The sequence below is a fragment of the Leopardus geoffroyi genome, chromosome B3 (assembly GCF_018350155.1).
Source record: "Leopardus geoffroyi isolate Oge1 chromosome B3, O.geoffroyi_Oge1_pat1.0, whole genome shotgun sequence".
Taxonomy (NCBI): Eukaryota; Metazoa; Chordata; class Mammalia; order Carnivora; family Felidae; genus Leopardus; species Leopardus geoffroyi.
In genome coordinates, this window is record NC_059337.1 from 75,823,486 (window position 1) to 75,895,574 (window position 72,089).

Genomic DNA, 72,089 nt, shown 5'->3' on the forward strand with positions numbered 1-72,089 from the left:
TGTGGGAAAATATATCACCTTATTAAATGCTTGTGTTAAAAGTCATCCAAAAGAAGAAATAAGAATAGTGGCAGAATTTACCTCAGAAAAATACATGAAATAAAACAATGAAAAGTAATAAAATGGCAGGATTATAAAAAATCAACTAAGCTAAAATTTGATTCCATGAAAAGAGTGTAAGATAAAAATTAACTGGAAAGAATTTAAAAAAAGGTGGTGGGGAGAATAAACAAACACTAATAAAAATGAAAGTGAAATGTTACTACAGACAGGATACTTAAAGGATAATAAATCTATAAAAATAATTTTATGTGAGTAAATGTGATAGAATAAAATTTTCTTGGTCTTCCTATCAAAAGATCTATGTCTGTTGTCCTTAATTCTGGATAGACTCTATGATAATTTGACCAACTGAATTGGAGAATGATAGTGTTCTCCTTTTCTCAGACTCAGACTGTAGGAGACTGGCAGCTTCCATTTGCTGTCTCTTGGAACACTCATGCCTGGAACCAATCCATTTTGCTTTATTAAATCCAAGCAATTCTGTGAGATGTCCACATGGAGAATAAGGGAGGCATCAGTCCAAGAGCCCCGGCTCAGGCCCCAGCAGAGAGCTTAGTAGCCGTGTGAGTGAGCCATCTTGGAAGCAAACCATTTAGCTTCAGTTATCCTCCCCAGTTAATGCCGTGTGGACAAGCCATCCAACTAAACCCTACCCAAATTGCAGATTAGTGAGCACAATAAATTATTGTGTTGTTTTAATCCACTAGGTTTGGAGATATTTTGTTTCACAGCAATTATGGAAGAGTACAGAACTTGATGAAATTGACAATTACATAGAAAAATAGAATTTTCCAAAATTTACTCAAGATAACATAGAAAGCCAGAATAGTCCCAATGTTATTAAAGAAATCATATCAAAAGTTAAAATTTTCCCATAAAGAACAAATAAAATCCTGATAGTTATATATATGCCTTCTACCAAACACTGGACAATTGATTCTTATTTTATACAAACTCTCCTAGAGAATAGAAAAAGGAGATTTTTTGTTACTTATGTCGGTCTGACTTTGAAACTAAGCCAAACTCACTATGAAAAACAAAAATCAGAGACCAATGCCACTCATTGTCATGATCATGGATATATTTCCAAGGAAAATATGTGTAAACCAACTAATAAAATGTATTAAAATGTTAGTAAACCACAACCAAGTTTCATTTATCCCAGAAATGAAGAATAGTTCAGATAAAACCTAGAAATATCATTCACATATTAATATATATTAAAGTGAAAAGTCAACTTGGTTGATCTCAGGCAAAACAAAAATAAAAACAACTCTGAAAATTATTCAGCATCTATTAAAAAACAAAAAGCAAACAAATAAAAGGCCCAGAAAACCAGGCAAAGAAAGAATTTCTTTAACTTGAGAAAGGCTATTTATAAGATAACAATTTTATGATTTGTTTTAAGTTTTAAATTTAATGTTTAAATTTTAACATTTATTTAAATGTAATTGGTGCATTTGGGATAAAATTTTATAGTTTTCCAAATATTTTTCCTGTTCTCCAATTCCACTCATGAATAATTTCCTCCATTAATTTGAAATTCCATCTTTATCATTTATGAAGTCTCCATGATTTGCATATTTTTCTGGCACTTTCTAAATGTTTAAACTTACTGTTTTAACAGTTTGTTTTAAAAGGTCTTAGAAATATACTTCCAAAATTCTTCTTCATTTTTAAGGGTAATTTCATTACGAACTTTAGAATTAATTTGCCAAGTTCAACAAAAATAAAACTACCTTTATTGTTATTGGGGTTGTAATACATTTATAGAGTAAAATGGGGAAAATTGATACTTTTATGGTATTGAGTCTTCCTATCAAGAAATACGGCATGCTGTTTCATTTAGTTTTTTATTCCTCAGGAGAAATGTAAAGTTTTCTTCATACAAGCATGTCTCATCTTATTGTGCTTTGCTGCATGTTGCAGATAATATTGTGTGTGTGTGTGTGTGTGTGTGTGTGTGTTGTTTTTCAAATTGAAGGTTTGTGACAGCCCTGTTTAGCAAGTTTATTGGTACCATTTTACCATCAGCGTGCGCTTATTCCATGTCTCAGAGTCACATTTTGGTAATTCTCTCAATGTTTTAAACTTTTTTATCATATTTGTTATGGTGATCTTTGATCTAGTGATTTTTAATGCTAGTATTATAATTGTTTTTGGGACACCATAAACCATGCTTATGTAAGACAGCAAACTTTTTTTTTTTTAATTTTTTTTTTCAACGTTTATTTATTTTTGGGACAGAGAGAGACAGAGCATGAACGGGGGAGGGGCAGAGAGAGAGGGAGACACAGAATCGGAAACAGACTCCAGGCTCTGAGCCATCAGCCCAGAACCTGACGCGGGGCTCGAACTCACGGACCGCGAGATCGTGACCTGGCTGAAGTCGGACGCTTAACCGACTGCGTCACCCAGGCGTCCCATACAGCAAACTTTTGATAAGTGTGTGTTTGGACTGTTTTTTCAACAAGCTGTTATTCTCCTTTTCCCTTTCCTCAGTCCTCCCTATTCCCTGAGACACAACACTATTAAAATTAGGCCAATTAATAACCCTACAATGCCATCTAGGTGTTCAAGTAAAAGGAGGGTGTAACATCTCTCACTTTAAATCAAAAGTTAGAAATGATTAAGTTTAGTTAGGAAGCCATGTCAAAAGCTGAGATAAGCCAAAAGCTAGGCCTCTTGTACCGAACAGTTAACCAAGTTGTGAATACACGGGAAAAAGTTCTTAAAGGAAATTTAAAGTGCTACTCCAATGAACACATAAATATTTCAAACAAACAAACACTCTTATTGCTGATATGGAAAAAGTGTTGGTGGTCTGAATAGAAGATCAAATCAGCCACAACATTCCTGTAAGCCAAGCCTAATCCAGAGCAAGACCCTAACTCTCCTCAGTTCTTTGAAAGCTGAGAGAAATGTGGAAACTGCAGAAGAAAAGTTTGAAGCTACAAGAGGTTGGTTCATGAGGATTAAGGAAAGAAGCTGTCTCCACACAGAAAAGTGCAAGGTGAAGCAGCAGATGGTGATGTACAAGCTACAGCAAGTTCTCCAGAAAATGTAACTAAGATAATTAAAGAAGGTGGCTTCACTAAACCACAGAATTTCAATGTAGACAAAACAGCCTTCTATTGGAAGAAGATACCATCTAGGACTTGCATAGCTGGAGAAGAAAAGTCAGTGCCTGGCTTCAAAGTTTCAAGGGACAGACTGACTCTTGTTAGGGGCTAATGTAGCTGGGGACTTTAAATTGAAGCCAATGCTCATTTACCATCACAAAAATCTCAGGGCCCTTAAGAATTATGCTAAGTCTGTTTTGCCTCTGTTGTATAGATGGAACAACAAAGCCTGGATGACAGCACATCTGTGTACAATATGGTTTACTAAACATTGTAACCTCAGAGTTGAGACCTATTGCTCAGAAAAAAAAGATTCCTTTCAAAGTATTATCATTAATTGACAATGTGCCTGGTCACCCAAGAGCTCTGGTGGAGATGTAAAACAAGACTAACGTTGTTTTCATTCCTGCTAACACAATCTCCATTCCATGACCCATGGATCAGGGAGTAATTTTGACTTTCAAGTTTTATTAGATAAGAAATACATTTTTAAAGACTATAGCCATACGGATAATGATTCCTCTGATCTGCGCAAAGTAAATTGAAAACCTGGGAAGTATTCACCACTCTAGATGCTATTAAGAATGTTCATTATTAATGCAAAGAGGCCAAAATATCAGCAGTAACATGAGTTTGGAAGAAGTTAGTTCCAACACTCATGGATGACTTTGTACGGTTCAGGACTTCAGTGGAGGAAGTAACTAAAGTGGTGAAAATAATGAGATAATTAGAATTAGAGGTGGAGCCTGAAGATGTGACTGAATTACTGCAATTACATGATAGAACTTCAACAGATGAAAAGTTGATTCTTATGCATGAACAAAAAAGTGGTTTCTTGAGATAGAATCTATTTCTGGTGAAGATGGTGTAAAGATTGTTGGAATGACAACAAAAGACTTAGAATATTACATAAACATTCTTGGTTGATAGAGCAGCACTAGGGTTTGGGAGGATGGGCTCCAATTTTGAAAGATGTTCTGTGTGTAAAATACTGTCCAAAAGCATCACATGCTCCAGAGAAATTGTTTGTGAAAGGAAAAGTCCATTGATGTGGCAAACTTCATTGTTGTCCTATTTTAAGAAATTTTCAGAGTTTTTGGGTAGCTTAATAAAGTTAAGTATCCAACTCTTGATTTCGTCTCGGGTCATGATCTCATGGTGGTGAGATCCAGCCTCGCATTGGGCTCAGTGCTGGGTGTGGAACCCACTTAAGATTCTCTTTTCTTCTCCTTCTGCCCCTCTCCCCACAAATGTAAAAGAGATTTCCACAGCCACCACAACCTTCGGCAACCACCACCCTGATCAGTCAGCAGCCATCAACATGGAGGCAAGACCCTCTACCAGCAATAAGATTACAATTCACTGAAAGTTCAGATAATGGCTAGCATTTTTTTTAAATGAAGGTATATACTTTTTTTTTTTAGAGGTAATACTATTGAACACTTAAGAGAATAGAGTACAGTAAACACATAACTTTTATAAGCCCTGGGAAACAAACAAAAGAATCATTTGACTCACTTTATGGCAGTGGTTTAGAACCAAACGCACAATGTCTCTGAAGTATGCCTATATATATGTGCCCCCACCCCCTTTTGGGGCCAAATTCTCTGATATTCAATCTGTTTCCAGTTTTTGTTGTCCACTGTACTTAGACTGATAAAAAAATGTGTATATATTGTCTAAAATTAAATGTATATTTAGATTAAACAGAAGACATGCACAAATTCTCTCATTAAAACTATATAAATTCATCAATTATTTTTACATTTCCATTTCCATTTTTCTCCTTGAGTATCATTATAGATGGATGGATTTTTCCAAACACAACCTATTCCACTCAACTAAAATTTTTATTTTCCTTTTGATGCTTATTGTTACAACTGGCCACTGGAAAACCCTTTAGATGTTCCTTTGTGTCTTCAGCACTACCTCAGGCATTTTAAAAGCATCTTTTTTTTCCTAGGAACATTTTCCAGGCCCATCTTGATTTTTCTCCTGCCCCAAATAACAGGGTTGCTTTGAATGAAGTATTATCAGGATTAAAATCTTAGGGCTAGAGGAACAAAACAGCTTAATTCACATGGATATTTTGTAAGTAATAGGACTCCCCTGGTAGAGCACTTAGTGATGAACCATGAAATATCTTCTGTTTTAAAAGTTTTTTCTTTTATTGCAGTCTATTATTATACATAGTTTATCATTGCTAAATCCTAAATACAGTTCTAATATAACAATATATTTATATTCCTATTTATATCTTCAGCTCCTCATCCAAGTTGGAATTATGTTGCCTTCTATAATGTTCACCAAGATTTTGCATTACATTGACCACAGTAAGACAATAAAGTGAAATTTAACTACTAAATTTAACTACTGTAAAAAAGAGATACAATTATGTTTTATCCTACTGACATGACTGGATACCTTAAAAACCGAATATTCTAGTAAAGAAAACTGGTAGGTTTAATATGGAAATTTGATTAGGTAGCTAGAAATAAGGTTAATAGGCAGAAATTATTAGCTTCATCTTCACAGGAAGTAACAAGATAGAAATAGAATTGGGAAATAATCCAATTCTTTTTTTAAATATATTTTTATATTAAATATAATTTATTGTCAAATCGGTTTCCATACAACGCCCAGTGCTCATCCCAACAGGTGCCCTCCTCAATGCCCATCACCCACTTTTCCCTCTCCCCCACCCCCCCATCAGCCCTCAGTTTGTTCTTAGTATTTAAGAGTCTCTTATGGTTTGTCTCCCTTCCTCTATAACTTTTTTTTCCCCTTCCCCTACCCCATGGTCTTCTGTTAAGTTTCTCAGGATCCACATATGAATGAAAACATATGGTATCTGTCTTTCTCTGCCTGACTTATTTCACTTAGTATAACACTCTCCAATTCCATCCACGTTGCTACAAAAGGCCATTATTCAGTCTTTCTCATTGCCAAGTAGTATTCCGTTGTGTATATAAACCATAATTTCTTTATCCATTCATCAGTTGATGGACATTTAGGCTCTTTCCATAATTTGGCTATTGTTGAGAGTGCTGCTATAAACATTGGGGTACAAGGGCCCCTATGCATCAGCCCTCCTGTATCCCTTGGGTAAATTCCTAGCAGTGCCATTGCTGGGTCACAGGGTAGATCTATCTTTACTTTTTTTGAGAAACCTCTACACTGTTTTCCAGAGCGGCTGCACCAGTTGGCACTCCCACCAACAGTGCAAGAGGGTTCCCGTTTGTCCACATCCTCTCTGGCATCTATAGTCTCCTGATTTGTTCATTTTAGCCACTCTGAGTGGCATGAGGTGTTAACTCAGTATGGTTTTGATTCGTAGTTGCATGATGAGGAGTGACATTGAGCATCTTTTCATGTGCCTGTTGGCCATCTGGATGTCTTCTTTAGAGAAGTGTCTATTCATGTCTTCTGCCCATTTCTTCAGTGGATTATTTGCTTTTCAGGTGTGGAGTTTTGGTGAGTTCTTTATAGATTTTGGATACTAGCCCTTTGTCCGATATGTTATTTGCAAGTATCTTTTCCCATTCCGTCGGTTGCCTTTTAGTTTTGTTGACTGTTTCCTTTGCAGTGCACAAGCTTTTTATCCTGATGAGGTCCCAGTAGTTCATTTTTGCTTTTAATTCCCTTGCCTTTGTAGAGGTGTCCAGTAAGAAATTGCTGCGGCTGGGGTCAGAGAGGTTTATTCCTGCTTTCTCCTCTAGAGTTTTGATGGATTCCTGTCTCACATCCAGGCCCTTCATCCATTTTGAGTTTCTTTTTGTGAATGGGGTAAGAAAGCGGTCTAATTTCATTCTTCTGCACGTTGCTGTCCAGTTCTCCCAGCACCATTTGTTAAAGAGACTGTCTTTTTTCCATTGGATACTCTTTCCTGCTTTGTCACAGATGAGTTGGCCATACATTTGTGGGTCCAATTCTGGGGTTTCTATTCTATTCCATTGGTATATGTGTCTGTTTTTGTGCCAATACCATGCTGTCTTGATGATTACAGCTTTGTAGTAGAGGCTAATGTCTGAGATTGTGATGCCTCCCGCTTTGGTTTTCTTCTTCACTATTACTTTGGCTATTCAGGGTCTTTTGTGGTTCCATACCAATTTTAGGATTGTTCGTCCTGGCTTTGAGAAGAATGCTGGTGCAATTTTGATTGGGAATGCATTGAATGTGTAGATTGCTTTGGGTAGTATTGACACTTTAACAATATTTATTCTTCCAATCCATGAGCACGGAATGTTTTTCCATTTCTTTATATCTTCTTCAATTTCCTTCATAAGCTTTCTATAGTTTTCAGCATACAGATCTTTTACATCTTTGGTCAGGTTTATTCCAAGGTATTTCATGATTCTTGGTGCAATTGTGAATGGGATCAGTTTCTTTATTTCTCTTTCTGTTGCTTCCCTGTTGGTGTATAGAAATGCAACCGACTTCTGTACATTAATTTTGTGTCCTGCGACTTTGCTGAATTCACGCATCAGTTCTAGCAGACTTTTGGTGTAATCTGTTGGGTTTTCCACGTAGAGTATCATGTCATCTGCATAAAGTGAAAGTTTGACTTTATCTTTGCCAATTTTGATGCCTTTGATTTCCTTTTGTTGTCTGATTGTTGATGCTAGAACTTCCAACACTATGTTAAACAACGGCAGTGAGAGTGGGCATCCTTGTCGTGTTCCTGATCTCAGGGAAAAAGCTCTCAGTTTTTCCCCATTGAGGATGATATTAGCTGTGGGCTTTCTGTAAATGGCTTTTCTGATGTTTAAGTATGTTCCTTCTATCCCGACTTTCTCGAGGGTTGTTATTAAGAAAGGATGCTGAATTTTGTCAAATGCTTTTTCTGCATCTATTGACAGGATCATATGGTTCTTTTCTTGTATTAATGTGATGTATCACATTGATTGATTTGTGAATATTGAGCCAGCCCTGCAGCCCAGGAATGAATCCCACTTGATCGTGGTGAATAATTCTTTTTATATGCTGTTGAATTCAATGTGCCAGTATCTTGTTGAGAATTTTTGCATCCATATTCATCAGGGATATTGGCCTATAATTCTCTTTTTTTTTTGCTGGGTCTCTGTGTGGTTTGGGAATCAAAGTAATGCTGACTTCATAGAATGAGTCTGGAAGTTTTCCTTCCCTTTCTATTTTTTGGAACAGCTTGAGAAGGATAGGTATTATCTCTGCTTTAAATTTCTGGTAGAATTCCCCAGGGAAGCCATCTGGTCCTGGACTCTTCTTTGTTGGGAATTTTTGATAACTGATTCAATTTCTTTGCTGGTTATGGGTCGGTGCATGTTTTCTATTTCTTCCTTTTTGAGTTTTGGGAGTGTGTGCATGCTTAGGAATTTGTCCATTTCTTCCAGGTTATCCATTTTGTTGGCGTATAGTTTTTCAAAGTATAACCTGACAATTGCTTGTATTTATGAGGGATGGAATTGTAATTCCACTCTCATTCATGATTTTATCTATTTGGGTCATCTCCCTTTTCTTTTTGAGAAGCCTGGCTAGTGGTTTATCAATTTTATTTATTTTTTCAAGAAACCAACTCTTGGTTTCATTGAAATGCTCTACTGTTTTTTTAGATTCTATATTGTTTATTTTTGCTCTGATCTTTATTATTTCTCTTCTGCTGGGTTTGGGGTGTCTTTTTGCTGTTCTGGTTCTATTTCCTTTAGGTGTGCTGTTAGATTTTGTATTTGGGATTTTTCTTATTTCTTTAGACTTGCTTGGATTGCAATGTACCTGTCTCTCAGGACTGCCTTCACTGCATCCCAAAGCATTTGGATTGTTGTATTTTGATTTTCATTTGTTTCCATGTATTTATTAATTTCTTCTTTTATTGCCTGGTTGACCCATTCATTCTTCAGTAGGGTATTCTTCAACCTCCATGCTTTTGGATGTTTTCCAGACTTTTTCCTGTGGTTGATTTCAAGCTTCATAGCATTGTGACCTAAAAGTGTGCATGGATGATCTCAATTCTTTTATACTTATTGAGGGCTGTTTTGTGACCCAGTATGTGTTCTATCTTGTAGAATGTTCCATGTGCCCTTGCAAAGAAAGTATATTCTGTTGCTTTGGGATGCAGAGTTCTAAATATATATGTCAAGTCCATCTGATCCAATGTATCATTCAGGGCCCTTGTTTCTTTATTGATTCTATGTCAAGGTGATCTATCCATTGCTATAAGTGGGGTATTAAAGTCCCCTGAAATTACCACAGTCTTATCAATAAGGTTGCTTATGTTTGTGACTAATTGTTTTATATGTTTGTGGGCTTCCATATTGGCACATAGACATTTGTAATTATTAGCTCTTCCTGATGCATAGACCCTGTAATTATTATATAATGCCCTTCTTCATCTCTTGTTACACCCTTTAAGTGAAAGTCTAATTTGTCTGATATAAGTATGGTACTCCAGCTTTCTTTTGATTTCCAGTAGCATGATAGTTCTCCATCCCCTCACTTTCAATCTGAAGGTGTCCTGCAGTCTAAAATGCATCTCTTGTAGATAGAAAATAGATGGTCTTGTTTTCTTATCCATTCTGACACCCTATGTCTTTTGGTTGGAGCACTTAGTCCATTTACATGCAGTGTTATTATTGACAGATATGGGTTTAGAGTCATTGTGATGTCTGTAGGTTTCATGCTTGTAGTGATGTCTCTGGTACTTTGTGGTCCTTGCAACATTTCACTCATAGAATCACCCTTAGGATTTCTTGTAGGGCTGGTTTAGTGGTGATGAATTCCTTCAGTTTTTTTTTTTGTTTGTTTGTTTGGGAAAACTTTTATCTTTCCTTCTATTCTGAATGACAGACTTGTTGGATAAAGGATTCTTGGCTGCATATTTTTTCTGTTCATCACATTGAAGATTTCTGCCATTCTTTTCTGGCCTGCCAATTTTCAGTAGATAGGTCTGCTACTACCCTTATGTGTCTACCTTTGTAAGTCAGGGACTGTTATCCCTAGCTGCTTTCAGAATTCTCTTTATCCTTGTATTTTGCCAGTTTCACTATGCTATCTCATGCAGAAGACCGATTCAAGTTATGTCTGAAGGGAGTTCTCTGTGCCTCTTGGATTCAATGCCTGTTTCCTTCCCCAGATCAGGGAAGTTCTATGCTATGATTTGTTCATGTACACCTTCAGCCCCTTTCTCTCTTCTTCTTCTGGTATTCCTATGATACAGATATTGTTCCGTTTGTTTGCATCACTTATTTCTCTATTTCTCCCCTCATACTCCTGGATTTTTAATCTTTTTCGCAGCTTCCTGTTTTTCCATAAATTTATCTTCTAATTCACCTATTCTCTCTTCTGCCTCTTCAATCCATGCTATGGCCACCTCCATTCTATTTTGCACCTCATTTATAGCATTCTTTAGTTCCTCATGACTATTTTTTAATCTTTGATCTCTGTAGCAATAGATTCTCTGCTGTCCTCTATGCTTTTTTCAAGCCCAGCAATTAATTTTATGACTATTATTCTAAATTCTTGTTCCGTTACATTACTTAAATAATTTTTGATCAATTTGTTCGCTGTCGCTACTTCCTGGAGTTTCTTTTGAGGAAAATTCTTCTGTTTTGTCATTTTGGGTAGTCCCTGCAGTAGCTCCAAACTGCAGGGCACTTCCCCTGTGCTGTCCTCGGTAACTTGTGTTGGTGGGCGCATCTGCAGTCAGACCCGATGTCTGTCTCCAGCCCACCACTGGGGCCACAGTCAGACTGGTGTGTTCCTTATCTTTCCCTCTCCCAGGGGCAGGACTCACTATAGAGTGGTGTGGCCCCTGTCTGGGCTGCTTGCCCACTGCCAGACTTGTGGTGCTGCTTCGATGGGATCTGGTCAAGGGTGTATTAGCAGGGGTGGATCTGCAAGGTGCACAGGGGTGGGAGGGGTGGGCTTAGCTCACTTTGCCATTGGTGGTCCCCTGCAGGAGGGGCCCTGCAGCACAGGGAGGGAGGCAGACTCATCGGAGGGATGGATCCATAGAAGCACAGCGTCGGGCATTTGCGCAGTGCAAGCAAGTTTGGTGATGAGAACTGGCTCCCTTTGGTATGTCGGCTGGAGGGATGGGAGAGGGGATGGCGCTTGCCAGCAGGGCCTTTGTTCCCCCGCCGAGCTGAGCTCTGTCTTCTGGGGCTCAACAATTCTCCCTCCCGGTGTCCTCTCTCCCTCCCCACCATCTGAGAGCAGAGCTGTTGACTTTTCACATTCCAGATGTTAAGTCCCACTGGCTGTCAGAAGTCATGGAGTCCGGCTCCTCCGCTTTTGCAGGCCAGACTTGAGGGGCTCTGCCTTGCCAGGCGGGCTGCTCCTCCACTGCCCCGGCTCCCTCCCACTAGTCCCTGTAGCACACACCACCTCTGGGCCCTTCCTACCCTCTTCCATGGGCCTCTTGTCTATGCTTGGCTCCAGAGAGTCCATTCTGCTAGTCTTCTCATGGTTTTCTGGGTTATTTAGGCTGATGTGGGTGGTATCTAAGCGACCAGCAGGACGAGGTGAGCCCAGCGTCCTCCTACGCTGCCATCTTCCCCAGTTATCTAATCTGGATCTGAACATTTCTAACAGTAGTTTAGGGGCTCCCAGGGAGTCCACAGTTCTAATAGTGGAAGAGTATAAGATGTCAGCATCTGCTTTTTCTACTCTCTTATCAGCGTCTAGTTTGCCCAGGATTGCTCTTATCTTTATTGATCTTTGACTTATTAATTAGTTCAGTTCCCACCTTCCTTTGCATTCATTATATGATTAGTGGCCTGATAAGATGATAAGTGGTCTGCTCAAGATATTAAAACAAGGTGATATTGGACCCAGCATGTTGTTCATAAGCATTTTTGGTCCTAGAACAACTAGAGTCTGAGCACAGACCCTCCTTCCTGTCTTCTTTGCCTCTCAGCTTTGAGCCAACACTAAACTTTATTCCACCTATCCAGCCTCTTGGTAACTCATTTCAGATGTGTCTTCTCTCTGTCACTGGTCCCTGACTTGTTCCAGTTGGTCCATGCTTTCCACTATCACCACTCTGCCCACCTCAATTCTAACATAATTGAGTCTTTTAATTGAATAATCGATGATCTACATCAGTGTCTGTTGTTAGCATAAACTGGAATAATTTAGACAGAGACAGGAAGTGGTAGGGAGTTCTAATGTAGTGTTAATTAATCTTTGATATGGATCCATGCTTCATATTTGTCTGATCTGTAGTTCTAATTCAAGTGATGACTTGTAGGCTCTTGTTAAGTTGATCTATAATTTTCAGACTTTCTCTGAGTCACAGAATATTCCTATAGGCAGCCATTCATATGAGAAAACCCCACGTCAGAACTCCTGAACCCAGAGACCACTAACTTAACCACCTGTACCATCACATGGCAGTGTGGTTCAACTCAGAGTAGTAAAATTCTGTTCTGGTACCTTTCTGATTAGGTTCCAGAAGCCAACCTTTTCTACCTCTTCTCTCACTACCCAACACACACTCACTTTACCTGCTTTGCTTTGCCTTTTCTAGTTTCCTCTAGGTGATGAATTATAGCTTCTAACACACATTAACTTATCAGGAAAATTGTGCTATTTCATATCGAACCTCCATTCTACCTACCCAAACTATGAATGAAGTTGACCACAATCCTAGAAAATCGTGCTTAGTATCTCAGTGTGAGAGAGCAACTCTGTAGAGCAGCAATTGTCAACAGTTGGTGAGGGTAAAATTTTTCCTGGCTATAGTACATATGAGTCAACGGGAAGACATTGATGGATATTGAATTCTTAAGAGACTTGGGTCAAAGCTGAGGAAATGGCCATGTTAGAATTAATAATCCCAGAATGGGTCAAAAACAGATAAAGCCCACTATGAATAAGCAATAGAAATTCAGGCTGTGAGATCCAAGGGGGTCATATAAAATACGTGACATTTAGATAGAAAGTCAGAGTCTAAAAGGAAACCAAAATAGTATACTAATGGGAACCATAGCTAATTAACCTGCTGTGGGAAGTAGGATTCTTTCAGAGCCCAATTAGTGGACAGTACAGCAGTTCCAGTGGTCATGGATGGATGTATATGCATGGTACTCAAAAAATATACTAGAAAATGCCAAACTTGCCCACTTAGATGCTGTAAGTTTTGTCTGTTGACCAGCACCTGCCTAACACCTTGGTGGGGGATTCAGTGCCAGGCCCCATATTATGCCTTGCTGTGAATAAACATCTATGTTTTGCCTGTGAATGCTGAGATATGTTTTCAAATATTTCACCTGCAACCTATAGTAAACACTATATTTTCTATACGTCATCACACCTTTCTTTGGTAGGGATGTGTGTGTGTGTGTGTATATATATATATATATATATATATATATATATATATATATATGTATATATAATAAAAGTAAGTTTCCCAAAACAGTGCTTACCATTTTTACAAGAAATTATTTGATATATGTAATGTTTTTCTTTTTAGATTCTTACTGTGATTTAATAAATGATTTCAATATCCACTAGTGTAAAACATCTGTAATTTTATTTTATTTTTAAAAAATTTTTTTAATGTTTATTTATTTTTGAGACAGAGAGAGACAGAGCATGAACAGGGGAGGGGCAGAGAGAGAGGGAGACACAGAATCTGAAACGGGCTCCAGGCTCTGAGCTGTCAGCACAGAGCCTGACGTGGGGCTCGAACTCACGGACAGTGAGATCATAACTTGAGCTGAAGTCAGACGCTCAACCGACCAAGCCACCCAGGCGCCCCGAAAACATCTGTAATTTTAAAAAACACTGGTGTAGACATGATCTATGAAAGAACTAATTGATAAGCTAGACTTCATTAAAATTAAAATCTTTTCTGTTAAAGATAGTATGAAGAGAATTAGACGACAAGCCATTATCTGGGAGAAAATATTTGTAAAAGATGCATCTGATAAAAGACTGTTTAAAAAGTATACAAAGTATACAAAGAACTCATAAAATTCAACAATAAGAAAATAACCCAACTCAAAGTGGTCCAAAGTCTGAGAGAGTTCACCAAAGAATATGTGCAGATGGCAAATAAGTGTATGAAAAGATGCTCCACATCATATATCATCTGGCAAATGCAAATTAAAATGAGAGAACACTACACATCAACAAAAATGGCCAATTTCTAGAACACTGATAATACCAAATGCTGACAAGGATAAGAAACAAAAGAAATTCTCTAACATTGCTGATGGGAATGCAGAATGGCACAGATACTTTGGAAGAGTTTGGCAATTTCTTACAAAAGTAAACGTACTATTACCATATAATCTAGCAATTGCTTTCCCTGGCATTTACTCAAAAGAGTTGAACACTTATGTCCACACATATACACACACACAAACTGTAAACAGATGTTTCTAACAGCTTTATAAATAATTATATAAAGCCATGAAAAGTCTTTTTGGGAGAACCTTACATGTATTTTTGGTATGTAAAAGAAGCCAGTCTGAGAAGGCTGCAAACTGCATGATTTCAACTTTTTGATATTTTGGAAAAGGCAAAACTAGGGAGACAAAAAGATCAGTGGTTGCCAGGGATGAGATGAGGGAGAGATGAATAGGCAGACCACAGAGGATGTTTTTTAGGACAGTGAAAATACTCTTTATGGATATATGGATACTCTATATGGATATAATGATGGACATATGTCATTATACATTTGTCCAAACCCATAGAATGTGTAATACCGAGAGTGAACCTAAGATTAATCATGGACTTTGGATGATTATGGTATGTTAACACAGGTATGTCCCTGTTAAAAAATGTACCATTCTGTGAGGACTATTTCTTTTTGAGAAACTGTTTTAATCATTACAATATTTATCACTTATTCATCAATTTGTAACGCATACAGGCTTTTCAATTTCTAGTTGATTAAAGTCTCTCATTTCTAAAGTTTAAAATGTGAGATAACTTTCTTTTTTTTAAATAACTCTTTGAGATAAGTATTTTTATTACTTTTATTTTTATTACGAAAGCATAGTTGACATATAGTGTTATATTAGTTTCATGTGTACAACACAGAGGTTTGACAATTCTATACTCAGTGCACACCAAGAAGTATAGTCACCAGCTGTCAACGTACAACATTATTATAATTTTATTGACTTTAATCTCTATGTTGTACTTTTCACCTCTCTTCCTTATTTATTTTATAACTGGAAGTTTATACCTCTCAGTCACCTTTATGTATTTTGCCCCTCCCCCTAATTCCTTTCTCTCTGGCAACCATCAGTTTGTTATGTTACATAATATTATATAACAGTTTGTTACAGAAGTTATATAATATTATATAGTCTGTTTCTGTTTATTTTTTCAGATTCCACATATAGATGAAATCATGCGGTTCTTGTCTGTCTTCATCTGATTTATTGCACTTAGTATAATATCCTCTATGTCAATCCCTGTTGTCACAAATAGTAAGATTTCATTCCTTTTATGGCTGAGTAATATGCCATTGCATCCATTCATCTACCAGTGGACATTTAGGTTGCCTCTCTGTCTTGGCTATTGGACACAAGGCTGCAATAAACATAAGGTATATATATATCTGTATGAATAAGTGTTTTTGTTTCTTTAGGTACATGCTCAGGAGTAGAATTAGTGGATTATATGGTACTTCAATTTTTAATTTTTAGAGGCACCCCTATACTATCTTCCACGGTGGCTGCACAAATTTAAATTCCCATTAACATTGCATAAAGGTTCCTTTTTTCCACATCCTCAGAAACACTTGTTATTTCTTGCCTTTTTGACACTAGCCATTCTGCAGATATATGATAACTCATTGTGGTTTTGATTTGCATTTTCCTGATGATTAGAGATTTTTAGCATCTTTTCCTATATCTGTTGGTCATCCATTATGTCTCCCTTGGAAAAATATCTATCCAGGTCTTCTGCCAAGTTATAATTTGATTATTTTCCCCCAGTGTTCAGTTGTATAATTTTAAACATATTTTGGATATTAAATCCTTATTGGGTATATGATTTTCAAATATCTTCTCATATTCAGTAGGTTTCCTTTTTGTATGGCTGATGGTTTCCTTTGCTGTGCAAAAGATTTTTATTTTGATGTAGCCCTTTTGGTTGGTGTATTTTTGCTTTTGTTTCCCTTGCCTGAGAAGACATAGCCATACACATGTCGCTAATGCCAATGCCCAAGAAATTACTCTTTGTGTATGTTTTCTTTTTAGGAATTTTATGGTTTCAGGTTTTACTTTTAAGTCTTCAGACTATTTTAAGTTCATTTTTGTATGTGGTGTAAGAAAGTGGTCCAGTTTCATTCTTACGTATGTTAACTGCCCTGTTTCCCAATGCTATTTATTGAAGAGACTGTCTTTTCCCCATTGTACATTCTTGCCTCCTCTATTGTAGATTCATTGACACATAAGCGTGTGGATTTATTTCCTGGCTTTCTATCCTGTTTCATTGATCTGTGTCTATTTTTGTTCCAGTACCATACTATTTTGATTACTTTAGCTTTGTAGTATATCTTGAAATCTGAGAGTGTGACACATCCAGCTGTTTTCTCAGGATTGCTTTGATTCTTTGGGAGCTTTGTGTTTCCGTAGAAACTTTAAGATTATTTCATCTAGTTCTGTGAAAAATGCTATTGGTATTTTTATAAGGATTATATTGGATCTGTAGGTTGCTTTGGATAGAATGGATATTTTAACAGGATTAATTTTTCCAATTCATGAGCATGGTGTATCATTTCACTTGTTTGTATCATCTTCAATTTCTTTTATCAATCACAGTTGTCAGACTATAGGTCTTTCACATCTTGGTTAAATTCATTTCTAGTACTTTTTTTGCTGCAGTTATAAATGGGATTGCTTTCTTAATTTCTTTTCTGCTACTTCATTATTAGCATATGGAAATGCAACATATCGCTGTATATTAATTTTGCATCTTAAAACTTTACTGAATTCATTTATTCTAAAAGGTTTTTGGTGGAGTGTTTCAGATTTTCTGTATATAGTATGATGTCATCTGCAAATAGTGACAGGTTTACTTCTTGAGTACCAATTTATATGCTTTTTATTTCTTTTTCTTGAGTGATTGCTGCACCTAGAACTTCCAGTAATATGTTGTAGAAAAGTGGTGAGAGTGGACATCCTTGTCTTGTTCTGATCTTAGAGGAAAACCTTTTAGGTTTTCACCATTGAGAATGATGTGGTAGTGACTGTGTCACATATAACCTTTATTATGTTGCAATATGTTTCCTACAGATCCATTTTTTGAGAGTTTTTATTATTAGGGTTGCATTAATGTCAAATACTTTTTCTGCATCTGCTGAGATAATCATAGAGTTTTCACCCTTTTTCTGGTTAAAGTGACCTATCACATTGATTATTTTGCAAATACTGAACCATGCTTGGATCCCTGGAATAAATTCAACTTGTTCATGGTAATTAACTCTTTTTTTTTTTGAAATGTTTATTATTTATTTTTGAGAGAGGGTGCATGAGTTAGAGGAGGGGCGGGGAGAGGGAGACAGAGAAAATTCCAAGCAGGTTCTGTGCTGTCAACACAGAGCCTGATGTAGGGCTTGAACTCATAAACTGTGAGATTATGACCTTAGCCAAAATCAGGAGTCAGATGCTTAACTGACTGAGCCACCCAGGCACCCCTGGTAAGTAATTCTTTTAATGTATTGTTGAATTCAGTTTGCTATATTTTGAAGCGCACATGGAACATTCTCCAGGACAGATCACATGTTAGGCCACAAAACAAGTGTCAATAAACTCAAAAATATTGAGGATTTTTGCGTTGATGCTTATCGGGGATATTGGCCTTTAATTTTCTTTCTTTCTCTCTCTTTTTTTGAAGTGCTTTTGTCTAACTTTGGGATCAGGTTAATGCCTTATAGAATGAATTTGGAAGCTTTATGTTCCACTTCTATTATTTGGAATAGTTTGAGGAGAATAAGCATTAACTCTTTTTCAAAATGTTTGATAGAACTCACTTGTGAAGCCCTCTGGTTCTGGACTTTTGTTTCTTGGGAGTTTTTTGATTACCAATTCAATTTCACTACTAATAATTAGTCTATTCAGATTCTCTATTTCTTCCTGATTCAGTTTTGTATATTTTGTTTCTAGAAACTTATCTATTGGCTCTAGATTGTCCAATTTATTGGCACATAATTTTTCACAGTGCTTACTTATAATCCCTTTGTATTTCTGTGGTGGCAGTTGTTATTTTCCCTCTTTAATCTATGATTTTGTACAGTCCTCTTTTTATGTTGATGAGTCTAGCTAAAGATTTATCAACTTTATTAAAAAATCAGTTTTTGGTTTCATTTTTATTTTCTATTTTTTAATCTCTATATCTGCTCTAATCTTTATTATTTTATTTCTTCTACTAACTTTGGGCTTTCTTTCTTTTTTTTTTTTTTTCTAGTCTCTTTAGGTATAAGGTTAAACTGTTTATTTGGGATTTTTCTTGTTTGTTGATAGAGGCCTACATCACTAAACTTCCCTCTTCACACTGCTTTTTCTTCTTCCCCCAAATTTTGGGCCATTGTGTTTCCATTTTCATTCATTTCCATGTATTTTTTTATTTCCTCTTTGACTTATTCATTGACCCATTGGGTGCTCAGTAGATTTTTAGCCTCCACGTGTTTGTGTTTTTTTTCCAGTTTTTTTTTTCTTTTCTTGTATTTCTAATTTTATGCCATTGTGGTTGGAAAAAATGGTAGATACAGTTTCAATATTTTTGAGTTTATTGACACTTGTTTTGTGGCCTAACATGTGATCTGTCCTGGAGAATGTTCCATGTGCACTTGAAAAGACTGTGTATTCTTCTGGTTTTGGATGGAATGTTCTCTCTCTCTCTCCCTCTCTCTCCCTCTCTCTCCCTCTCTCTCCCTCTCTCTTTTACAGTCTGTTAAGTCCATGCTCTAACGTGTTGTTTAAAGCCACTGTTTCCTTATAGATTTTCTGTCTGTATGTTCTATCCATTGGTGTAAGTGAGGTGTTAAAGTCCCCTAATATTATTGTGTTAGAGTCAACTTCTTCCTTAATATATGTTAATATTTGCTTTCAATATTTAGGTGCTACTATGGTGAATGCATAGGTATTTACAATTGTTATATCCTCTGGTTGAATTGATCCTTTTATCATTTTGTAATGCCCTTCTGTGTCTTTTGTTACTGCCGTTGTTTTAAAGTTAATTTTGTGTGATCTAAGTATTGCTATTTTAGCTTTTTTTCCCCCAGCTTTATTTGCATGGAATATCTTATTCCATCTCTTCACTTCTAATCTGTATGTTTTTGTAGGTCTGAAATGAATCTCCTGTAGGCAGCATGTGGATAGGTCTATCCATTCAGTTACCCTGTCTTTAAACTGGCACACAGTCCTTCTCTTGCTCTCTTTCCTTGTGTTTGATGGCTTTTGTTAGTGTTACACTGATTTTTTTTCCTGTTTGCTTTGTGTATATTTATGATACTTTTTGATTTGTGGTTGTCACTGGGTTTATATATAACATCGTATGTGTATAGCATTATATACTAATTTGATGGTCCCTAAAGTTTGAACACATTCTAAAATGGCTACATTTTTACTCCACATTCCACATTCCACATTATATATATGTAGTCATATGTTACATGTTTTGATTTTGTATACCCCTTGACTAATTTTTGTAGATATAATTGATTTTACTACTTTCATGTTTAACTTCTATTCTGGCTTTATATGATAAACCTACTACCTTCACTCTATGATTGCCTTTACCAATGAATATTTTCCTTTTTATAATTTCCTTCTTGTTATGGCTTCCCCCCCCCCCCCCCCCACTTAAAGCATATCATTTATCATTTTGTAAGACTTGCTTAGTGGTGATGAACTCCTTTAACTTTTATTGTCTGGCAAACTCTTCATCTCTCCTTTTATTCTGAATGATAATCTTGTCATGTAGAATATTCTGGGTTGTAGATTATTTTCCCCTTCCACACATTGAATACATCATGTCAGTGGCTTCTGGCCTTCAAGGTTTCTGCTGAAAAATCAGCTAATAGACTAATGGAGTTTCCCTTATATGTAACTGCTTTTCTCTTGTTGTTTTCTACCCTTCTTGTTTGCAGATCCATTCTTTTGTATCTTTTAATTTCCCCCTAGCGTATATTTCATTTCATTTGTCCTATTTTTCTGCTCTGATTATTTTTTATATTTTCCATCTCTTTCTTTGAAGATATCACTGGTTCATCTACTATTCTAAGTCCAGTGAGTATTTTTAAGACCACTATTTTGAATTCTTTATCAGGCATATTTCTTATATCTGTATTATTTAGCTCTTTTTTTCTGCAAATTTGTTTGGTTCTTTCATTTGGGATGTATTCCTCTGTCTCCTGGTTTTGTCTAACTCTCTGTGTTTGTGTCTATGTACTAGGTCGGTCAGCTGTGTATCCTAGTCTTGAAAGTAGTGGCCTTATGTAGAAGAGGTCCTGTGGTGCCCCTCTTATCACCAAAACTATGTTCTAGTGAGTGATCTTGATAATAGGGAAGCATATGCATGTGGGGAGGCTGTAGATATATCAGAAGTCTCTATATCATCTTCTTGATTTTATTGTAAATCTTAGACTGCTTTTAAAAGTTACATTGCCTAGGCTCCTTCTCCAGAAGTCTGATATTAGTGCTTTAAAAAATACTAATGCTGAGGCCCCACATGGACATGAAAACAAAAGCACCCTAGTGATTCTAATACAAAATCACTGTTGAAATCTCTGCATTTTTGGGTAAAATAGCAGAACACAAAACAAAAACCCCTAAAAAGCCCAAAGTGTTTATTTTGAGATAAAATAAATAAAAATGAAAAAAAAAATCAGTATATAATTTGCTGCAACAAAATACTGCTTCCAGGGCATCTTTATTTTGTTATTTTTTAGAATTTTTCTTATTATTCAGATTTGCAACTTTTATTTTCTTCAGTGACTGATGCTTTTAAATTTAGATAGAACCCTATTTATTCAGTTTGCAGTGCCTATAAATATTCTGAATGATGTATTACTACTTCTAAGCTACTATAACAGCTATAAACAGTTATAAATTTAACTTATTTTATCAACTTCAAAACAACTGAATGTTACTACTTTAGGTATTCTAGAAAAATTAAGCAAGACTTCCACAATTACTTTAGGGTATCTTCCCTTCTTGAGCTTCCACTGACAATTTCTTTTCTTGGTGAAGAAATGGCCAGAGCATTAATGAAGAATGATCTACGGGCTCCTGGGTGGCTCAGTCAGTTAAGCATCCGACTTTGGCTCAGGTCACGATCTCACAGTTCATGGGTTTGAGCTCTGTGTCACGCTGGGTGCTGACAGCTCAGAGCCTGGAGCCTGCTTTGTATTCTATGTCACTATCTCTCTTTGCCCCTCCTCTGCTCATTCTCTCTTTCTCTGTCTTTCAAAAATGAATAAACATTAAAAAAATTTTTAAAGCATGATCTAACATCTACTTGAATAAGTGCTTAAGGAATGTTAATTGGTGAAGTTATTAGTTCAAGCAAAGTTTTCTAATATTTCACTAGAAAGATTTATAGTTATCCTAGTCAGAGTAACTTTTTCCTAGTTAATTTATTGATCAGAGATATAGATGATGTGGTAAGCAAGTATTAGGTGGGACAAAACTGGAAATGATTTTTGAAGTTTTGAATAACATATTTTAAAGTGTGAGCAATAAATGTAAAGCTTTGTGATAAAGTGCTAGGTTTAACTAATTAAAACCTAAATACAGAATTTGATTTCACTGCTGGTTGTGATGTAACAGGTAGTGGCAAGCTCTAATTCCTGTTATGACAACTAATAAAAGAAAAACCATAAAAATACTTTATCAGTACTCTATACTTTATCAGAGTACTGATAGAATTTATATAGACATAGGAGAAATTTAGAAGAAAAAAAAAGTGAACTAAAATTCTACAGATACATGAACTTTCTTTGGTAAATTTAGCTCACCAGATATTTTCTTACATGGGATATTTACCACGTCTGGAGATGGGCTGAGGATGTGCTTGCCATATGGGAGAAGCATTCAACAAGGGAAAACAGAAACCAGCAGAGCTTTTGATGGTTGCAAGCTGATGGGAAAGATTAAAATCTAGGGGGATCCCAAACTCCTAGCATGTTTTCTCTACAGGATATTTGAGCGATTGGATAATTGGGACATTGGAGGGCTGGATTATAGAGAGTAAAATGTCCCACAAATTCATGGTACTTTAAAAGAAAGTCCCACTAGAGGGAGGGGTCTGCAACAATATAGAGATGATGAAACTTTTCGTGGAGACACTTGAAAATAGAGGTAGAATGACTTTAATTAAAGCAAACCCCAGTTTTTTATTTCATTTTTAATTGAAATGTCATTGACATACAATATTATATTAATTTCAAGGGCACCACATAATGATTTGACATTTATATACATTACAAAATGATTACTGTGAGAAGAGTAGTTGATACCTATCATCATACAATGTTTTAAAATATTTTTAACTATATTCCCTATACTGTACTTCACAGCCCCATATCTCACTTATTTTATAACTGGAAATTTGTACCTCTTGATCCCTTTCTCCTATGTCACCCATACCTGCAGCCCCAGCCCTCTTGGCAACCACTAGTCTGTTCTCTGAATTTATGAGCCTTTTTCTCTTTTGTTTGTTTTGTTTTTGTTTTCAGATTCTACATATGAGTGAAATTATAGAGCATTTATCTTTCTCTGACTTATTGCACTTAGCATAATACCCTCTGGGTATGTCTATGTTGTTGTAAATGGAATGATTTTATGGCTGAGAAACATTCATGTGTGTACACACACACACACACACACACACACACACACACACACAATCTTCTTTATCTATGAATGAACACTTAGGTTGCTTCCATAGCTTGGCTAGTGCAAATAATGCTGCAGTGAATGTAGGTGTGTATGTATCTTTTCAAAGTAATGTTTTGTTTTCTTTCAGGTGAATGCCCAGCAGTGGAGTTGCTGGAGTATGGTATTTTTTTTTTTAATTTTTTGAGGAACTTTGATATCATTTTACATATTGGCAGCGCCAATTTACATTCCCAAGAAGAGTGGACAAGGGTCCCCTTTTCTCTACATCCTTGCCAACATCTATTATTTCTTGTCTTTTTGATTACTTATCTTAGTTATTCTGACTCATGTGAGGTGATATTTCATTATGGTTTTGATTTGCATTCCCATGATGATTAGTGATGTTGAACAATTTTTTTTTCATGAGTCTGGTGGCTCTTTGTATGTGTTTTTTGGAAAAAGGTCTATTCAGGTCCTCTGCCTATTTATCAATTAGATTTTGTGTGTGCACGTGTGGGTGTGTGCATGCATTGAGCTGTATGAGTTCTTTACGTATTTTGGATACTAACTCTTTATTGGATATACCATTTTCAAATACCTTCTCTCATTCAGTAGGTTGCTTTTTTGTTCCATGAATGGTTTCCTTCACTGTGCAAAAACGTTTTAGTTTGATATAGTCTCCAGTACATATTTTGGCTTTTATTGCCCTTGCCTAAGGAGACAGCTCAAAAAGATATTGTTAAGACCAATATCCAACAGTTTATTGCCTTTGTTTTCATTTAGGAGTTTTATGATTTCAGGTCTCACATTTAGGTTTAATCAATTTTGAGTTTATTTTTGTACAAGATGTGAGAATGTGATTGAGTATCATTTTCTAATATGTAGCTGTCCAGTATTCCTAACACCATTTATTTTTTTAATTAATTAATTGACTGTTTAATTTACATCCAAGTTACTTAGCAAATAGTGCAACAATGATTTTAGGAGTAGATTCCTTAATGCCCCTTACCCATTTAGCCCATCCGCCTTCCCTCAGCCCCTCCAGCAACCCTCTGTTTCTTCTCTATATTTAGGAGTCTCTTATGTTTTGTCCCCCTCCCTGTTTTTATATCATTTTTGCTTCCCTTTCCTTATGTTCTTGTGTTTAGTATCCTAAATTCCTCATATGAGTGAAATCATATGATATTTGTCTTTCTCTAATTTCGCTTAACATAATACCCTCTAGTTCCATCCATGTAGTTGCAACAGGCAAGATTTCATTCTTTTTGATTGCTGAGTAATACTCCATTTTCTGTGTGTGTTTTTGTGTATACACACCACATCTTCTTTATCCATTCATCCATTGAGGGGCATTTGGGCTCCTTCCATACTTTGGCTATTGTTGATAGTGCTGCTATAAACATTGGGGTGCATGTGCCCCTTCGAAACAGCACACCTGTATCCCTTGGGTAAATATCTAGCGGTGCAATTGCTGGGTCATAGGGTAGTTCTATTTTTAATTTTTTGAGGAACCACCATACTATTTTCCAGAGTGGCTTCACCAACTTGCATTCCCACCAACAGTGCAAAAGAGATCCTCTTTCTCCGCATCCTCACCAATATCTGTTGTTGCCTGAGTTGTTAATATTAGCCGTTCTGACTGGTGTGAGGTGGTATCTCATTGTGGTTTTGATTTGTATTTTCCTGATGATGAGTGATGTTGAGCATTTTTTCATGTATCAGTTGGCCATCTGGATATCTTCTTTGGAGAAGTGTCTATTCATGTCTTTTTCCCATCTCTTCACTGGATTATTTGTTTTTTGGGTGTTGAGTTTGATAAATTCTTTATAGATTTTGGATACTAACCCTTTATCTGATATGTAATTTGCAAACATCTTCTCCCATTCTGTCAGTTTCCTTTTAGTTTGGTGATTGTTTCCTTTTCTTTGCAGAAGCTTTTTATTTTGATGAGGTCCCAGTAGTTCATTTTTGCTTTTGTTTCCCTTGCCTCTGAGACACCTAACACCATTTATTAAAGAATTTTTTTCCCATTGTATAGTCTTGCCATCTTTGTCATAGATCAATTCACATGTAAGTGTGGGTTTATTTCTGGATTCTCTATCCTCTTCTATTGATCTATGTGTATTTTCTACTAGAACCATACTGTTTTGATTAGTATAGCTTTGTAATCGAGTTTGAAATCTGGGAGTGTGATACATCCAGCTTTGTTCCTCTTTCTCAAGAGTGCCTTGGTTATAGGGGTCTTTTATGTTCCATACAAATTTAGGATTGTTACAATTCTGTAAATTATGTTATGTTATTATGATAGAGGTTCCTTTGAATTCATAGATTGCTTTGAGAAGTGTCAGCATTTTAACATTAATTCTTCTAATCCGTGAGCACGGTGTTTCTTTCCATTTATTTCTGTCATCATGAATTCATTTGTCAATGTCTTATACATTTCAGAGTACATAACTTTCACCTCTTTGGCTTAATTTATTCCTAGGTATTTTATTATTTTTGTTGCAATTGTAAATGAGATTCTTTCTTAATTTCTCTTTCTGCTGTTTTGTCATTAGTGTATGGACATGCAACATATTTCTGTATATTAATTGTGTATCCTACAACTTTACTGAATTTACTAATTCTAACAGGTCTTTGGCAGAGTTTTTAGTGACAGTTTTATTTCTTTCTTGCCAATCTTGATTCCTTTTTCTTATATGGTCTTGTGTGATTGCTGTGGCTAGGACTTCTATACTATGTTGAATAAAAGTGATGAGAGTGGCCAACCTTGACTTTTTCCTGATCTTAGAGGAAAAGCTTTCATCTTTCACCACTGAGTATGCTGATAGTGTAGATTTTTCATATATAGCCTTTATTATGTTGATGTTTGTTCCCTTTCAACCCCCTTTGTTGAGAGTTTTCATCATGAATGACTGTTGAATATTGTAATATGCTTTCTCTGTATCTATTGAGATGGTCATATGATTTTTATTCTTCATTTTATAAATGTGAGGTATCACGTTGATTGATTTACAGATGTTGAATCATCCTTGCATCCCTGGAAAAATCCCATGATTTTGATGAATGATCCTTTAATGTGTTGTTGAATTAGGTTTGCTAGTTTCTTTTTCCTTTGATGATTTTTCCATCAGTGTTCATCAGAGAAATTGGCTTTTAATTCTGTTTTATTGTAGTGTCATTGTTTACTATTAGTGTCAGGGTGATGCTGACATGGTAGGATGAATGTGGAAGTGTTTCCTCCTCTTGTATTTTTTTCTAGTAGTTTGATAAGGATAGGTACTAGCTCTTCTTTAAATGTTTGGTAGAATTTTCCTGTGAAGCCATTGGCCTTGGACCTTTGTTAGCAGTATTTTTTTAATAAATTTTTTAATGTTTATTTATTTTTGAGAGAGACAGACAGGCTGCAAGCATGGGGAAGAGCAGAGAGAGAGAGAGGAAGACACAGAATCCGAAGTAGGCTCCAGGCTCTGAGCTGTCAGCACAGAGCCCGATGCGGGGCTTGAAGCCATGAATTGTGATATCATGACCTGAGTTGAAGTCAGTTGCTTAACCAACTGAGCCACCCAGGTGCCCCTGTATTTTTTTTTATTACTGACTAATTTCGTTACTAGTAATAGGTTTGCTCATATTTTCTATTTCTAATTCAGTCTTGGACGGTTGCATATTTTTAGGAATTTACTCATTTCTTCTATGTTCAATTTTTTGGTGTAAATTGTAGTCTCTCATAATCCTTTGTATTTCTATGGTGTCAGCTATAACTTCTCTTTAACTTCTTTTTTTATTTGAGTACTCTTTTTTCTTGACTAGTCTGCCTAAAGGTTTATTAATTTTGTCCTTTTAAACAAGATTTTGGTTTCATTTATCTCTTCTATTTTTTTCATTCCCCGTTTTATTTCCACTCTGATTATTATTTCCTAACTTTAGGCTTTCTTTTTCTTATTCTTTTAGGTATAAGATAAGATTGTTTGGGTTTTTCATGTTTTCCAATGTAGACCTGTATTGCTATAAATTTCCCTCCTAGAACTTCTTTTGCTGTGTCCCAAAGAATTTGGAACATTGTATTACCCTTTCGCTTGCCTCAAGGTATTTTTTGATTTCCTGTTTTATTTCTTCATTGACTTATTTGTTGTTAGTAGCATGCTGCTTAGCCTCCATGTGTTTGGTTGTTTGTTTCCAGGTTCTTGTAATTGATTTCTAGTTTCATACCATTGTAGTAGAAAAACATACTTGATATGATTTCACTCTACATAAGTTTAGTGACTTTTTTTGTGGTTTTAATGTGATCTGTTTTGGAGAAAGTTATATGTATACTTGAAAAGAATGTATATTCTATTGTTTTAAGATGGAATGTTTTGTGTATCCATTAAGTAAACCTGGTGTCATGTGTTATTTAACACCAATAATGTGTTTCCTTATTGGTTTTATGTCTGGATGATATATCCATTGACACAAGTGGGGTGTTAAAGACCTCTGATATTATTGTAAATTTCTTCCTTAATATCTGTTAATATTTCCTTTGTATATTAAGTGCTATGGTGGGTGTGTAAATACTTACAATCGATATATTCTAATGTTGGATTGAACCTTTATCATTATGTAATGCCTTTCTTTGTCTCTTGTGATAGTCTTTGTTTTAAAATGTATTTTGTCTGATATGAATATTGCTACTCCAGCTCACTTCTCTTTTCCATTTGCCTAAAATATCTTTTTCCATCCCTTCACTTTAGTCTGTATGTATGTTTAGGTGTGAAGTGAGTCTCTTAGGTGTGCAGCATACAGATGGGTCTTATTATTATTTTTTTTTTTACCCATTCATTCACACTATGTCTTTATTTTTCTTCCAATATTTTATTGAAATTCAAGTTAAGATATAGTATAGTCTTAGTTTCAGGAGTAGAATTTAGTGATTCATCACTTACATACAACACCCAGTGTGCATCACAAGTGCCCTTCTTAATGCCCATCACCCATTTAGCCCATCCCTCTACACATCTCCCCTCCAGGAACCCTCTGTATGTTGCTGTAGTTAAGAGTCTCTTGTGGTTTGCCTTCTCTTTGTTTTTATCTTATTTTATTTTTCCTTCCCTTCCTTTCATCTGTTTTGTTTCTTAAATTCCACATTTGACTGGAATCGTATGGTATTTCACTTTCTATGACTGATTTATTTTCCTGAGCGTAATACACTCTGGTTCCATCCATGTAATTGCAAATGGCAAGATTTCATTCTTTTTGATGGCTGAGAATATTCCATTGTATATAAACACCACATCTTATTTTTCCATTCATCAGTCAATGGACTTTTGGGCTCATTCCATAGTTTGGCTATTGTTGATAGTGCTGCTATAAACATTGGGGTGCACGTGCTCCTTCGAATCAGTATTTTTGTATCCTTTGGATGAACACCTAGTGGTATTCATAGGCTAGTTATATTTTTAACTTTTTGAGGAAACTCTGTACTGTTTTCCAGAGTGGCTGCACCAGTTTACATGCTCACCAAAAAGTGTAAGAGGGTTCACCTTTCTCCACATCCTCACCAACATTTGTTGTTTCCTGAGTTATTAATTTTGGCCATTCTGACAGGTTTGAAGTAGTATCTCATTGTAGTTTTGATTTGTGCTTCCCTGATGATGAGTGATGTTCAACATTTTTTCATGTGTCTGCTTGTCATTTGTATGCCTTTGGAGAAATGTCTGTTCATGTCTTCTACCTATCTCTTCACTGGATCATTTGGTTTTTGGTTGAGTTTGGTAAATTCTTTATAGATTTGGGATACTAGCCTTCTATCCAATATGCCATTTGCAAAAATCTCCCATTCCATAGGTTGCCTTTTAATTTCGTTGATTGTTTTTTTTTTTTTTTTTCTGTGCAGAAGGTTTTTATTTTGATGAGGTGCCAATAGTTCATTTTTACTTCTGTTTTTCTTACCTCCAGAGACATGTCAAGTAAGAAGTTGCTATGGCCAAAATCAAGGAGATTGCTGTCTGTTGCCCCCTCTAGGATGTTGATGGTTTCCTGTCTCATATTTAGGTTTTTCATCCATTTTGAATTTATTTTTGTGTATGGTGTAATAAAATGGTCCAGTTTCATTCTTCATGTCACTGTTCAGTTTTCCCAACACCATTTGTTGAAGAGACTGTCTTTTTTCCATTGGATATTTTTTCCTCCTTTGTCAAAGATTAATTGACCATATAGTTGTGGGTCCACTTCTGGTTTCTCAGTTCTGTTCCATTGATCTATGTGTCTGTTTTTGTGCCAGTACCATTCTGTGTTGATGATTACAGCTTTGTGTAATACAGCTTGAAGTCCAGAATTGTGATGCCTCCCACTTTACTTTTCTTTTTCTACATTACTTTGGCTATTCAGGGTCTTTTCTGGTTCCATACACATTTTAGAATAGTTTGTTCTAGTTCTGTGAAAAATTCTGGTGTTATGTTGACAGGGTTTGCATTGAATGTGTAGATTGCTTTGGGTAGTATTGACATTTTAACAGTATTTTTTCTTCCAATCCATTAGCATGGAATGTTTTTCCATTGCTTTCTCTTCTTCAGTTTCTTTCATAAGTGTTTTATTATTTTCATAGTACAGATCTTTTACCTCTTTGGTTAGGTTTATTTCTAGTATCGTATGTTTTTTGGCACAATTGTGAATGGGATTGATTCCTTGATTTCTTTTTCTACTGCTTCATTATTGGTTTATAGAAATGCAACCATTTGCGTACATTGATTTTATATCTTGCAACTTTACTGAATTCATGTATCAGTTCTAGCAATTTTTTGGTGGTCTCTTTTGGGTTTTCCACACAGAGTATCATGTCATCTGTGTAGAGTGAAAATTTGACTTCTTCCTTGTCAATTTGGATGCCTCTTATTTCTTTTTGTTGTCTGATTACTAAGGCTAGGACTTCCAGTATTATATTGAGCAATGTGGTAATAGTGGACATCTTTGTTGTGTTCCTCAAAAGCTGTCAGTTTTTACCCATTGAGGATCATATCAGCTGTGGGTCTTTCATATATGGCCTTTATAATGTTGAGATGTGTTCCTTCTATCTCTTCTTTATTGAGGCTTTTTATCAAGAAAGGATGCTGTATTTTGTCAATTTTTTTTTTCTGAGTCTATTGAGAGGATCATATGGTTCTTATTCTTTCTTTTATTAATGTGGTGGTGTATCATGTTGTAAATACCACTTGATCATGATGAATAACTCTTTTTTAATGTACTATTGGATTTGATTTGATGGTATCTTGTTGACAATTTTTGCATCCATATTCATCAGGGATATTGGGTCTGTAATTCTCCTTTTTGGTGAGGTCTTTGTCTGTTTTTGGAATCAAGATAATGTTGCCCTCATAGAATGAATTTGAAAAACGTCCCTTCCATTTCTGTTTTTTGGAACAGTTTTAGAAGAAGAGGTGATAATTCTTCTTTAAATGTTGGGTAGAATTTCCCTTGGAAGCCATCTGGCCCTGGACTCTTGTTTTGGGGAGATTTTTTATTACTCTTTCAATTTCTTTGCTGGTTATGTGTTTGTTCAAAATTTCTATTTCTTCCTGTTTCAGCTTTGGTAGCTTCTATGTTTCTAGGAATTCATCCATTTCTTCCAGGTTGCCCAAAATGCTGGCATGTAATTGCTCATAATATCCTCTTATAATTGGTTGTATTTCTACTGTGTTGGTTGTGAGCTCCCTGTTTTCATTTGTAATTTTATTTATTTGGATTCTTTCTCTTTTCTGTTTGATTAGTCTGCTAGGGGATTATCAATTTTGTTAATTCTCTCAGAGAACCAACTCCTAGTTTCATCGATCAGTTCTACTGTGTGTGTGTGTGTGTGTGTGTGTGTGTGTTTTGGTTTCCTTATAATTAATTTCTCCTTTAATCCTTATTATTTCCCTTCTTCTGGTTTTGGGCTTTATCTGCTATTTTCCCACCTCCTTTACGTAAAAATTTAAGTTCTGTATTTGAGACTTTTATTGATTTTTTAAGTTTATTTATTTTGAGAGAGAGAGAGAGAGAGAGAGAGAGAGAGAGATTGGATCCCAACCAGATGATCTCTGCACTGGCAGTACAGAGCCCAACACAGGGCTCAGTCTCACAAAATGCAAGATCATGACCTGAGCTGACATCAAGAGTTGGATGCTTAACTAAGTGAACCACCAGATGACCTGAGACTTTTCTTGCTTCTTGAAGAGGACTTGTATTGCTATATGCTTCCCTCTTATGGCTACCTTTGCTGTATCCCAGAGGTTTTGGGTTGTCATGTTTTCATTTCCATTCGTTTTTTTTTTTTTTTTAATTTCCTGGTTAACCCATACATTCTTCAGTAGTATATTCTTTAACCTCCATGTATTTGTGATTCTTCCAATTTTTTTCTTGTGGTTGACTTCAAGTTTCATAGCATTGTGGTCTGAAAATATGCATGGTATGATTTCAATCTTCTTATACTGGTAGAGGCCTGATTTGTAACCCAGTATGTGAATTATTTTGAAGAGTGCTGCATGTGCATTCAAAAAGAATGTGTATTCTGCTGCTTTATGATGAAGTGCTCTAAATATATCTGTTAAGTCCACCTGGTCCAGTGTGTCATTCAAAGCCATTGTTTCCTTGTTGATCTTATGCTTACATGATCTGTCAATTGTTGTAAGTAGGGTGTTAAAGTCCCCTACTATTATTATATTAATATCAGTAAGTTTCTTTGAGTTGTTAGCAATTGATTTATATATTTGGTTTCCTCCAAGTCTGGGGCATAAATATTTACAATTGTTAGATCTTATTGCATAGACTCCTTTATTACGATATAGTGCACTTCTTCATCTCTTATTGTAGTCTCTGATTTAAAATCTAGTTTGTCTGATATAAGTATCTATTCTAGCTTTCTTTTGATGTCCAATGGCATGATAAATGGTTTTACACCCCCTCACTTTCAATTAGGAGGTGTGTTTGGGTCTAAAATGAGTCTCTTGCAAATAGCATATTGATGGGTCTTGTTTTTTGTTTTGTTTTGTTTTGTTGTTTTTATCCATTATGATAACCTATGTATTTTTGTTGGGGCATTTAGTCCATTTATATTCAGAGTAATTATTGATAGATGTAAATTTAGTGCCATTGTATTACTTATAAAGTCACTGTTCCTGTAGATTGCCTCTGTTCCTTTCCAGTCTTCGTTACTTTTGGTCTCTCCCACTCAAACCATCCCTGTTAATAATTCTTTGTTTTTTAAAGATTATTTATTTATTTACTTATTTTGAAAAGACAGAGATAGCACAAGTGGAGGAGGGGAGAGGGAGAGAGAGAGAGAATCCCAAGCAGGATTGTACTGCCAGTGCAGAGCCCAACATAGGACTTGAACTTATGAAACCAGGAGATCATGACCAAAGAAACCAAGAATCGGACATTTAACTGACTGAGACACCCAGGCGCCCTTCCCTTTAATCATTCTTGCAAAACTGGTTTAGTGTTCACAAACTCCTTTAATTTTTACTTCTCTTGGAAACTATCTATCCTTGTATTCTGAATGATAGCCTTGCTTGATAAAGTATTCTTGGCTGCATACTTTTCCCATTCAGCATATTAAATATATTATTTTACTCCTTCTGACCTGCCCAATTTCTGTGGGCAGATATGCTGCTAATCTCATGTATCTACCCTTGTAGGTTAAGGATCTTTTGTCCCTAGCTGCTTTCATAATTCTCTATCTGTATTTTCCAAGTTTCACTAAGATATATCCTGATGTCGACCAGTTTTTGTTGATTTTTAGGGGAGTTCTCTGTGCCCCATGGATTTGAATGTCTGTTTCCTTTCCAAGATTAGGAAGTTCTCAGCTTCTGCCCCTTTTTCCTGCTCCTCTTCTTGTGGGACTCCTATGATAGGAATATTATTTTGCTTTATGGAATTGCTGAGTTCTCTAAGTCTATGTTCATAATATAATAGTTTTTTTTTGCCTTCTTTCCCCCTCTTATTTTCCATAATTTTATCTTTTATATCACCTTTTCATTCCTGTTCTTCTATCATTGTTGTGATTACATGTGGTAAGTTTTGCATCTGAGCTATAGAATTTTCATTTCAGCCTGACTAGTTTTTAGGTCTCTTATTTCTTTGGCAAGGGTTTCTTTGGTGTCCTCTGTGTCCACACCTGCCCTAGTAAAGATGTCCCTGCAGGGTGCAAAGGGGCAGGGTTTGGTGTAAGCAGCTTCAGTCTCCACTGGGGTCATTGAAGTCAAACCATGCTGGTGGGCAGCTGGAGATGGTATCAACCCGCTGTCTCCTCCCCAGGGCAGGGAGTTCACGTCAGCCACTGTTGAGGAAACCCTCCCAGATGAGCAAACAGTCTCCCCTCCTGTACACCAGGCTTCCATCAGATCTCTGCCCTCAACCCGTGTATGCCCAGGCTGTCAACAAGCCCTGAGGCACAGCTCTCCTGTGTTTTATCTGTGGCACATGACTGGGATTCAAAACTCCAAATCTTAAAGGGCCCGGTAAGGTGTGGATCTGTTCCCCTCCTCTAGAGGAGAGCCTCGCAGCACTGTGCATGGCTCCATTCTGTCCCAGAAAAGCTATGCAGGTGCCTGGGGCTTATGGTGAAGCAGAGCAAACAGCTGCCATCAGGTTATATGCCCTCTGGGCACACCTCTGTCTCCTGCTTAAAGGCACCAGCTAGGTCTTTTGTGCTTGGAGAGGCAATATACGCTCTTCCTAGCGCACTCCAGGAAGGGGGAGATTCTCTCCCAGTGTGACTCAGGGGATCCCCACACCATGTTGTCCATTGTCCACTCCTGCGCCTCTGCCCTCATCCTCCCACTCCCTAGGAGCACTGCTGCTCATCAGGATCATTTCGGCCAAATGGTGCAGAGTCCTCAAACCTCAGAATTTGAGTTTCACTGTTTTCAAAAACTTGTGATAGTTCCTCCTGATGGCCCAGCCAATCATTTTGGGGGAGTGGTTTTCTTTCATGAACTCGACCCGATGCTCTCTTTCCCCCACTCTCTTCTCTCCACAAAAGGTGCTCTCTATCCTCCAAGGCAACACGGCTTTTTTCTCTCCCAATTCACATCTCTGTACCTTGTACGTGCCAGGTTTTCTGTAACTATGCAGACTGTTCTCCCAATCCTCAGATTGATTTCCTAGGTGTTGAAAATAATTTGATGTTGGGGCATCTGGGTGGCTCTGTCAGGTAAGCACCTGACTCTTGATTTTGGCTCAGGTCATGACCTCATGGTCCTGAGATTGAGCCCCAGGCCAGGCTCCACAATGAGCATGGAGCCTGCTTGGGATTTTCTCTCTCTCCCTCTACCCTTCCCCTGCTCATGCTCTCTCTCTCTCTCTCTCTTTCAAACAAACAAACAAACATTAAAAAATGATTTGAGAGATGAGGCAAGCCCAGGGTCCCCCTACTACTTCACCATCTTAATTCCTCCCTCCTATTATGTCTTTTGGAGTATTTGGCCCATTTAAATTTAAAAGAATTATTGATAGGTATGTGCTTACTGCCAGTTTGTTCATTGTTCTCTAGTTGTTTTCGTAGTTTTCCTCTTTTTTTCTTGTTTTCTTCCCTTGTGATTTACTTTCTTGAGTGTAACGCTTGGATACTTTTTCTCTTTATTGTAGTGTATCCGTTATAGGTTTTTGGTTTGTGGTACCACAAAGTTTACATATAACACCCTATGTGTACAGCAGTCTATTTTAAGGTGACAGTCACTTATGTTTGAACACATTTTATTTTTTAAATTTTTAAGTGTTTACTTTTGAGAAAGAGAGGGGTGGAGGAGGGAGGGGGAAAGGGAGGGGAGAGGGGCAGAGAGAGAGGGAGGCAGAGAATCCAAAACAAGTTCGAGGCTCTGAACCCTCAGCACGGAGCCTATGAACCCACGAACCGCGAGATCATGACCTGAGCAGAAGTCAGATGCTTAACGGACTGAGCCACCCAGCTGCCCTTTTGAACACATTTTAAAAGCTCTACATCTTTGCTCCCCCTCGCCAGTATGTATATATTGGATGTCATATTTTATATCTTTTTATTCTGTATCCCTTAACTAACTGTTGTAGATAGAGTTAATTTTGCTACTTTTGTCTTTTAACCTTCATACTGGCTCTAGAAGGGATTGAAGTACTACCTTTACTATATATTTGCTTTTACCAGTGAACGTTTTTTTCCCCATAAATTTCCTCTACTTATGTCCTTTTCTTTTCTGCTTAAAATAATCTTTTTAACATTTCTTGTAAAGCCAGTTTAGTGGTGATGAGCTCTTAAGTTTTTGCTTGCCTAACTCTTTATCTCTCCTGCAATTCTGAATGATAACCTCCAAGGAGAATAGTCTTGATTATAGGCTTTTTCCTTTCAGTAGCTTAAATATATCCTGTCACCTCCATCTGGCCAAAGTTTCTGCTGAAAATTTTGCTAATAGTCTTATGGGTGTTCCCTAATATGAAACAGGTTGCTTTTCTTTTACTTTTAAGATTTTCTCATTTATTGTTAATTTTTGACAGTTTAATTATTTTGTGTCGTGGTATGGATCTCTCTGTGTTCTGGACCTTTATGCCTATTTCCTTCTCCAGATTAGGGAAATTTCAGAATTATTCCTTCTATTATGTTTTCAGTGTTTCAAATATGCTCCTTTCTCTCACTCTTCTTCTGGTACCCCTATAACGTGAATGTTAATATGTTTGATGTCCCAGAGTTCCCTTAACCCATCTTCTTTTAAAAGTTCTTTTGCTGTTCTAATTGGGTGATTTCCAGTATTTTGTCTTCCACATTGCTGATCTGTTTTTCCGCATCCTCGAAGCTACTGTGCATTCCATCAAAAGTATTTGTTTTCCAAATCAGTTATTATATTCTTCAGCTCTGATTGGTTATTTTTATTTTTTCTCTCCTTTTCGAAGTTCTTACCGAGTTCATCCACCTTTCTTTCGTGTTTAGTGAAGCTCTTTATAACCATTGCTTTGAAGTCTTTATCAGGTAGATTAGTTATCTCTGATTTGTTCTTTTTCTCAGGTGTTTGTCTTATTCTTTTGTTTCAGACCTATTCTTCAGTCTCCATCATTTGTCGGACTCTGTGTTTCTATATTAGGTATGTCAGCTGTGACATATGGTCTTAAAGATAGTGGTTTTAGGTAGAAGGCCTGTGGGGCCCCAAAGTGCCATCCCTTATGGTTATGAAAATCAGGTGTTCCAGGGCTGTCCTCTGTGTGGGTTACCTGTGCCCTCTTATTATGACTTGGCTACAACTGCTGTGGGTATACTGGGGACAGGGTCGTCCCCCACCCTATGGCTGAGAGGCCTGACTACAGTCGCTGTGGGCATTAGCACCCAGGGTAGCTGTCTCTGAGGCACAGTTGTGACTCCTGCAGGCATGATAGTGGCCAGAGCTTCCCTCCTCCAGCAGAAACTCCTTTTAGAGATTCTGGTCCCATCTGAGGCTGCTACCAAGTATGGAAAGGTGAGAGCTGCTTTGGTGGGGGCAGCTGCCTGGGAAAGCAGGTCGGATGGGGTTGGTCTGCAGGGGAATGCCAAGGTGAGGTAAATAGTGTTAGCAGTGTAGATTGGAAGAACTGGTACACTGGCCAGCTAGGCTGAAGGACAGAAAGAAAGATGGCTTCCACCAGTGCCTGTTCCCTGATAAATCTCCTACGAATTTGACCCTTTGGCATCTGCCCTACAATTATTCAGTAAATCTTAACCTATGGCCGAGGTGCCTTTCAAACTGCTGCCTCTGTGCTGGTTCTGAGAGAATGAGATCGTATGCAGGACCTTTAAGAGCAGAACCTCAATTTCCTATAGCACTCAGGCTCCCCTGGAGTTAAACCCTGCTGATGTTTTCTTTTCTTTTTTTTTAATTGAAGCATAGTTGGCACCTAGTTATATTAGTTTCAAGTGTACAACATAGTGATTCAACAGCTCTACACATCATGCTATGCTTACCACAAGTGTTGCTAACCATCTGTCACCATACAACACTATTACAACTCCATTGACTATATTCCCAATATTGTACATTTCATACCTGTGACTTTATCTCCCACTCTCCACCTATTTTGCCCATCCACCCTCTCCTCTCTGACCACAAGTTGTTTTGTATTTATGGATATGTTTCTGTTTTGTTGATTCTTTTCTCAGATTCCACATAAAAGTAAAATCCTATATCATTGTCTGATTTATTTCACTTAGCATAATACCCTGTAGGTCCATTGATGTTATCGTAAGTGGCAAGATCTCATTTGTTATGGCCAATATTCCACACACACACAGGTGTGTGTATACCTCCCAACGTCTTTATCCATTCATCTATTAATAGATACTTAGATTGCTTCCATATCTTGGCTATTGCAAATAATGCTGCAATAAACAAAGGGGTGCATATATCTTTTAAAATTAGTGTTTTTATTTGGGTAAATAACCAGTAGTGGAATTACCGGATTGTATGACATTTACATTTTTAAGTTTTGAAGTAACCTCTATACTGTTTTCCACCGTGGCTGCCCCAATTTACATGCCCACTAACAGTGCAAAAACATTATTTTTTTCCCCACATTCTTTCCAACACTTATATTTTAAGCTATTCTGACATGTCTGAGGTGATAGCTCATTGTGGTTTTGATTTTCATTTCCCTGATGATTAGTGATGTTGCGCATTTTTTCACATGTCTTGGCCACCTGTAGATCTTCTTTGGGAAAATGTTTATTCAGGTCCTGTTTCCCCCCCTCCTTTTTTTCTTTATTAGTGTTGTTGGAAAAGTTTTTTGTGTACTTTGAATATTAATCCCTTATTGGGTATATCATTTGCAAATATCTTCTCCAATTTTGTTTTGTTGGTGGGTTCTTTTTCTATGAAAAAGCTTTTGTTTTGTTCTAATAATTTATTTTTGCTTTTGTTTTCCTTGCCTGAGGAGACCTATCCATAAAAATGTTACTAAAGATGGTGTCCAAGAGGTTACTGTCTATGTTTTCTTTTAGGAGCATTATAGTTTCAAGTCCCACATTTAGGTCTTTAATTTCTTTTCAGTTTATTTTTGTGTATGGTATAAGAAAGTGGTTGAGTTTTATTTTTTTGCATGTAGCTGCCCATTTTTCCCAAAACCGTTTATTGGAGAATCGGCCTTTTCCCCATTGTATATTCTTGCCTCTTTTGTCCCAGATTACTTGACCACATAGGTGTGGTTTTCATTTCAGGGCTCTCTATCCTGTTCCATTAATCTGTGTATCTGTTTTTGGACAAGTACCATACTGTTTTGGTTATTATAGCTTTGTCACTGTTCGTGTTGTCTGGATCTGTGTCTGGTATGGCCAGGGTCCCAGGGCACTCCTTGCTGTGGCTGCCTTGGTGGGATGGCCAGGGCAGTCCCAGAGCTCTCTACACTAACGGTGCTCTTGCAGGAAGGCTGAAGCTGAAGTGGGTGCAAGTTGGCAGGACCTGGGGCTTTCTGCAAGGAGGGTATCCTGGTGGAACAGCTGAAGCTGAAGTGGTTATGAGCTGGGACATCCCAGGGTGCTCAGCACAGGGGTACCCTGGGCATATTCTAGAGCAGTCTGCACTAGGGGTGCCCTAGCAAGCCATCTGAAGCTGAAGTGGTGTGAGAATGGAGTTTTCTGGGGTACTTTGTGTCACCTTGGTGTGATGGCTGGAGCTATAGTGAGTGTTTCCAGGGTGCTGTGCTAAGGGCACTAGGTTTACAGAGGCAGTAGGCTGGCTAGGGCTCTGGACCCTGCTCTTATTTATACCATCAAGGTGGAGGAGGCACATGGCAGTCTCCAGCCCCTCCATCCCAGAGAGAGTTCCAGCAGTTCCCCTGCCTTGTGGCAGGGTTCTAAGGCTAGTTCCTTTGTATTATAGTCGCTCTTTTAAACAACAGCTTCCTTCCGTCCCCCCACTCCAGGTGAGAGGAAAGCACCTGGAACACTACCCTTGTCGGCCCTATCAAGGTGGAGGGTACCAAAAACCATAGGCTCACCAACCCTTTTGACCTGGGGAGAGTTCAAGCAACTCCCCTGTCATGTGGCTGTTCTAAGGCTGGATATTTTATAGTTAGTTTCTTAGACTGTGGCTTTTTCCTCTGCCCCAAGGCAGATGAATCTGCTTATGGTTCCTCAGTTCGATCTCTTCTCACTGCAGTTCGAAGCACTGGGGGTGGGAGGTTCCTTTTCATCGCCGTGTATTTCTCTTGTGTTATGCAGAAGCAGTTCATTCATCCTTCAGTTTTTCTTCAGGAGCAATGGGTGTATAAATACATGTAGGTTTGGGGTGTCTATGAAGGAGGTGAGTTTCATGGTCTTCCTTCATCCGAAAAATCGTGCTGATCTTCAAAGCCAGGTGTCATTGGGGCTCATTTTCCTGGTACAGACACCCCAGTTCAGGGATTCCCAACATGGAGCTTGAACCCCTCATTCTTCAGGAGGACTTTCTATGATATCCCTTCTGCTTGTGGGTTGCCACTAGACTTTTCAAATTGCTATTTTTTTCCCCACATCTCAGGGTGAGCAACATTGTATGTGAGGCCCCCCAGAGGTGAATCTGTTTCCTATAGCACTTTGAACCCCCTAGACCTCAGCCCCATTTGTTTTCTAAGCCAGATACCCTGAAGATTTACCTCTCTATTTATAGTCCCAGGGGCTGGGGTGTCCTATGTGGGGCACCACACATAGTCTTTTTTGTGGTGGAAATCTTCAGAGGGAGAAAGATTTGGTGTGTCTGTGGGAGGGGATGAGTTCAAGATCTTTCTATAAACCTTGCTTTGTCTAAGCTCAATTCCCAATAGGATACTTAAAATTAGCCTCTCAACTCATCTCCTCAAAACAGGAAAGGGTAAACCCTTTTCTGGAAAAAAAAAAAAAAACCCTAGATAGCTTTTAGACTGGTTATTTTACATGGGAGGTCTAGTACATAATAAAAAACAATGAAAAGACCTGTGAAGAGGCAAGAAAATGTGTCCCATAATTTAGGAAAATATCGGTAGAAGTTGATACACATATCTACTCGATATGTCAAATACTTGATTGACAAAAACTACAAAATAACTACCATAAATTTTAAAGAAATAGAAAATATTGACAAAAAAGTACAGATTGTATAACTAAAATATCTAAGGTTTTAAATGAATTTTAGCATCAGCTTGAACAAGACAAAACAATGTATGGAACTCAAAGGTGGGTCAATAACACAAATGGAAGCACAGAGAGAAAAGAACTAAAAACAATAACAAAGCATATGGGACCTAATACAGGGATATTGACATGTGGTTTAATATGTTTGTAAACAGAGTATCAGAAAAAGGATGAGACACAGCATGGGATAGAAGCAGTATTGCTGAGAGGTTTCTAAAATAGATAAAAGACATCAACCCACATAGTCAAGATTCACAGTGAACAAAACACCAGACAAATACAAAGAAAACTACTAAGCATGTGTCGTGGCACGTGGATGTGAAGTTCACATTTCATTAGCCAGAACTGGTCAAAAGACCACACATAAATGCAAGTGTTTAAGAAGGAAGGAAAAGATAAAAAATATATTGGTGACAACGAACCTCAGCCTGTCTCCAGAAGCATATTGCAGTATAGTTTTAATCTCACTGAATCTGTCCCTTAAGGAATCTTTTCTATAGTCACCTAAATTTGATTTGTGTGTTTAATGATAAAGGAAATCTGCATTTGGTAAATTTCAAAAATGTGAAGTGCTATAGCCTTTACTTGTTCAGCACTTGTATTCTATCATGACACTAGTCCATCACTGCCAGAATCCTTGGAGTCACTTGTCCCCTTTCTGAATTCTCTATAGTGCTGTCATTTGGAAATAGTGAAGTAAAAGGCTGTGCCTCTGTTAATAATTACTATATATAAGGTATATATTGGGCGCTAATCGTCATGCTCTGGTTTAGGTTCCAGAAACAAAGTTTTTAATACAGAGAAAGGTTTTTACCTCTGTGAATTTTATGTTATTTGGGGGGGGAGACAATTTAAAAAATAAGTAAAATATAGATCATTGGGTAATAATCCTGGAAAGGAAAGTGGAGGGTTGCAGTTTAAAAATGGTAACCATGGACGCAACTGAGAAAGTAACATCTGAAGACAGTAGAGAGTAAACAAGGAAGCTTTTGGAGGGGAAAAAAAAACACAAAAGAAAACATTTGAGGAGACAGGACTTGCAGGTAGAGAATCCCTGCAGTAGGTAAATGTGTGCTTGATGTGCTCAAGGAAGAATAAATCAGCAAATGTGGCAGAAGGGGAATGAACAGCATGTGTTAGGGAGCAGGGAGTATTGGGGATGAGGTCAGAGAAGCAATGCAAGCCAGGCACTGGGGATGGGGTTTGTGAGCCTGGTTTGATATTACAATGCCTGGGCTTTTTCTCTGATCTAGATGAGAGCCCATTAGAAGGTTTTAGACAGGTGATATAATCTGAATTAAATTTTATCAAGATCACTCTGACTTACGTGGAAAGTAGGTTGAAAAGGGACCAGAACAGAAGTAGATTCAATAGTTAGGAAGCAATTGAAATAGTGAGATAATGTTGATTTTCTTCAATATTTGAAGATTGTGCTGATGACTCTGCTTATAGAGATATGTATGGGCACAAGAGAAAGAAGGAATTCTGTAACTCTGAGGTTTTGGTGTGAAAAATTAAAATGATGGAAACACCATGATGAATAAGGAAGAGGGTGGTAACTCAGTCTTTGGCCTGTTACCTCAAATGCCTCAGAGGCAGCTGGAAACAGGAGTTGGAATTCATGGGAGGGGCCTTTTAAGAAATGCTGAAAGGAGTTCTTCAAGCTGTAATAAAAGAATGCTAGTTAGTAACATGAAAATATACAACACACTGGTAACTGTATAGTCAAATTCAGAATACTCTAATACTGTAATATGATGATGTATTAACCACTTAACTAATATAACTTAATCATTAGTATAGAGGTTAAAAGTATTAAAAATAACTAGCTATAACAATTTGCTCATGCATACACAATATGGAAAGTAGAGTAGTTTTTTTTAATCAGTGTAAAATAGACTATTATAAGATACTTTATGGTTACCACGAGGCTTATATAAGATAATATCCTATAGTAGATACACAAAAAAATAAAGAGAAGGGAGTTAAACCATACATAAAATCATCAATTCATAAAGGGAGACAGCAAAAGAGGAAGAAAGGAACAAGAGAATTACAAGAAAAAGCCAAAAAACAATTAAATCTTTACCTATCAATAATACTTTAAGTAAAAATAAATGAAATTCTACAATCAAAAGGCATAGAGTGGCTGAGTGGATAAAAACAAGACCCAAATATAATGACTACAAGAGACCCACACAGGCTCAAAGTAAAGAGATGGGAAAAGATACCATATGCAAATGGAAAACAAAAGAGAGGAGTGTATATATTTCTATTAGACCCACTAGACCTTAAAAAAAAAAAAAAAAAAAAAGTAACAAGAGACGAACAAGGTCAGTATATAATGCTAAAGGGGTTAATTTACAAGAGAATATAAAAATTGTAAAAATATATGCACACCCAACATCAGAGCACCTAAATGTATTAAGAAAATACAAAATAGTGAAGGGAGAAATTGACGATTATACAATAACAAGGCAATTTATACCTTACTTTCAAGAATGGATATGTCATCCAGACAGAAAATCAGTAAGGAAACACTGGACTTGGAATATACTTTAGACCAAATAGACCTAACCTGTATAAAGAACATTCCATTCAACAGCAGAATACATATTTTTCTTAAGTGCACATGGAATATTCTCCAGGATAGATCATATGCTAGGCCATAAAACAAGTCTTAGCAAATTTAAAAAGGCTGAAATCCTAGCAAGTATCTTTTCTGACCACTATTATATAAAACTAGAAATCAGTAACAGGAAGAAAATGGAAAATTCACAGAAAAGTAGAAATTAAAACATTCCTGAAAACCATATAGAAAAAGCTTCTGGCTGGGAGCTCAGTCCGTTAAGTGTAGGACTTCAGATCGGGTCATGATCTCATGATTTGTGAGTTTGAGCCCCAAGTCAGGCTCTGTGCTGACATCTCAGAGCCTGGGGCCTGCTTCAAATTCTGTGTCTCACTCTATCTCTGCTCTTCCCCTACTTGCACTCTGTCTCTAGAGAGAGCCCTCTAAAATAAATACAAATAAAAAAAGAAAAGAAAAATCTCCTTCACAGTGGTCTCAGTCACATTTTTTTTTTTTTTTGGATAGGACACCAAAGCACAAGCAAAGAAAGCAAAATTAAATGGTAACCTACAGAATGGAAGAAATTTTTCATCAAGTGTCTATTTGATAAGGAGTTGACATCCAAAGGTATCAATGGCAAAAGCCCCAAAGACAAAGGACCATCAGGTACATGGGAAGGTGCTCAACATTAATAATTATGAGGAAAAATGCAAACCAAAATCACCATACCACTTTATATCTGTTAGAATGGGTAGAAAGACAAGAAATAATGAGTGTTGGTAAACCCATGGAGGAAAGGCAACCGTAGTGCAAGTGTCCATTGACAAAGGTATGGATAAAGAAAATGTGATATGTATATAAAGATATGTGATACACACAGTGGAAAGCTATTTGGCTATGAAGAAGGAAATCCTGCCATTTTCAATAACGTAGATGGAACTTGAGGCATTATGCTCAACGAAATAAGTCAGAAAAAGACAAATACTATTAAAAATGCAGTACTATCAACTACACTCACCATGTTTGACATGAAATTCTTAGACCTTCAGCTCATTTTATAGCTGAAGGTTTGTAAAGTTTTACCAATCTCTCCCTTTTCCTCTACCTTCCAGTCCCTAGCAATGACTTTTCTACTCTGTTTCTATGAGTTTGATTTTTTTTTTTTTTTTTTTTTTTTTAGCTTTAGATTCCACATATGTCAGAATGCAAAGTATTTTACTCACAGAGATAGAAGAATGGTGGTCGTCAGGGGCTGGAAGAAATGGGAAGATGTTCATCAAAGGGTACAAACTTCTAGTTATAAGTTCTGGGGAGTCTAATATATGGCACAGTGATGATAGTTAACAAGACTGTTAGGAGAGATTGCTGGGAGAGTAGATTTAAAATGTACTCACCCCATACACAAAATGATAATTAAGTGAGGTGTTAATCTTATTGAGGTAATAATTTTACAGTATATACATGTATGAAATTATCACATTCTATACCTTCAACTTATACAATGTTCCATTTGAATTATATCTCAATAAAGCAGGAGTGGGAGGAAGGAACCAACAAGGAGAAATGGATTAAAAAGGGAGTGTGTTGTGAAGAAAGTGCTTCAAAGAGAAGGGAGTAATTACCTCTGGCATATGTTGCGGGTAATACAGGCAAAATAAGGACTAAAAATTAGTCAGTGGCTTTAACCACATGGAACCCATGGGCCATCACGAAAAGCAAGACCACAGTGGATGTGCTGGTCATGCATTGTTTGAAGGCGCCCATCCAATTGGGTGAGTGGTCGCAAAATACTACCTGCATTGTGCTCCATCCCATGGAGGGTACAGCTATCTGTAATTCATCCATCCAGAGGGGTACCATTTTCTAATTCGCACAGACACAGTATTTGCTAGCTGAGACCCTGTTGACAAAAAAATTTCTGGATCAATGCATTTTTGGAGTGGATTCAAAAGAGGAGGGAGGAAGGAATTGGAGATACTGCGTGCCTGTAGAGGAGCCAATAAACCAGGAGAAGAATGAGCTGGTACCTGGCTGGCGCTAGGGAAACAAAAACTTTATTTTTATTATTTAGAAAATGAGAGCTTTAACCATTAAGTCTGAACACTGATGGGAAAGATTCAGTACAGAGTAGTTCTGTGTACTTGTTTTATACTGGACATAATATGGTATGTCATTTACTCCGGTGAGAAAAAAAAAAAAAAAGGAAAAGGTTAAAAAAAGTTACCTTAGGCTATACACTTGTTTGTTCACTGCTGTTTTCCTCATACTTAGAAAATGCCCAGCATGTAGTAGGCAGTCAATTACTATTTGTTGAATATTAATCAGAATTTGAAGTCATATCATCTAATTTCTTATCCCGAACCTTCAACAGCTGGACTCTGATACCTTTTCATGCAGGTCTATGTACGCAGCAGTAATTCATTTGGACTGCTTTTGTAGAGAGAGGAAAGGGCGCATTTATTCATAACACTAATAATCTCCCTGCAGAGCGAGAGCATGTCTTCCCAAATCTGTATGTGACTTAAGCACGATGTTTGGCACAACTTAAGTATTCAGTATAATCAAGGATTTGTATGTTCCAAAGCCACTTGATTATGTGAGTTGGATTAACATTTATTATACTGCCAAATAATTCATTCAATAAATTTAAATTTAAAATCTGTTTTAAATGCTGATGTTTTACTGATTAATAATAATATATGCTTATTATAGAAAGTGTAGAAAATGCAGAAAAGTAGAAGAAAACCATTTCACCTCTAACCCCAATATCCACAGACCATCGCTGTTGATCATTTTGGTACGTTTTCTCCCACCCAATATTATAAGTTGATGGTTCTGGAGATCGTTGCAATAATAATAATAATAATGACAATTACATTGCTTATGCACATACAAGATGCATTACTTCATTCAAACTTCACAGCCAACCTGTGAAGAAAGCATTAGTTCTGTAGCATTTTATAAATGAGAAAAATGAGGCTCAGAGAGATTGAGTCATTTTCCCAAGGCTGTAAGTGCAGCCATATTTTAATGCCCTTTAGTCCCCCCCTCTGGTTTCAAGTGCTATTAAATCTAATTTTCTCTAAGGTTGGAAAGGGTCGGTTCTGCTTTTAAGTGTCTGTCATGCACCCTTTAACAATTAAACATTCTTCTTGAAAGACTTCATTGATTGAGTCCCCTTGAAGACTCTGGAACTCCCTTTGCCTCTGCTCTCTGATCTAAGCAGCCTGCTTCGTTTAAATTTTTTTTAACGTTTATTTATTCATTTTTGAGACAGAGAGAGACCGAGCATGAACAGGGGAGGGGCAGAGAGAGAGGGAGACACAGAATCGGAAACAGGCTCCAGGCTCTGAGCTGTCAGCACAGAGCCCGACGCGGGGCTTGAACTCACGGACCGTGAGATCATGACCTGAGCCAAAGTCGGACACTTAACCCACCGAGCCACCCAGGTGCCCCTAAGGAGCCTGCTTTGTAAACATAAATTGGCTTCATGGGTCTATTGTTCTTTTTAACAATCCTCAACCCATCACCCACCCTCAAATGTTTATTTGAATTTTTTTTTCCCCACAGAATCTGATACAAATTCTTGACACAATGGAGGTGATGAATAAATATACTTGCCTGAGTGGTAAGTTCTTCCATACCTGTAGTCTGATCTTTATCCTACATTTTGAGTTTATTTACTCTGTTTCTGATATTGGGGGTCAGCATAGTGTGAGGTGAGAAAATAGCAGAGGACCTTCCTTTCTGTTGACTAACCTCTTCTAAGATTTTATGGGGAAAAGAAACAGCACTTTGAAGGCAGAGGTGGGAAGACTGATGTAAGGCACAGTTTGGGTATATACTGCATTGTGTGGATAATGACAATGGTCAGTTCTTAACAGAACAGTGGTTCCCACATGGGAGCATTGTTAAGCTTATTTGCTATAAGTGATCCCTGCTGTGTTAAAAGGGGAAATAAATATCCCACTTTTATTTTATTTTTGCTACAGAAGAGAGAATAATTTTTTTTGAGATGCCTAGCTTTTTTAGCAGCCTGCCAAAGTTACTATTACCATCATTTGTTACAGTGGCTTTAAAAACATAAAACAAAAAATTCTTACATTCACCATGTCTGTTCAGAACCTATTTTAACATTCAGTCATGTCTCTTTGCTGATCTTTTGTACTGCTGCTGTGTTGGCATTAGCTTTGCTATTTATGATTCTGCATTCCTAGTATGACTCTCACATGTTCTTTAGTTCAGTACAAAAATATATTTGACCTGTCCTAAAAAAACTTAATTTAAAACCAACCCTTCTGAAGTTGTTTCTGCCTCTGTCTTCTAAATCTTGATGACCAAATCCAGAACTGTAAAATGGGAATTTCCATTTCATTTCTATTCCATTGAGATGAAATGTTCTTTATTCCTTCTCCTGTCTCCCGGAGGGCAGTAATCAATTTGGGGGAAATATTTATCACTGATTCATGAAGGTGACCCTTGTGTCTATCTGTATTTTATGTGAGGATATGGAAGCACCTTCCTGGCCTCCTTTTGTACATACTTTCAGATTGGTCAGCTCCAATCATGTTTATATAAGGGGGGAATCCACAATAATCTTTTTCTTTTTTTTAATTTTTTTTAACGTTTATTTGTTTTTGAGACAGAGAGAGACAGAGCATGAACGGGGGAGGGTCAGAGAGAGGGAGACACAGAATCTGAAACAGGCTCCAGGCTCTGAGCTGTCAGCACAGAGCTTGATGCGGGGCTCGAACTCATGGACCGCGAGATCATGACCTGAGCCGAAGTCGGTCGCTTAACCGACTGAGCCACCCAGGGGCCCCTACAATAATCTTCTTCTTAAGGATAAAGGCCAGAGTTCAAAATCTGGCTCTATGTGTACTCACTTAGATTTCTTTTGTAAAGAGAACAGAAGAAAACACACATTCACGATGTGTGCTTTGATTTCACAGAGTCACTTTTTCCCCCACAGCCTCCAAAATTGTGGCCTCTACCTTGCCCCACTTCACCCCTTTAGTCTCAAGACAAATTATGGGATGATATGTTGAGTTCTACCCTCTCTTGTCATTGTTTGTCACTCCTAAAAACCAATATATATTCTTATTTCATATGCTTTTATATGCCCAGATATTTGTTAGGCCAGTAGTTCTCAGCCAGTGTGATTCACCGCACCCCCCCCCCCCCCCCCCGCCAGGGGGCCTTGGCAATGGCTGGAAATCTTTTTGATTGTCATGACTTTAGTGGAGGAAAGTACGACATAGTGGTGGAAGCCAGGGATACTACTCAATATCCAACATTACGTAGGAGAGCTTCCCACAACAAAGAATGATCTGGTCTAACATGCCAAATTTGAGATAGCCTGTGTGGGCCCTGAATAGAGACGTATAAAGCACAAGACATTTAAAGTAAAAACATCTTATATATACGGTAGCATAAAATAATAACTGGTTAGGGTACAGAGGACGTAGATGAATTATACTAGGGTTGGAGAGGGGAGATTTGTTAGAAACTTTCTGTTGACACGATAGTGTTTTGAGACTTCAGAAATGGAAATTTTTCTTGGTGTGAAGGAATGTGAAGAGTGTGGTATATAGGCTGAAGTAGCGAGTGAAGCACAATCTGGAGGGTAAATCAGCATATCAAGTTTAAAGAATAATAGAAGGTAAAAACATGGCATGAGCATCTATCAACAATCCCAGATGGATGGCTTCACATACAGTCCTAATCATTGGTCCTTTTCCCTTCTAGAAAGAACATTAGTGGAAAGGTGGGGAGAGGTGTCTGAATTAACTATTTGGACACTAGAGCCTGGAAGGCAGTTGGGAATTTATTTTAACAGGTTCGTAAAAGACCATGGGGCTCAAGGGAAACTGTCTTGGAGTGGGAGCGAGTGGAAGTCCTTGATGACCATTCAAGGATATGGCAGTTTTCATTCTTTTCCTCTCTTTCACAGACCGTGTGGGTGGCATGCAGCCTCACTATAGGTAAAAATTAACTAGCTCATTTTCTTTTGGGTCAAAGAAACAGCTACCAGAAGGAGATGGTAAAGCATGTAGTGTAAGATTGTTCTTTGCCCGTCATATTCTAGATGGACTTCCTAGTTTCTGGCAAATGGGTCGCGTGAATAATAGTGTCATTCAACAAGGAAGTGAACACAGGCAAGGAGCAGATTGGGAGAATTCCTGTGGGACCTTCAGGAAGAGAGACTCTTTAGCATTCAGGGACTGTGTGTGTCAAGGATAGCAGAGACGGAAACGATCAGGTTGGAGGTAATAAATGCAAGATCAAGCGAGAGGAATATATAGAGCTATACAAGAGAAAGGTTTGGGACAGAATAGTGAAAAACACTGCTATTTAGGCTCCAGGAGACTCAGAATTGCTATGGAGAAGGCTGGTAAACAACAAAAATGTTGTGTGGAGGAATTTAACAGAAAGGAGTCTTTTAGCTGCAGTTTACTCCAGGGAAGTAGATTTTGGATGGGGTGGAGTGTTACACTTACTTATACATGTCTATTTAAATTGTTACAATGAGTGTTTTTTTAAATACAGTCTAATTTTGCTAGAGTATATAATTTACATACAAGAAAATATACTTTTTAAAGTGAATAGATTAATGCTCTTTAATATTTTCACCCATGTAATCTGACTATAATTAACATATAAAATATTTTGCCATCCTAGAAAATTCTATTGTGAGCCATTTCAATCAAGACTGCAACATCAATTTCTGCCTGCATTTAAAGCTTGCTAATCTGCCTACAGTTTTCGCCACCGGCTCCCACACTTGTGTGAGCCAATTCTTAAAAACAAAAAACCCTCTTTATATAAATAGGAGTTTGCTTGTATTTTCAGCTATGTTATTGGCTAAATACGCATTTCGGATTGTTATGCTTGGTGAATTGACACTCCCATCATTAGTATGCCACATTTTTTTATATTCATTTATTTTTTATATTTGTCTCTTTATGCAATCTAAAACAATTGCCTATGAAATATTAAGTTGGGTCTTTCTTTCTTTCTTTTTTTTTTTTTAAGTCAAATCTGACAGTCTCTGCAGAGCAGTCCAAGAAAGCAGCATAAAAAGATTCCTAAACTCACCTCCTCCTGTGGACAGCAATATAAACCATATTTTTCCTGAGGAGGAACTGAAGGCTGATTAAACAGCTTCTGCCCAACAAATGATAGCAGAATCACATAGAGAAGAGATGAAGCCATAGTAACTACCAAATACCTATGCTAGACACGGTGACGTACAGAAGGGAAGACTATCATCAAGGAGTCTGTGCACAGACTCCTTGTTGTAAAAACAACAACAATGGTTTAAAGGACAACTGGACTGTGAAAGTTTTGAGAAGATGGTGGAATAGGAGAATCCTGAGCTCGGGTCCTCTCATAGAAGCATCAAGATAAGAGCTACATCTGTGAGACTAACTCTGAAATGACCTCAAGACTGGCAGAACAGACCTTCCATAGCCAACTGTAGATAGAAGGCCACCTCAAAACGGGTAAGAGGGGCAGAGACAGAGTTGGGAACCATAACCCTGGGTAGGACTAACCTCCAATAGAAGGGACATTACAAGCTCAGAAGAGTGAGAAAAATCAGACTCTTATCAGACACTGGGGACCTGCACTGGAAGGACCAGTTTCTACAACATTTGGCTTTGAAAACCAGCACAGTTAAACTCTAGGAGAGCTGGAGGGTGATATGAAAATGAGCTCCTGCACATGAAAATCCAGCAACTAAATAACTCAGCCTGAGACACAGCACAGGAAGAGGAGTTTGAAAGATCCTGGGGTATACATGAATGAGATTCATTGAATAATCTTAGAACATGTGTTGGAGTGGTAAGGATCCCCAAGAGATTCCTCTGGGAACAAAAATGCAAGGTGGAGCCATTTCTCTTCCCCTTCCCTGGCCTAGAGAGCCAGATACTTGTGGGAGCCAAAGGGAATACTCTCCACCTACCTTGCTAGCACCACAGGACCCACCCTGGCATTCTCTGTGGCCCAGGCTATCTAACCTGCCTGCCTGCATAGGCATCCATCCAAAGTGGCTCCTGCCCCATAACACCTTGCAATCAGCCTAGGCTAGGACCACTGCCACTCCAAAATGACTCCTGCCCTGGGGAAAGGGGCAGATAAGTCCATACATCAGTACATCCACAGTTCCTAGAGCCTGGCCTCTTAGCTGGCTTATGCAGGGAGCAAGCTCTGCCCTTGGGTACACTTGCCATAGTGACAGAAAGGCTAACTACAGACAGACTGAGATAGCCCACCAAAGAGCTTGTGGCTGTTACAGGCCTCTCAACAGTGTGGGGAGCAAACTCTGCCCAGTGTACCCAAGAAAAGAAACGGGTCATTGCAGCCAGCTGGGCTCAATGCAACAGGGGCTTTACCACAACAGGAAGGTTCACAAGGGACACTTCTGGTGTGCCTGGTTCTAGTGACTAGGGAGATTTCACTATAGGGCATCACAAGGTCTTTTCTTTCAAGACTAGGAGATGTAGCTGGCCTACATGATACATCCCACATGAAAGAACAAGACAAAAATCACACTAACAGGTATAAATGAAATGGAAGCAAGCAGTATGCCTCATAAGGAATTCAAAATTATTTAGATCATAAAGATACTCAACCACACCTGAGAGAAAAAAAGGATGAACTCAGTATGAATGTTAACAAAGAGATACAAAACATAAAAAGGAGCCAGTTAGAGCTAAACAATTCAATAACTAAAATTAAAAAAAAAATGCACTAGAGGGAATCAATAGCAGATTACAGGATACAGAAAAACAGATCAGCAATCTGCAAGGCAGAGTAATAAAAAGCAACCAAACTGAACAGTAATAATAATAACAATAAAAAAATAGCTTCAGTGACCCTGTGGTATTAAGCATAACATTTGCTTAATAGGGATCCCAGAAAAAGAAGGGGCACAAAACTTTCCTAAGCTTGGGAAGAGAACACATCAGGTCCAGGATGGATACACAGAAAGCCCCTGACAAAATGAATCCAAGGACAGCTATACCTGGACACACAATAATGAAAATGGCGAAAAGTAATGATAAAGATTTTTTAAAGCAGTGAAAGAAAGACTACAGTGACATAAAGGAAAACTCATAATGCTATCAGATATTTTTTCAGCAGAAACTTTACAGGGCAAAAGGGAGTGGCATGATATATTCATACTTCTGACAGGAAAAAACCTACAATCAAGAAATTCTACCAAGCATTCTATTCAGAATAGAGGAGAGATAAAGAGTTTCCCAGACAAGCAAAAATTAAAACTCGTCATTACTAAAACAGTCTTACAAGAAATGTTAAAGGGATTCAAATGGGAAAAAAAATCCACCATCAGTAAAAATAGGAAATTATGAAACAAAAAAAAATCAATGGCAAAGAAAAACGTATATTAAAGTAGAGCAATTATAAATGTATGGAAGCTAAACATAAAAATCATAAAATCAGTTATATCTGTAAAAATGAGTCAAGGGATACACAATATATAAAATATATATACATAAACTGTGGACATGGGAATAAAATGCAGTGCTTTGTGAATGTGGTCAGACTTAACCATGAATTGAATGAACTGCTATAGACATAGGTGGTTATATCTAAACCCTCTGGTAACCACTAATTGAAACCTGTAGCAGATACACAAAAAATAGAGACAAAGGAAGCCAAGCATTACATTAAAGAAAGCCATCAGACCACAAGGGAAGAGAGAAAGAGATGTAGGAACAAAGAAGAATTACAAAAACTGTAAAACAAGTAACAAAATGGCAGTGATTTACATACCTATCAAGAGTTACTTTAAACATAAGTGGACTAAATGCTCCAATAAAATGATATAGGGTGACTGAATGGAAGAAGAAGAAAAGACCCATTTATGTAACCTATAAGAAACTCTCTTCGGATCTGAATACATACACAGTCTGAAAATAAAAGGATGGAAAAATCTATGTAAATAGAAGCAAAAATAAAAAGCTGGCGTAGCAATTCTTATTTCAGGCAAAAAAGACTTTAAAACAAAGACTGTAGAAAGAGAGAAAAACATTATCTACTGAAAAAGGGATCCAATCCAACAAAAGAATGTAACAGTTGCAAATATCAACATAGAACCTAAGTTCGTAAAGCAAATGTTAACAGACTAAAAGGGAAAAATTGACAGTAATACAGTAATAGTAGGGGACTTTAGCATCCCACTTACACCAATAGACTGATCATCAAGACAGAAAATCAATAAGCAAACAGTGGCTTTGAATGGCACATTAGACCAGATCGACTTAACAGATATGTAGAATAGTGCAATACACGCTCTTTTCAAGTGTACATGGAACATTCTTCAGGATAGGAGAGTTAGGCCACAAAACAAGTCTCAATAAATTTAAGAAGACTGAAATCATATCAAGAATCTTTTCTGACCACAATGCTATCAAACTAGAAATCAGTTACAAGAACTGAACAAAACACAAGTAGATGGAGGCTAAACAACATGCTACTACACAACCAATGGATCAATGAAAAAATCAAAGAGGAAATCAAGTTACCTTGAGACAAATGGAAGTGGAAACCCACATCCAAAACCTGAGGAATGCAACAAAAACAGTTCTGAGAGACAAGTTTATAGTGATACAGGTCAACCTCAAAAAATAAGAAAAATCCCAAATAAACAATCTAACTTTACAGCTTACGGAACTAGAAAAGAAGAAGCAGAGCCCAAAGTTAGAAAGAAACAGTAAAGATTAGAACAGAAAAAATGAAATAGAGACTAAAAGAACAGTGGAAAAGATCAATAAAAACTAAATCTGGTCTTAAAAAAGATAAACAAAATCAATAAACTTTTAGCCAGACTCTTTGAGAAAAAAGAGACAGGATTCAAATAAAATCAGAAATAAAGGAAAAGAAATAATAACGGACACCACAGAAATACAAAGAATTATGAGAATATTATGAATAATTATGTGCCAACACACTGGATAATCTAGAAAAAATGGATAAGTTGCTAGAAACATACAATCTTCTAAAAATGAATCAGGGAGAAACAGAAAATTACAGCAGCTGAGGACTAGTAATGAAATTGAATCAGTAATCAAAAAACTCTGAATAAATTAAAGTCCAGAGCTAGATGGCTTCACAGGTGAATTCTACCAAACATTTAGAGAAGAGTTAGCAACTCCTCCTCAAATTATTCCAAAAAAATAGAAGAGGAAAGAAGACTTCCAATTTATTTTATGAGACCAGCAATACCCCGACACCAAAATCACACAGACACTACAAAAGAAAACTACAGGTTGATATCACTGAAGAACATAGATGTAAAAATCCTCAACAAAGTATTAGAAAACCAAATTCAAAAATACCACAATTAGGTGGGATTTATTCCAGTGATACAAGCATGGTTTATTATTTGCAAATCAATGTGATATAGCATTATTAACAAGAGGAAGGATTAAAAACCATATGATCATCTCAGTAGATGCGGGAAAGGCATTTGACAAAATTCCTCATCTGTTCATGACAAAAACTCTCAACAAAGTAGGTTTACAGGAAACATACCTCAACACAATAAAGGCCAATATGAAAAATCCACAGCTAACATCATACCATATGGTGAGAAACTAACAGCTTTTACCCTAAGATCAGGAATAAGACAGAATGTCCATTCTTGCCACTTTTTTCAACATACTACTAGAAGTCCTAGCCACAGCTATCAGACAAGCAATAAAAGGCATCTGAATTGGTAAAAAGAAGTAAAGCTGTCATTCTTTGCAGATGTCATGATAGCATAAATAAAAAACTCTACAGACTCTACCAATAAACTATTAGAATAAATAAATTCAGTAAAATTGTAGGTTACAAAAATTGATAAACAAAAATCTGCTCTGTTTCTACACACTAATAATGAAGTAGTGGAAAGAGAAATTAAGAAAATCCTATTTACAATTGGGACCAAAAGAATTTAAAAACCTAGGAAAGCATTTAAGAAGGTAAAAGACTTACATTCTAAAAATTTTAAGACATTGATAAAAGAAATTAAAAGTCACATGAATGGAAAGATATACCATACTCATGGAAGATTTACTAAAATGTCCATATTATCTAAAGAAATCTACAGATTAAAAGCAATCCCTATCAAAATCTCACATTTTCCACAGAACTATAAACAATAGTCCAAAGATTTGTACAGAACCACAAAAGACCACCAACAGTCAAACCAATCTTGGAAAGAACAAAGCTGGAGGCATCACAATCCCAGATTTCAAGATCTACTACAAAGCTGTAGTAATCAAAACAGTACATACTGGCACAACAATAGGCACACAGATTACTGCAACAAGATAGCCCAAAAGTAAATCTTCACCTATATGGCCAATGAATCTATGACAAAAGAGGCAAGAATATACAATGAGGAAAAGAGTCTTTCAATAAATGATGTTGGGTAAACTGGATCACTTTCTTACACCATATACAAAAATAGACACAAAATAAAACACCTAAATGTGACACATGAAACCATAAAATTCATAAAAGAAAACATAACAGTAAACTTTTGGACGTTGTCCTTAATAACATATTTATGATTATGTCTCCTCAGGCATGGGAAACAAAAGCAAAAATAAACTACTGGGACTACATCAAAATAAAAAGCTTTTGCACAGCAAAGGAAACCATCAACAAAACAAAAAGGGAACCAACTGAAAGAGTAGATATTTGCAAATGATATACCCAATAAGTGGTTAATGTTCAAAATAAATAAAGAACTTATACACCTAAACAGCAAAAACATACCAAGAAAATAACCTGGTTAAAAATGGGCATAGAAACTGAATGGGCATTTTTCCAAAGAAGACATACAGATGGCCAACAGATAAGTGAAAAAATGCCCAACATCACAATCATCAGGGAAATACAAATAAAAATCACAATGACATGCACCTAGTATCAACCAGAATGTCTAGAATAAAAAAAAATCACAAGGGTTAGCAAGGATGTGGAGTAAAGGAAACCCTTAGTGCACTGTTGGGGGGAATGTAAGTAGATACAAGTACTGTAGAAAACAGTACGGAGACTTCTCAAAAAATTAAATGCCTTGTGATGCGATAATTCCATTATTGGGTATTTCCCAAAGAAAATGAAAATGCTAATTTTAAATGCATCCTTATGTTTATTGCAACATTTACAATGGCAAAGATATGGACACAATCTAAGTGTTGATTGATAGAGACATCAAAGAAGATACACATATAGACACACACTCGTCTATTACTCAGCCATGAAAAAAGAATGAAATCTTGCCATTTGTGACAAGAGGGATGGACCTAGAGGGTGTTATGCTAAGCGAGATAAGTGAGACAGAGAAAGACAAATACCATATGATTTAACTTGAAACACATCCTTAATTAGAACCAACTGGCGGTTGTCAGATAGGAGGTGGTGGGGAAATGGGCAAAGTAGATAAAAGAAATGAAGAGGTATAAACTTCCGGTTTTAAAATAAAGCAGTCACAAAACTAAAAGGCATAGCATAGGGAATTATAGTCAATAATATAATAACTTGGTATGGTGACAGAGGGTAATTACACTTTTGTGAACACTGAATAATATTTATAATTGTTGAATCAACACGGTATACACTTGAAACTAACATTGGATGTCAACTATATTCAATTAAAAAATAAATGGGCGGGGCGCCTGGGTGGCTCAGTTGGTTAAGCGGCCGACTTCGGCTCAGGTCACGATCTCACGGTCCGTGAGTTCAAGCCCCGCCTCGGGCTCTGTGCTGATGGCTCAGAGCCTGGAGCCTGTTTCAGATTCTGTGTCTCCCTCTCTCTGACCCTCCCCCGTTCATGCTTTGTCTCTCGCTGTCTCAAAAATAAATAAACGTTAAAAAAAAAAATAAAAAATAAATGGGCAATTTGAATGTAAGAGAAGGAAATCCATTTGCTAGCGCTGGGGCATCCACCCAACTGGCAGGAAACTGCTGTAAGTTTATCTGGAATCGCAGGTGCTGGCAAGCTCCATTTTTTTTTTTTTTTTTTTTTTTTTTTGCATTCCTTTTCCTCCTTGATAATAGTGATAGTACTATGGTTCAGGAGCTCTAGCAGGCCTACGAGGGCCGTGCCAGTGAGTCCCAGGTCCATATCCCACACCACCTCCAGCTATTGTTCCCAAAGCTCTGGCAGCCTGTCCTGGGTCTTAGGTCCAGCACCAACCATCCCACCAGAGTGGCCCTGACATTAAATGTGCTGGAACACCCTGATGGGTATACTGGGAACCTCCCACCCTCCATCTCCCCACTGCCCAGGTCCCACCTGCTCTAGTTTCATCTGTCCCATTAGGGTGCCCTGGAACTGAGCTCCGTGGATCCCCAGCCCGCGGTCCCTCCTGCTGCAGCCATCCCAACAAAGCTGCCAGGTACACACAGTCTACAGAGGGGATGTTCCTACAGAAGGCCAGCCTTTAAGGACAGGAGATTCTGCCTGATTCATAGAAACGAACACAAAGTCAAACAAAATGAGGAGAAAAATATGTTCTGAGTGAAAGACAAGATAAAACTTCAGAAAAAAAAAACCCTAATGAAATGGAGATAAGTAATTCACTTGATAAAGAGTTCAAAGTCACAGACAAGGAGATGCTTACTGAACTCCGAAGACTGGAGAAACACCGAACTTCAACAAAAATTTAAAAAATATATATGAGAGAACAAATCAGAGCTGGAGAATACAATAACTGAAAAATATGCTAAAGGGAATCAAGGGCAGATTATATGATACAGAAGGACGGATCAGTGATCAGGGTAGTGGAAAGCACCCAATTAGAACAGCAGAAAGAAAAAGGAATTTAAAAAATTAGGACACTTTAGGAAACTTCCAACACAAAATGGAGCGTACTAACATTTGTATTATAAGGTTCCTGAAAGGAGAGAGAAAGGTAAGAAAACTTGTTTGAAGATTTAATGGCTGAAAACTTTCTTTACCTGGGAAAGAAAAACAGGTCTAGGAAGTCCAGTGTCCCAAACATGATAAAACCCAAGAGACCCTCACCAATATATATTATAATTAACATGGGAAAGATAGATATAGAATCTTAAAGGTACCAAGAGAAACAAATAGTCACACACAAGGGAACCCTTGTAAGATTATGAACTGATTTTTCAGCAGAAACTTTGCAGGCCAGAAGGGAGTGGCAGGCTATATTTAAAACGCTGAAAGAGGAAAACTTACAACCAAGAATAATCTACCCAGCAAGGTTATTATTCAGAATTGAAGGACAAATAGTTTCTCAGACAAGAAAAAAACTAAAGGAATTCATTACTGCTAAACTGGCCTTATAAGAAGTGCTAAAGGGTTGTCTTTAAGTGGGAAAGAAAAGGCCATAACTAGAAATTAGAAAATATATCAAAGAAAAAATATCACTGGTAAAGGTAAACATATGGTAAAGGCAGTAGGCCAGTCACTTAAAAAGCTAGTAGGAACATTAAAAGACAAAAATTGTAAAATCAGCTATAACTACAAGGGTTTTGTGTTAAGGGTTACACAAAATTTAAAACTGGAAAATAAGTCACTAAACACAAAGAACATGTCTGGGGATAAAATGCAGTGTTTTTAGAATGCTTTTGAACCTAAGTCACTATCAGCTTCAAATGGACCGATACATATGTAAGTTGATATATATGAACCTCATGGCAATCATAAAACCAAAATCCTAAAACAAACAAACAAAAATACACAAAAAATGTAAAAAGAACCAAAACACATTAGAGAAGTTCCAGTCTAAGATAGCAATGTAGGAAGACCCTGAGCTCACCTCCACAGACACACCAAATCTATACGTATTTACAGAGAACTTCTTCCTGAAGAACTGAGGGCTGATTGAACAGCTTCTGCACAACAGAAAATAGACCACATAGAGAAATGGCAAGAGAGTTGGAGACACAATAACAAAGGAAACCCCCACCTCAATGCTGCAAAGTGCAATGGAAGAGACAGTATTGAGGGACCCTGAGCAGGTTCATCTGTCCTTGGGCACAGGGAGAAAAAAAAAAAGCTATGGTTTATAAGAAAAACTAGAATATAAAAGATCCAACCCTAGAACTCTACCAAGTAATGGGAGAACTTCTGGAATACTTTTCCGATCTGAGAGGCTGCCAAGCACCACAATTTTTGTTCCCACTCCACCCTGATAGCATAGACAGGAGCAGGGTTGCAGGCACCATGGCTGGCCTACAGCCTTAGTGAGCACTGGTCCCCTAGCCCACATCAGCTCTGGACATCCTGGGGCACAGGGGGAAAAAGCTGCAGTTTAAAAATGTGACTAGAATATGAAGGAAATAGGCCTAGAACCCTGCCAAACGGCAAGAGAGCTGCTGGAATTCTCACTGGGTCTGAGGGGCTGGTGAGCACCAGGGTGTATATTCCTTCACCACCTTCACCACCATGGATGGAAGAGAAGTCCTGGTGCCATAGCTGACCTGCCAACTCAGTGAGCCCTGGGGCCCTAGCCTATACTAGTCCTAGAGATCCCACCAAGGTGGCCCTACCATGGCACACACTGAGATACCCCTGGTCCATGTTCTTACCATCATACCAAGGTGACAGAGGTGCAAAACACCCCAGGACACTCCAGGCGTATGCTGCTTTAGCTCCAGGCAGCTTGCTAGGCACCCCCAGTACAGAGCATTCTGGGCCCACCTGGCTAATACTACTTCAGTTCAAGCCAGTTAGGTAGGGCACCTTGCCTCATATCTACTTGCCCCTTCAGGGTCCCCCTGGGACACCATGGTTTCCACACACTTCAGCTTCAGCTTCCTCCCAGAGCACCTTCTTCATGAAGAGTATTAGGACTATTCTGGCCTATGCCCACTTTAGCTACAGCTGTATTGCCAGGGTACCCGCTATGCAGGGCACCCCAAGACTTGCTGGTCCACACTCCATGTCATCTTCAGCCATCCCACCAGGGTACTCTCTGCATTCAGAACCCCAGAATTCCCTGGCTTGTACCCCTTTAGCTTCAGCTATCCTGCCAGGGTACCCTCTGCTCAGGGGCACTTGGGACTGCCCCTGCCCACACTCACTTCATTTTTGGTCATTCCACTAGGGAAGCCCCAACACAGAGTATCACAGGACCCCCTGCCCATGCCAGACACAGCCAGCCAGCCAAAGTCACCAGACACAGAGTCTACACAGGGAATGACCATACACAAGAGCACTCCTTCAAGTTTGTAAGTAGCTGTTCTCCTTAATTCATGGAAACAAACACAGTAAGTGAAGCAAAATGGAGAGATAGAGGAATATGATACAAATGAAAGAACAAGACAAAACCCCAGAGAAAGAAGTAAATGAAACAGAGATAAGCAATATGCCTGATAAAGAATTTAATAATCATAAAGATACTTACCAAACTTGAGAAAGGAGTGGAAGAACTCAGTGAAAACTCTGATAGAGACAGAAAATATAGTAAACAACCAGAGTTGAAAAATACAAGAATAGAAATGAAAAATACACTAGAGGGAATCAATAGTGGATTAGCAGATGTAGAAGAAGAGATCAGTGAGATGGGAGATAGGGTAATGGAAAGCAACCAAGCTGAACAACAACAACAATAACAAAAATAATTTTAAAATGTGAGGATAGGCTAAGGGATCTTGTGGACACATTTGCATTATAGGATTCTCAGAAGGAAAAGAGAGAGAGAAGGGGGTAGGAAAACTTATTTGAAGAAATAATAGCTTAAAACTTCTCTAACCTGGGGACAGAAATAGACATCCAGGTTCAGGAAGCACAGAGAGATCCAAACAAGCTGAACACAAGGAAGTCCATAAGACACACAATAATTAAAATGTCAAAGGTAAAAGATTAAAGAAAAAAAATCTAAAGCAGCAAGAAGGAAGCAAAAAGTTACAGTGAAAACCCTTAGGTCTATCAGATGATTTCTCAGCAGAAACTACAGGTCAGAAGGAAATAGTGTCATACTTTCAAAGACCTGAAAAGAAAAAACAAAAACCTACAACTAGGAATACCCTACCCGGCAAGGTTATCATTCAGAAGAGAAGGAGAGGCAAAGAGTTTTCCAGGCAAAGAAAAATTAAAGGAGTTTATCACCACTAAACTACCATTAGAAGAAATGTTAAAGGGACTTCTTTAAATGGAAAAAAAAGCCATAATTGGAAGAAATTTATGAATAAAAATGTAAAAAATGACAACATATACACAAAATGTGGAGGAGGGAGTACAAAAGTTCTTTTAGAAAGTGTTCAAACTTAAATGACTATCAAGACAGACTGTTATATAATTAGGATCCTACATATGAACCTCATGGTAACCATAAGCCCAAAATCTATTCACAAAAAAATGAGAATGATAGCCAAGCATAACACTACAGAAAGTCCTCAGTCGCAAGAAAAGAGAGCAAAAAAAAGGTAGACAGAAGAACTACAAAAACCACCAGAAAACAATTAATAAAATGGCAGTAAGTACATACGTATCAATACTTATGGTCTAAGTGTTCCAATCAAAAGACATAGGTGGGAGAATGGATTAAAAAAAATAAATAAAAAAATAGCAAGACTCATCTATATGATGCACACAATAGACTCATTTCAGACCTAAAGACAAATACAGACTGAAAGTGAAAGGATGAAAAAGATATACCATGCAAAGAGAAAAAACAACAACAAAAAACAAAACCAAAACCAAACAAACAAAACTCTAGGGTATCAGTACTTATGTCAGACAAAATAGATCTTAAAACAAAGGCTGTAATAAGAAGAAAAGGATATTACATAATGATGAGTCGGTCCAACATAAGGGTATAACAATTGTATCTATTAATAAGTATCTATTAATTGTAAGTAAGTCTATTAATAGACTAAGGGAAAAATTGATAGTAATATAGTAATAGTAGGGGACTCTAATACCTCATTTATATCAGTGAATAGATCATCCAGGCAGAAAATTAGAAGGAAACAGTGTGTTTGAATGATACATTAGAGCTTATGAACTTCACAGATCTAAACAGAAATGGAATATTCCATCCAAAACCAAAATACTTATTCTTCTGCAATGTATGTGGAACATTTTCTGGGATACATCATGTTAGGCCACAAAACATGTCTCAATTAACTGAAGAATATTGAAATAACATCATGCCTTTTTTTCTAACCACATGAGATGAAACTAGAAATCACAAGGACAAAAGAAACTGGAAAAAAACACAAACATGTGGCAGGTAAATAACATGCTATTAAACAGCCAATTGGTCAATGAAGAAATCAAAGAAGAAATAAAAAAAAAATACATGGAGGTAAATTAAACTGAAAACACAAAATGGTCCAAAATCTTTGCGATGCAGCAAAAGCAGTTCTAGGTGGGAAATTTATACAGCAACACAGGCCTGCCTCAAGAAATAAGAAAAACCTCAGAAAAAAATCTAACCTTGCACTTCAAGTAACCAGAAAAAGAAGAATAAACAAAGCCCAGAGGCAGTAGAAGAAAGGACATAATAAAGATCAGAGCAGAAACAGAGACTTAAAAAACAAAAACCAAAAAAAAAAAAAAAAAAAAAAAAATTAAGTAAACGAGGAGTTGGATCTTTGAAAACATGAACAAAATTGATAAACCTTTAGTTAGACTCATCAAGAAAAAAAAAAGACAGGACACTATAAATAAAGTCATAAATGAAACAACAGTAACAACTGATACCACAGACATACAAAGAATTATAAGAGAATACTATGAAAAATTATGTGCCAGAAATTGGACAATATAGAACAAGTGGAACATATGCAATAGTCTTCCAAAACATCAAAAAGAAATAGAAAATCTGAGAAGAATTACTAGTAACAAAATTGAATTTGTAATAAAAAAAAGCAACTCCCAACAAACAAAAGTGCAAGACCAGATGGACCCAGAGGTGAATTCTACCAAAATTTAGAGTTGATACCTGTTTTCCTCAAAGCACTCCAAAATAATAGAAGAGGAAGGAAACCTTCTAAATAAATGAGGCCAGCGTTACTCCAATACCAAACCACAAAGAATACTACAAAAAAATAAATAAATAAAAAAGAAAAGAAAACTATATACAGAGATGCAAAACTCCTGAACAAAATTTTAGCAACCACATTCAACAATACATGAACAGGATCATTTACCATATAGAAAATCCTAAAGAGTCCACCAAAAACTTTTAGAATGAATGAATTTAGTGAATTTAGTAAAGTTCGGCAGAGAAAACACACAGAAATAGTTGCATTTCTATACACTAATAACAAAGTAGCAGAAAGAGAATTCAGGCTACAATTTCATTTTCAATTGTACCAATTACAAAATAAGAATAAACTACCCAGGAATAAACTTAACCAAGGAGGTGAAAGACCTGTACTCTGAAAACTTTTAAAACGTTGGTGAAACAAACTGAAGACAAAACAATTGGAAAGATAGTCTATGCTCATGGATTAGAATTACTATTGTTAAAATGTCCTCATTACCCAAAGCAATCTCATAGATTCACCGCAATCCCTATCAAAACATCAATAAAAGTTTTCACCGAACTAGAACAAATAATCCTAAAGTTTCTGTGGAAACACAAACATCCCCTAATAACCAAAGCACTCTTGATAAAGAAGAACAAAGCTGGAGGTATCACAATCTCAGATTTTAAGATATACTACAAAGCTATAGTAATCCAAGAGTATGGTTCTGGTACAAAAATAGAGACATAGGTCAGTGGAACTGAATATAGAGCCCAAAAGGAAACCCACACTTATATGGTCAATCTAAAACATGTAGGCAAGAATATACAATAGGGGAAAGACTGTCTCTTCAATAAATGGTGCTGGGAAAACTGGATAGCTATATGCAAAAGAATGAAATTGGACCACTTTCTCATACCATACACAAAAATAAACTCATAATTGTTTAAAGACTTACACGTGAGACACAAAACCATAAAACTCCTAGAAGAAAACATAGTAATTTCTTTGACATATGCTATAGCGATGTTTTTCTAGATATGTCTCCTCAGGCAAGGGGAACAAAGATCCATACAAATTACTGGGACTACACCAAATGAAAAGTTTTGCACAGCAAAGGAAACCATGAACAAAGTGAAAAGGCAATCAAAAGAATGGGAGGAGTTATTTACAAAAATATATCCCATTTGGGTAAATGAGTTAATACCCAAAATATATAAAGAATTTACACTACTCAACATCAAAAAACCCCCAAATAATCCAATTAAAAATTGGGCAGAAGATAGACATTTTTCCAAAGAAGACATACAACAAACACATGAAAAGAGATGCTCAACATCACTAATCATCAGGAAAATGCAAATTAAAACCGCAAGGTATTACATAACACCAATCAGAATGTCTAGAACCAAAAAAAAAAAAAAAAAAAAAAGACCAAAAACAAGAGATAACAAGTGTTGGCAAGGATTTGGAGAAAAAGGAACCCTTGTGCACTGTTGGGGGGCATGTAAATCAGTACATTCTTGAAACCAATATGGAGGTTCCTTAAAAAATTAAAAATATAAACACCACACAATCCAGTAATTTCACTGCTGAGTATTTACCCAAAGAAAACGAAAACGTTAAGGGACAGATACAGGCACCATGTTTATTGCAGCATTATTTACCATAACCAAGATATGAAAGCAACCCCAGTAACCATTGATAGATGAATGGATAAAGAAGTGGAATGAATATATATATACACATATATATATACACATATATTGATATATATCAATATTCCATTGTGTGTGTGATATATGTATCTATGCATATATATACTGTGTGATATATGTATATATGCATAGATATGTATATCACACTCACAATGGAATATTACTCAACCACAAAAAAGGATGAGATCTTGCCCTTTGAACAACATGGATGTACCTAGAGGGTATTAGATCAAGTGAGGTAAGTTGGACAAAGACAAATGGCATATGATTTCACTTATATGTGGAATATAAAAAAGTAAACAAATATAAAAATGTATACAATATATATTGTATAATATATACAATATATAAAAAATATAAATATATTTTTATTATATATATAATACAAAATATATTATATTTTTATAATATATAAATATAAAAAAGTAAATATAAATATAAAAAAGTAAACAATATAAAAAAGTTTACATATATAAAAAATATAAAAAAGTAAACAAAACAGAAACAGACTCATAGATACAGAGAAGTGGCTGCCAGAGGGGGAGGGAAGTAGGAGAATAGGCAAAATGGTTGAAGGAGAGAAGATACAGGCTACCAGTTATGAAAGGAATAAATCATGAATTTATTTATGAAAGAAATCAGTATTGGGAATATTGTCAATGGTATTGTACTAGCATTATATGGTGACTGATGGTTCCTTCAGTGTGGTGAGCATAACAGAGTTTCTGAATAACCATGTTGAACACCTGAAACTAATGTAACATTGTCAAATATACTTCAATTAAAAAAAAAATCATTAAACTACAAGGGAAGAGACAAAGAGAAGCAAGGAACAGAGAAGAAGTACAAAAACAACCAGAAAGCCACAAAATGGCAGTAAATGCATGCCTTTCAGTAATTATTTTAAATGTAAATGGTATAAATGCTCTAATCGAAAGACAAAGTGACAGAATGGCTGAAAAGCATACCTATCTATGTGATGCCTACAAGAGACTAATTTCAGACCCAAAGACACATGTGGAGTAAAAGCGAAAGAATGGGAAAAAAATATGAAATGCAAGTGGAAATGAAAAGAAAGCTGGACCAGCAATAGTCATATCAGAAAAAAGAGACTTTAAAACAAAGATAGTAGCAAAAGAAAAAGTAGGACATTATATAATGGTGAACAGGTCTATCCAAAAAGAGGATATAGCATTTGTAAGTATTTATGCACCCAACATAAAGCACCTACATTTATAACATAAATATTAAGCAACATAAGGGGAGAAATTGACAATCATACAATAATAGCAGAGGATTTTAATACCCCACTTACATTAACAGATCATCTGGACAGAAAACTAAGAACAGTGGACCACACATTAGGCCAGATTCACTTAGATATAGGTCATTTCATCCAAAAACTGAATATATGTTTTTTTCAAGTGTGCATGGAACATTTTCCAGGATAGACCATAGGTTAGGCAACAGAAAAGTTCATCTATATATTTAACCTAAGTCAATAAATTTAAGAAGATTGAAATCATGTCAAGCATATCTTTTCTGACCACAATGGTATGTGGTCTAGTTTCAAATAGAAATCTGTTATAGTAATTGGACAAAATATAGGTATGTGGAGACTGGACAACATGCTACTAAACAACCAATGGGTCAGAAAGAAATCAAAGAGTAAATAAAATACCTGAAACAAATGAGAATGGAAACACACTTTCCAAAATCTATGGAATAGAGCAAAAGCAGTTCTGGGAGGGAAGTTCATAGTGATATTGGCCAACCTCAAGAAACAAGAAAAATCCAAAAGAAACAATCTAATTTTATACTTGAAGGAACTAGAAAAATAGGGAAAAAAAAAAACCGCTGAAAGTTAAAAGGAAGGAAACAATACAGACGAGAATGTAAATAAATAAAATAGAGACTAAAAGAGCAATGGAAAAGATCACTGAGCCTAAAACTTCATTCTTTGAAAAGGTAAACAAAATTGGTAAACCTCTAGTCAGACACATCAAGAAAATACAAAAAAAGAGGCCCCAAAGAGAAAGATAAATACCATATAATTTCACTCATATGTGGAATACAAAAAAATAAGTTAACAAAGTAAAGAGGAACAGACTCATAGATACAGAAGAAAAAAAAAAAAAACCTGTTGGTTCACAGAATAGGCACAAGTCAGGGAGGAGATAAAATAGGTAAAGAGGATTATGAGATACAAACTTTTAATTATAAAAAAAATGAGTCATGGAGATATGATGTACAGCATTATGAATATAGTCAATCATGCTGTAATGACTTGTACGGTAGCAAATGGTAACTAGATTTATCATAGGGATCATTTTATAATGTATAAAAATATCCAATTACTCTGATGTACCTCTGAAACTGATAAGATATGGTATGTCAATTGTACTTCAATACAAAAAAATCTGACATTGTCTGCCTTTAGTTTAGGGTGTTCAGAGTATATTTAATAAGATTATTGATAAGGCTAGGTACAAATCTACCATTTTGTTGTTTTATACTTATTCTATTTGTTATTATTTTTCTATTCTTGTTTTATTTTGGAATAATTCATTATTTAACAAACTATAGAAATGATCCCTGTAAGTATAGTCTTAGTAATTCAGTATTTAAAAATTTACCTTACCTCCTTTTTTGAGATTATTACCTGTAATAGTTGTTTTGTTACTTTTTTTTGGCTTTGTTATTCTAGTGGTTGTTTTAGAATTTAGAGCATACAATTTTATGTAAAAAAAATTTTTTAATGTTACTTTATTTTTGAGAGAGAGACAGAACATGAGTGGGGGAGGGGCAGAGAGAGAGGGAGACACAGAATCTGAATCTGAGCTCTCAGCACAGAGCCTGACTCGGGACTCAAACCCGCTGACCGCAAGATCATGACCTGAGACGAAGTTTAATACTTAACCGACAGAGCCACCCAGGTGCCCCTATAGCATACAAGTTTAACTTATCATAGATTATCTTCAAGTGGTGTTATGCAACTTTACACACTGTGTAAGATCCTTACACGAGTAGAATTCTCTTACTTTCCTCAAGCCTCTATGCTACTTTGTTTTGTTTCGTTTGGTTTTACATATGACTCATACCACACTGCATTATTTTTTTGGTTTAACCAGTTGATTATCTTTTAACAATATGTAAATAGAAGGAAATCTTATATATTTACTCCTGTCCTATTATTTCCAGTCTCTTCATTACTTTGTGTAGATCCCTATGTCCCTCTGGTATCATTTTACTTCTTCCTGATGTTTTTTGTTTTTTGTTTTTTTAATGGAGGCATAGTTGACATACAATGTTATATTAGCTTCACGCCTTTCAGATTTCTTATAGTCTGAGTCTGCTGGTGATACATTTTCTCAGTTTTGGTATTTCTGACAAACTTTTTTCACTTTTAGCTTGAAGATATGTTTGCTGGGTATAGGATTATCAATTATGATGGTGATTTCTTAATTTTAGCTCTCTAAAGATACTACTCCATTTTCTCTTTATTTGTATCGTTTTCAGTTAGAAAAGTAATGTAATTATTTCTAGATTTCTCTTCATATAATGTGTCTTTTCCCTTCTGTTGGAATTAAAGTTGGCTACTAAGTACTGGTCTTGACCTATTTGACTATGATGTGTCTTGGTATAGTTTTCTCTGTGTTTCTTGTGCTTGAGATTCATTGAGCTTCTTGGATCTGTGGGTTTACAGTTTCCCTCAAAATTGGGGAATATCGGCTATTATTTCTTCTAATATTTCTTCCTTTTGGGGGGAATTTTAATTGCATGTATATTAGGGCACTTGAACTCCTCCCACAGCTCACTGTTCATTTTGAATTTGCTACCTTGGTTTAATTGGGTAAGTTCGGTTTGTGTTCAAGGTCATTAATCTTTCACTCTTCCCTTTTTCATATTTAACCTTATATAATCCCATTCAATGTAATTTTTATCTCTGATATTAGAGTTTTCACCTATAGAAGTTTTTTTGAATCTTTTTCACATTTCTACTTAGCTTTTCATATTTTGACTTAACCTTTTGAACATATTAAATACAGCTATAATAACCATTTCAATGTCCTCTGCTAATTCTAACATATATATTACTTCTGTGTCTATTTCTTTTGATTGCATAGTCTCTTCATTATGGATTTTTTTGTTGGTGGTGGTGGTGTTGTTTTGTTGTTTTTACTTCCTTGAAAAAGTACCCTGAATTATTTCCTCTAATATCTTTGGCTGTTTTTTTGCCTAGCCTCAGTTAGTTAACTTCTACTCATGCACCAACCAGAATTCTGCTGAATAGCCAAGCATAGTAATGGTCAATTTTAAAGTTCCTTGATCTTCTCCAGGGAATTCAGAAGACTTTTAAAATAGTTTCTTGCAGGGAGTGATTACACATGTCTTGGACGGTCAGGATAAAGGGCTCAAATGCCACTGCCTATATCCCGTATCGCTTGCCTTCACTAATTTATATTGGGATGGGAGCTCTCATGGGACAAAATAAAAGACTTAGATCTGGACACCAATGAGGTTCCAGGGTATACTCACATATCAAATAGACTGCTGTAACTCTAATGGAGGCCTTTTCAGGAAAGGAAATAGGGCCCCTGAGAGAAATTTAATGATAAAAGAAGACTGAAACAGTGAGCCAGACAGAGTAGGCCAAAGGGAGAAAGGTAGTATTGATTTTAGTTTAGCTGGGTGGCTGATATCAGAACTCACCCCAACTCAGCCACAGATAGGATAAGGAAGGGGTGCAGAGAAAATGTGGGAGAATGTAGCTATGTGCATGCATAACATGAAAGAGCTGAATGGAACTCAGACAACTTTGCTGGGACACATTCTAAGAGAATATAAAAGAACAATTATAAGCTTTCTCCCCATGCCGTCTTTGCCCAGGTCAATGAGTGAAGGGCTGCATTACAGTGGTGCAGTAGGCAGCTTGGCCAAGTAGCACTATTTCATGTCAGATGGACCCAGGGACTGCTGGTGGTGTCATTGACTCACCAGCTCCAGTCACTGTTATGGTAACACTAATGGGTAACAGCTATGGAGGGAGCAGTGGTGACAGCAGCAATGGTGCGGAAGTGTAAGGCTATCAGGTACCTAAAGGCGGTAGCAAGACCAGATGGCTAGACGTGAATGATGTATCTACGGAGTTAACTGAGCCTGAGCTGACCTCATGGTTTCACTAGCTGTGATAGTGAGCAAAAGTTGTTGATAGCTGCCATAAAGCTTTGTAGTTCTGTGGCCTGATTGACGGACTCATCCCCACCCCCACCTCCACTATCAGTTAAGCATAATACCGAAAAAGGTTTCTCCTTCTCACTTCAAAAACCAGCGATGAGGATTTCTGATCTCCAGTTATGATAGTGGCGGTGACAAAGATATGAGTAGGATTCAAGCCTTGAATGGCGCCTTAGTAGGACTGTGGTGTCTGAGTTGCACGATCCTTACGGGGAAGCCGTTGCATTCAGGGACCGTCAAGAATCATGGACACGTTGGCACTGTTGGAAATTTTCAGGAATGCTGGTGTAATGGTTCTCTGTAAAAGGAATATCCCTCCTTCAAGAGGTGGGGGAACTGGTATTTGTGAACATTAATGGTGATACATTTACGCTCATCATCTAGAGAAAGCTCAATACTTGAGCTATGCGATTTAATATATACAGTTGGCCCTTGAACTGCACTGGGGTTAGGGGCACTGACCTGTCTCAGAGTCAAAACTCTGTGTATAACTTTTAACCCCCCCTCCCAAAACTTAACCACTAATAACCCACTATTGACCAAAAGCCTTACTGATAACATAAACAGTCAATTAACACATATTTTATACATTAAATGTATTATACACTGTTTTATTCCAATAAAGCAAGATAGAGATAATAGAATGCTAAGAAACCATAAAGAGAAAATACATTTATAATACTCTACTGTGTTTATCAATAAGTTTATATCATCTGTTTACAAGAGGAATAATCTGTCAGTTCCTATGTCAATATTATTTCATATGACATAAAACACTGTAAATGTTATATGTATCACTAATGCTATACATCAAAAATGAAAAGGTAATGTGAAGAAAATTCTTAGTTACAGGTATAGCGATTCATGCATTAATAATGACGTAGCAACACGATAGCTTTATGGTAGTCTAGTATAATTGATATGACTGCTTTGCAGGTGCCTGGGTTACACTAATGAATGAATCATTATAAAATTTTGTGCCATACAGTACTATAGTCATATTCATAATACAGTATTAGAAACACTGTTATACTTTTAAAAAAAATTTTTTTTTCAACATTTATTTTTTTTGTGACAGAGAGAGACAGATCATGAACGGGGAGGGGCAGAGAGAGAGGGAGACACAGAACCGGAAACAGGCTCCAGTTTCTGAGCCAACAGCCCAGAGCCCGACGCGGGGCTCGAACTCACGGACCGTGAGATGGTGACCTGGCTGAAGTCGCACGCTTAACCGACTGCGCCACCCAGGCGCCCCTAATGTTTATTTATTTTTGAGAAAGAGAGAGAGAGACAAACATGATTAATTGAAAAACAATTTTTTAACATTTATTTATTTTTGAGAGACACAGCATGAGCAGGGGAGGGGCAGAGGGAGAGGGAGACACAGAACGCGAAGGAGGCTCCAGGCTCTGAGCTGTCAGCGCAGAGCCCGATGCGGAGCTCGAACTCACAAGCTCACAAGTGAAATCATGACCTGAGCGAAGTCGGTTGCTTAACTGACTGAGCCACCCAGGCACCCCTACACATGATTAATTTTATATTAAATATTACCTTACACCTATGTCAAGATAGGATAGCCACTTCCCTACAGGTGCTATACATGATAACTACTTAGGCAATGATGATAATGACACAAAAACATCTCAGAGTACTTGCTGTAAAGTTATTATTCACCTGAAGGCCCTCACACACATACACAACAGATGTTTATTAACTGTACAGCATGATGATTACCTACTATTCATTAAATGGATGTGGATCATCATAAAGGTCTTTATCCTTGTCTTCATGTTGAATAGATGGGGGAGGAAAAGGAGTGGTTGCTCTCGCTGTCTCAGGGGTGGCAGAGGTGGAAGGGGAGGCAGGAGAGGCTGGCACACTCAGTGTCACTTTACAGAAATCCCTCACCATTTCTGACTTTTTTGCTTTTTCATTTCTCTAAAAATTTTCCTATATGATACTGTGGGGAGTCAAATAGCTATGTCCTGGTTAAGGAGATTGTAGAGAATGCATTACACTGCTTTCTGGCCCTGCTGAAAACAGTGGACCCCCAGTATCTAATGAACGTGAATATAGGAGTTGGGTCCTGCCTGTGCTCGTGAATTCGTTAGACCATGTTATCTATGGAATATCTCATCTTTTTCTCCACCCTGCTTTCGGCATCTGCTCTTTTTTTGTGCTTTCTATACGTCCTTACTGGCACTTAGCCACTGACATATTGTGCAACCTTTCCCCTATAATGTATGCTTGAGAGCAGCTCGGGGAGACTTCCCTTAGCTTCCCTCTCACTTCTCCTGACTTGTGGAGTCTTGAATAATCTGTTCTTCCATCCTCGGCTTTGCTGGATCAAACCAAAAGCCAAACCCACAATCGGTGATTTTGACATGATGAGCCGAACCCGCAGGTACCAATCTTTTTTCCACTGTTTGTTTTAGTTTCAGTGTCTGTATCATGGAGGGCTCATGTTGTAAGAGGGGTCAAAAGGAGTCTTAG

At 37.1% G+C, this 72,089-nt stretch overlaps 1 long non-coding RNA gene across 1 annotated transcript; it reads left to right on the forward strand.

Moving 5' to 3' along the window:
* Window positions 1–17,206: 17,206 nt before the first annotated feature.
* On the forward strand, window positions 17,207–30,033 carry LOC123582255. Its single transcript, XR_006704284.1, has 3 exons — window positions 17,207–17,366; window positions 20,635–20,639; window positions 30,006–30,033. It is a non-coding gene; the product is annotated as an uncharacterized LOC123582255 (long non-coding RNA).
* The last annotated feature ends 42,056 nt before the right edge of the window (window positions 30,034–72,089 follow it).